Here is a 60948-nt window from a genome sequence, read left to right as displayed (position 1 = left end):
TAAAAAACTTTCAAGAATGGATTTCAAAATCAGAATCAATTCTCGGGACAAGCTTCTAACTAGATTCAGAATTCCAATATTGATTATGAGGAATTTTGTAAATAGTTTGAGAAGCTACTCACAATAACTTGTCAGCATACATAACAAGTTACTAACATGCTTAGAAGCTTCAAGATATGGCTTCCAGAAAAGATTCCAAACTCTTCCCATCACAGTAACTATGTGAATGTGTCTCATCAGTAGGACCTTGTCTTAGTTGGCACACACCATTTGTTTCATCATCCTTATTTATTTTCGTACAGTAAAGCTTTTAAAATGGTGTAAGCACATTCCCCATGGGCAATATTAAAGATATATAAAAACAAGGAAGGGAAAGAAAAAAGTACTTTGCTCACATGTGCATTGGTAGCAATTGGGTGGGAGCTGAAAACCGATTGACATTAGGAATCAATGCATTACAAAGCATAGCTGTCATATGACTCACAGGAAGGGTCTTCATAACTCAAACAGCTTGTTCATGTGACTAACGATGCCAATTGTTTAACAGAGAAAGCCTCAACAAACTGGCACCAAACATTCCCAAAATTTTCGCTTCATATATCAACTAAACAGACAAATGTTGTGAACTAAAATAACCATAAACTAGAACAGCCAGGCAAATAGTTACATTCATTGCTGCAAGGAGGGGAGAGAATCATAATGACAAAACCGACACAAAAGAAACGATGCTGCTTGGCAAAACAAACCATATTGAAAATCTGCAACCTTTCAGCACTAAATAATCTCAGCCATATCATATTAATATACTCCTATAATATTCACCAGACGAATCATTGCTCTGATAGCTAATATTTGGTTCTGTTGCTGCTGGTTTCTTAATGCTCGGCCGCTATGGATTCTTGCACCGAGGCTACCAGTGGTTTCTCTTCAATGACGATCTCATGATTCACGTGAGGCTGCACTTCAACGGTTTCTACATTCAGAGGCAGAGCTTCGCTCGTCTCATTGGACAAGGCACTGTTGTTCTCATCAGTGGCTGCAATCATCTCAACTTTTTCTTCCCCTGTTGAATTGGACAAGGTTTTCTCACCATTCACTGCCTTAGATGAAGTCCTCACAGTTGCTGGTTTGGATGAACTGATCCTTTCGGCAGTCAGTCGAGGAGGAAGAGATCTCCGTAGTGGCTTCTTTTGTTGAACAGGATTAATTCCTTTGGTGGGGTTATTCTGAAACACTTTCTCATCCAGACTTGCGCGGACTTGTCGAGCACTGCTGTTAGTGTTTCCTTCGGTTGAACTTTTATTACGACCAAGCTTGGGAGATTTAGCTCTTGTAGTGGGTATCTACATTAGCAAGTCCAAAGGTTCATGAATTTCAATTTCCAAATGAAAGAGTACAATTGGTAACTCAAAACAAGAACAAGGGAAACATCAACAGTAACATGCCAGAGCGGAAAAAAAACTGGAAACTATTTGCACACTGTCGTGGTCAAATAGCAAACCAAACAATACTTGAATGCACAAGTTAAGAAAACTGGGGTTTCAGTCCCACTTTATAGTTGAGAGATTTTTAAGGTCAACAATGTGAATGCTCTTACAATACCGTCAACTGATATAGTCATTTAACGTTTCCAAAATTGTTTAAGTTCTTAAGAAACCAAGCAAGTGAAGTTTGGGTAAAACTTACTCTGATGGCTATATAAATACACAATAGAGGTAGAGGTTCTCTTAGTTCGGCTCAACCAACTAACATTGACAATAGAGACTAAGTAGCTAGCTGAAGCTAAAATTTTGACATGAAATTCGGAGGAGATGAAATATCATCTAGTATCATGAGTAAAATCAATTCAGATACACCTGATCGAGCATCTAAACATAGATTAGTGAAAAGCCATCTTGAACAACAGATTAACTAAAAAGAAATTTAGAACCAGATAGAACCTCAATATCATTTGGGAAAATTAACAAAACCACAAGGCATAAGCAAGTAACTGAATCACAAACCAAATCTTCAGCATGGAAATCAATAAAAGCAGGTAACAGCGGAATTATATTCAATATCCAGTTGATAGTCCCTAATTATATAAAATAAACCACCAGATTCATCAATTATTAAAACTGAAATCGTAATTAAAAAAATAAAATACATGTAATAGTATTTTGAGCTTATGAATAATATAACAGGCTTATATTTTATTTCACTTCCCTACTAATGTTGACAATTTTTTTTGAAAATACCAGTTTTATTATGTGGCAAACGAAACTCACCTTCTTTAACTCCACCCTAGGAGGAGGAGGCTCCTGGTAGAAGCTTGGCATTGGTGTTGCTTTAAATGCTAACTTTTTCCTAAGCTTCTTAATCTCAGCTTCTTGGGACTCCTACAAAAAGATGTAACAATTTGATGTGATGAAAAGGCCAATGCTCAACTCATTTCAGCCTAGATATAAAAAAAAATTATCACCTTGGTTTTTGCTTGTATGGTACTCTCCTCTACTTCCTTTGCATGAATCTTTTCCTCAAGCTTAGAGTAAAACTGGCCACAAAAATATTATTTTATCCTAAACTATTGGCTTATTCAAAAGAAACACTCATGGTAACACAAAGGTTGAAGCAAATAATAATTTTATACCTCTCTTCTTCTCTGAGCTCGCTCATCACACTTGAAACTGAATCCATAATTTGGAAGTGCCCCTGCCCTGCCAGGTTTGTCATCTTCTGCAGTAGGACTTATAAGTGGATTAAGAATAAACCAACCATAATCACACGCTGCATCACTCTCAACAATAAATTTATGATAAATTAGGCTTCCCACGCCTAAGAGAGGCTTATAAATTACACTGCTCTCTCCTTTACTTTTAAAGTTGCACTCTTTACTTTGTGAGATAAATATGTTATACAGTCTAGTCTAATTTAAACAGATATTACAGGGGATTATTTTTCTCTCTCCCTTGACTGTTTTTTAATGTCCCACAGTTAATAGCTAGGTTGAAAACTAGATGCTGATGATATCACTGAGAAGCTTGCTTGTATTAAAATTGAATGAAGTATTTTACCTCTAGAGAGAGAGATGAGTATACTTTTTAAAATTAGAAAAAGAAGACAGTGTAATTCAAGCATTTTTTCAGGGGAGGAGTTTAATTTACCCATTACTGTATAAATAGAAAGAAATCTACATTAGCTCCCATTTTCACTCGCAAGAAAAAAGTGACACTCAACCAAAAAAGAAGGATACGAAGAAGGTTCTTCTTTTCCTTGATTATCAAGAGGCCCTTTCTTCAATAGTTGAGGCCTGGTCTTCTCCCTGTATCCATCAAATTAAAGTACACAAGTCAAATAATTTAGATGATAGATTATTTATACCATATTCATTCTTCAAATAACATATATTGAAACTTTCAAAATAAATGCAAAGTATTTCATACACTGGTGCTTCAGAAGATGCTGCATCCGACTTTCCAGGGTGCTGAGAGAAAATGTAAAAACTATAAGAGAACGCCAAAATTTTCATTACTCAAAACCAAAAAGATAATAAGAAACCAAGGAAGAAAATCTATCTGAATACTTGACTGCCTGTGTAAACATTTGGTAAGCAGTCAAGCGAAACAACAAAAAGTTTACCTTGGACAATCGAGTCTGCTTGTCATTAAATGATTTGGTTTTAATTGGCTGTCTTTTATGAGAGTCCACAGCTAAAGTACCATTTGAAACAGCAGATGCTGCCTCTTTCTCTTTTCCATCTTTGCTCTTTTTTAATGAACTTACATGAACGCCTCTAGGACCCGGTGGCTTTGCATTCTTATTCTTGGCAGGACCCTTTGGTCCTCTCGCTTGCTCCGTTTCATCTACGATCTCCACTTCCTCTTCCTAGAATTGGGAAAATACATGAGATATTCAAACAATATTGATGAATTCATGAAATAGATTCAAGCGGAAAAAAAACTCACCTTAGAAATGGAGACATTGTTTCCATATATTGTGTCATCTAATCCTTCCTTGATTTCTGTCATAGATAAGTTATCAGTTGCAGTGCTATCCAACTGGTTGAAATTTCCAAAGCTTCCATTTGGGATAACAGTTTCTGATATTTCAGCTACAACGGAGTCTCCATTTGAAACAACACCATCCTCAACAAAATTAGGCTGCTCTTCACGACCGCCGTTTTGATGGACTGCTTGAAGTCCATCCTCGTGATCAAGGTTACTGTGATCCATTGTACACACCAAGCTACAAGTAACATAGAACCGATGAATAGCAACTTAGGGATAATTTTACACAAAGATTGCAAGGAACAAATTGTACTCTTACAGAACAAAACAATAGATCTGTCAGGCGGTGTCAAGAGTTACTTACCAGTCAAAAGGGTGAAAGCAATGTAACACAAGTTTCAAAAAAAGAAACTGGATCTTTCAACAATGCAAAGCAGTCTAGTTAGACAGAAAGATGCATCTAATGACAGTTGGTGGCCAAGTGCATGAAGATGAATTGCTAATCTAAGTTCTTAGGCAGCATTCACTCAGGTCTTAGCAACTAAATTAAAAAAAATGAAAGTAACATGGTCAAAATAAGGAAAGAACAAATCGAAATCAGCAAGACTAGCACGCACGCTCCGATTCTCAAAACCCCAATGAGGAACAAATCTACATATTTGCAGCAAAAATACAAATCAACAGAAATAGCTACACTAGAATGATACTCAAATCATGAAATAAAGGAAGAAGACAAGCTATATAAGTAAAAATGAAATTATGCGGAGTACCCAGAAAACAAAGATGAGATTGCAGAGCGGTTACTGAATGAATCACTGACCTGAGGGTATCAAAAGGCGAAGAACATGTTGGTAGGATGAGAGATCTGATGTGGGAATGAGGATCCGAGGCCTACCACCAGCAAGATCCGGAAGATTCAAACAGTTGTTGCCGATGATGCTGAGAGCGAGTGTTACTACTTTGTCTCCGAGGAACATACACTAGTGTAGACAAACAGTTTTCTATTTTTTCTACGAAATCAGAAAAATATGTTATAAATTTCAATTTCCAGGTCACGTCCTGTCGCTTTCTCTCTTATACGCTTCCATGTTATACGCTTTCCGTCTAAACATACGGGGAGTTAAGTTGTAAATACTGGACACAGTGAGTAATGACATCTTTTATTTTCCAACTGTAAGAAGAAAAAAAAAATACTAGATTGATTATTGGACTCCTTAAAAGGAGAAAGAATAACCAACAACCTTTACCATTTGGTAGATTATTGAGCTCCTTAAACATCTAATTTAGAATTTGATTTATGAATCATGTGTATAGATAATTATTTGTTACAAAAATCATCTTAACCATTTAAGGTGATCCCGTAACCTTGGGGGATTAGTTTCATGAATAGTTCTCTTTTTTTGGTACATCGGAAAATGAATAGTTCTATATGTGTATATCAAAATTTAAAAAATAGTAATGTTTTCCAATGTACCAAAATTAGCTAACTCCACTATTGGGCTAATGGGCTAACTATATATCAGATCGTGAAGGGTTAGGCTTGTAAATTGGTGTCTCACATCAATTTCAATTTAGCTGAAACTTGATCTTAAAAATGTGTTAACTCATTGTAGATCGCCACAAAAGATTCGGGTTGGTCCGAATTGACAATCCTAATGGGTAGGGTGATCAAATCACAACATTAGGGTATCAATCATACAAAGACTATTTTAATAGTAAAACTCTGCTTCCATTGAATTTAGGAAAAAATCAAACTCAAATTTGATCACTTGGCTAAGTTAGGAGCTCAAATGGCTACTGAATTTTTTTTTTGATTTATGATCCTCTAGATGATCTTGTTCCTGGCGAAGGCTATAAGAACTAGTTTTACTCGAGTATAGTTTGTATCAAATGTTTTTTCTTTTCATTTTATCATTCCTTTTTTTTAACCTCTTGTATTAAAAAAAAAGGTTTGGGTTTGTTGAAATTTGAAAGTTAATTTTATTAGTAACATAGTAGTTTATTTTATTATATGAAAAGGAAAAACATGTTAAAAGAAATATATATTTCATTTTAATAGTGAATATCAAATTTTTTTGGTCAAATTTAGATCTAAGCATGTAAATAAACATAATTCAGGTGTATCAGGATTTTATTGTTGTTATTGAGAGGACCAACGGCCCAAAATACACAAGCTACATTAGAGCAGGTCTTGGGAAAGTTACTCTCGTATAATCAAAGAAAAGCAAATTCCTGCAAAAGGATGAACCCCAATCTCCAAATCATGAGCCTTATTTGTCAAACAATTCACTAGATTAGCCTCTCGCAGGATATGGGCATGTTTATGAGTTAATAGCGCCACAAGAATTAAAATGAATATATTTTAGTAAGGACATGAATATTTTAGTAACCAGAAATAGGAGATGTTGATATACAAAATATTAATCCTGGTCCCAAAAATTCATGGCAAATGTTCACATACACTAGCAGCAAATCAATAGAAAACAAGCTGCCCCTATATTGGAAGTTTGGAACATCCAACTCATGAATATACTATAAGCTATTCCATCTCACGCCAGAATTCACCAGCTTTACATATGCATTTTTGAAATCTTCAAAGAACATATTCTCATTTTCTGCATATTTTGCAATCCATCTGTTCAACAAACGAAGTTCTCTCAAGTTATGCACATTAATTAAGGTATACAGATAACTAGTAAAAACATACATGTGACATGCGGTGCACCAGGACATTCGTGGTCACGTGCTAGTGAATTTTTAGTCATTTATTGAAAACACAGATTATCTATGACTTTATTTTGTCACGTGAGTATGTACTTTTGTGTACTATTTTTACCTACAGTTGTTATCCTAAGTATTGTTTTCAATTGATTGACCATCTACATTAACTGATGGTTTCTAGAATCCTGTAATTTAATCTAAATATTACCACTTTCTTGTATTGTGCTAGCAAAATAATGAAAAATGCAGTGGAGCGGAGTCAATTTGATATTAAGGGTAGCATAAGAGGTTGTCAAAAGCTAAAGAACCTTAAGCATTCATCATCCTCAACAAGAGCGTGATCTGAAGGAAGGCCAATCATACTTGTCATACCACCTGTATAAAAGAAAAGCAGCAGATGAGAAAGATAACAGAAATTATTTATCAAAATAATGACAAGAACAGTGCTGGCTAAACTAGCATTTTAACTCGTAATACTGCGGCTTTGATCCCCGGTGAGGAAAACGTGTCAGCTCGCCTTCTCCAAAGGTTCACACAGGTCACACCCCTCGTCGAACCCCTTGCATCCCTTGATTATCTAGTCTGAGTTATCATTCTCATTTCTCATCTTCTTATGATTGCGTTATGCGAGCAAGATTTCTTTCTATGCAAACAACCTTGTACATCTGGATCTGGTTGTGTTATACGAGCAATGTTGTTATTTTTCAATCGTTTTCTTTCTCTTTGGTCTCTAATTGCCTCTGACTGTTATGTTACAGAAGGATTAACTACCATTTGATTTAATCATGTGGCTGGTATTTTCACTGGAGGGGTGCAGGAGTGAAACCCCGCTGGACAGGATCCAAATACATTCTTTCTGGCATCTCACATTAGTATCGCAATCCTTGAAATGGAAGCATCAAAATATTCAAGCAACACAGCTTCTACTTCCAAATCTAGTAGGAAGAATGCTCTTGTTTAAAACTTCAGATTTTCACCTCATGAACTCTTGTTAATATTTTTGCTATGAACTTAGGATTGGGACATTTGGTCATGATTTTAACTTGTTGTGTAACTTCGTCACTGTATGATTTGGAAATTTATTTATATTTTTAACTTGACTTTTGTGTTTTAATTCATTATTGAGGTATTTGAAATACTATATTTTGGATGAGGTTAACTCTTACAAGTTTACAAGTTGAGTTCACTGGCACTCCATGAGTTTATGTAAACTCTCAAGTTTGACAACCTCGATTAAAGATGTTAGGCCTATCCGGAAAAACGAGCATGCAATCATGGAGATTTATGTCATCTGTAACAGTTTATTGGATGCAACTGATGTCAAACAAACTGAAACTTGATTGGAACATTAAGATCCAGAGTAGACTGGACATAAATCATGTGATAATTCAGTTGCTAAGAGTGAAGGCCTAACGTGCATTCAACTCCTGGGTTTCCTTATAGTTTTCGTTAGGAAATAATTGATTCAGAAAACAGTAACTAGTCCTAGACTAGTAGTAACTAGTAAGTTTACTAAAATTACCAAAGTCAATCTTTGAAATGGGGTAAGCTGTTAATTTACCTGAAGACGCCCATGGCTTCTCCAAAAGAACCTTATAATACGAATTGTCAAAAGAAGTAGGGCCTCCAAAACCTTTACTTCCAATAGTATGGGCTCCAGACAAAGCTACCAGTTCTTGCGTTCTGTAAACAAAAGTTGCATATGGATAACAATGCATAAGCCAAAGTAATAAGCTGAAAATTGAATACCAAAAACAAACAGGTTAACATATGATCAATAAGTGTTTGGCCAGCAAATCGCTCTATTTTTTTCCCCTAGTTCAGGTCTGTTTGTTTTAAACTTTGGAGAATCAAGTTAGGTCAACTTTAATAAGATCTCAGAACTCACTATGCCCCTGTAAATTAAGATTCTCATGGTAAGTTATGGACAATCAACAGTTCTTAGAGAATGTATAGCTGCAAAAGTCTGAAGAAAGTGTCAAATAAATGAACATTCCTGTACTGAATGGAAACTGCAGGCAATAATCACCCGTATATCACACAAATACAAAAGCAAATGGGAGTTTTCCTCATACTCACGTAAATCCTTTTCTATGAAAGCATTTCTTCAAACCAGAAGCATTGAGAGATTCCTCAGGAAGTTTCCCTTCAGGATCAGGTCCCCTATCATTAAAATGAACCGAATTATTATTAATAGAAGAAAACCTGATTTTTATGAGAGAACCAACAAGTTAATGTCCCATGGAGCTAGGTTTTTTTCCTCACTATCTTTACCAAATGGTTTATCATTCTTTAAACAATCAATTCAGAAATTGGTTAAATCATATGTTTCAGAGAACATAACATGCCAATCATATATAATGACCAGAATACTAGACAATTAGCATCTTACAGCGAATCTTGTCTGCCCAGTGAAACTTGGATAGCTGGACCTCCACATACTTCAACTGCTTCAGCTCCAGCCACAGCAATCAAGTCCGCCCAGGATACTAAGAAAGGTAAACTAAAACTTGTTGGTCTAGAACGAATCAGCCATTACTCTTAGCAGCAAAGCAATTAACAGATAAATCAAGGACCTGGTTGGATAGCATCTATCTGAGTCTTTGCCTTCTGCAGAACCTAAACAAGACATGAGAAGTCCACTGAGACATTAGTTGGTAGTTAAAAAATAAGATGTCTTCATGATAAAGAATTTTAGAATATTGAGCATGCAGCTATATGGAATTCTTCAAAAATTAAAAGAAAGGAGAAAAACATGAACAAGACCGAAAGAGCATGCCTTTATTGATTTTTTCAGCCCAGCATTTTCAGGTCTTTCAAGTTCATAGAGTACAGAACCATTCATACCACCTGCAACCACATGAACAGCGCAAAAAATATATGTTTAGAATTTGAGAAGAATATGAAAGTATTTGCCATTTATCTGACTTGTGTAAAGAGTCAAGGAAATACACTTCTTACTGGTGATGACACTATTACCAAGCAAACTTAATACAACATCACACTGTAATGAAAGCTTACTCGTACGAATCTCATTGATGAGCAAAGGATTGTACTACTACACCGATTAAAAACCATAGAGACATAAGTTTTCCACATAAATGACACATTACATAGGACAAAAGTTGCAGGATGACATCTTTAAAAGGAACAAAAATATCTGAAAAAGCCATCACCACTTCACTTACATGACTTTGTCTCCATGATAATGATTAGTGATGACTAGTATTTTTCCTACAAGACTCAATATGCTACTAACATAGAAAATCAACAAATTAGCAATTTATCAGATTTGCCTTGGTGTTCCACATAGTATAGAGTTCCATGTGCTTGATGCCAAATTGGGTGATCAAGACTCAAGAGAGAAAGTGGAGTAGAGGATGCAAAAACTTATAATTTCTTACTAGTATTTTTCCTTCAAGACTCAAGTGGACTTGCTGTTTCCTATAATCCTATCTAATTTCTTGGCTCAGGCCTCAGAAAAACTTACTCGCATGTATCTCATTGATGAGTTAAGGATTGTACTATTTCAAAAAAGGAGTCAGGATAGAAAAGAGAAAATGGAAGACGCAGATTAAAGCATAGAGACTAAAATTTTCCACATTAATAATACATTACATCGGTCAAAAGTCGCATGACGATTATGTTTAAAAGGAACTAGCCATGAACTCACTATATATCTGAAAAAGCCATCACCAGGTCACTAGCATGGCTTTGTCTCCATGATAACGATGATTAGTATTTTTCTTACAAGACTCATAATGCTACTAACATAAAAAAACTACAATTAGCATTGTTCGACATAGTATATAGTTCCACGTGCTTGATGCCAAATTCAGTGATCAAGAGAGCAAGTGGACAAGAGGATGCAAGCTCAATTATTTCAGAAAATGGTATTGGTAAACTGAGAACAATTTTTAACCTTCAGAAAGTCACCCCTTTTAACTCAAGTACTTCATATCCATCATTCAAGACATACTTCATTAGCAACTTTTGCTGAAAAACTAAAAGGGCTAGGCAAAAACTAACAGCATTTTCGAGAGACTATGCCCCTCATCTGAGATGTATACCTGTTTTTTCAGCAGTTTCAAAGGTTCCAGCATCATGGAAAACCAACCGAAGCACGCCTGCCGCCTTTCCCTTCGACAAAACCTTCCTGACCTCTTCTTTAATGAGAAGATATTCCTTTGTATCAGGCCTACATGAGTGGTAGAATCAGCACAGACAGGAATGACAGCACCTCAAGCAAACATGATAATTAATTAATGCAACCCACAAACTCAACTAGACAATACACATATAATTATTTGATATAAATAATAATTTCTAACAAATCCAAACATAATCATCACTTCACATGAATAAACATGTGCATTGTACTAGGTGACAGTGAATATATCTCAGCACATGTTTGAGATTGCGATTATGATATGGTACAATACAACTAAGCATATCCAAACGGCAATGATATACTATTACTCACTGAATCGCGTTGGCTTGTTGAACACCAATGATCTGAGTCAGGGGAAGAAGACATGGCAACGTGGCTATGCGTATAAACCCTCTTCTGCTGCTTGAAACTGCGACATCTAGGATACACCATTACCATAATTCAGGTAAATCAGAAGCACGATAGCAACAACCATAATTCGAAGGTTCAAGGTAGCTTCACTCACCTGAAGAAGCACGGTCGTTGGGCTTGTCGGGGCGGAACTTGGCCGTTGGCCGTTGGAATTTGGCGGGAAAATTGGTTTCGGCGGCTGAAGCGGTGGCGATTGAGGAGTGAAGAGGAGTGTTAGAGAGACTTGAACTCATTATCTCTAACTGATGCAGCACCTTTTACCCTCTTCTTCTTTTTATTTACTTTTATAGCATTTGTTTATTTTATTTTCATGAAAAAAATACAAAACTTTAAAAAGATTTTTTTTGAGGTGTTATACAAATATTCTTCTACCAAATACAATTATGTTCGAGTCGGAAACATTCACATCAATTATGTTTGAGTCATAAACATTCACGTCCTGGTGCACGAACATCCACATCCTACTCGAGTTAGATTTCCCAGGATATCTTTTTTTATATTCAAGACTTGAACAGAAGACATTGCTTAACTGGATCAATCATAAAAAGAATTGAATAGCAGAATGAACTTTTCAAAGTAACCAAAAAATAGATTGGAAATAGGCAAATACACTTTTTTCCCTCCTGAGAAAGTGACTAAATGAGTGTACTTATTTTCTGGAATGGTTATTGATCATCATCATTAGTAACTTATTTTTAAAAAAAAATTCCATTTAAGCCTATATCACATTTAGTTATCATTCATCATTATTGTCATTTTGGCCAAGACAATTCATCATTCATCACCAGTAAAAACTGGATGGAAGTGCAGATTGATTGTAGATAGCTTTTTATATTACAAAATTTACAAGAGCAGGATACATAAAACTGATAAAAGGCCTATATAGCTAGCTAAGCCTGAATAACTCTGCATTACAGATACCAATTTCCTCAACATTACAATACAACACCAAAAAAAGTAAAGATACTATAATACAGGTAGTAAATATTGCTGTTATCTTGGCCCGGAAAGGCGAACAGCGGAGAGATAGGCATCACTATTACAGTCTGATGGGCCGGAAGAGGTGGCGCCTTCACTGGACAATCGGAATACAGTTGAGAATAGGCGAGAACCCAAAGCAGAACTAGTTGGTGGCTGAGGAACAATGCAAAGACCCTCCAGCATTTGGACAACTCTGGTCATGGAAGGCCTCAGTGACATGTCTTCTTGTATGCACCACAATGCAACTTTGATAGCACATTGAAACCTGTCATCATTCTCATCAATTTCCAACCCTGAATCAAAAATATCCCTCAGCTTCCCTTCTTCCATCATCTTGTAAGCAAAAGTTGGGAAATGGGATTTCTCTGAAGTCTCTTTAGGATCATAGTTTTTCCTCCCGCCAATGATCTCTAGCAGCACCATCCCATAGCTGTACACATCACTTTTCTCTGATATAGCATAGTTTGTTATCCACTCCGGGGCAAGGTAGCCCCGAGTGCCTCTCAGTGTTGTGAAAACATGGCTTTGTTCTCGGTTCATTAGCTTCGCGAGGCCAAAATCTGAAACTTTAGCCATGAAATGATCATCCAGAAGCACATTTTCTGGCTTGATGTCACAGTGAATGATCTTAGAGTCACAGTCTTCATGCAAATATGCAAGCCCTTTTGCTGTTCCCACGGCTATACTGAACCTGGTATCCCAATCCAACAGAAACTCACCTTTGTTCTTATTGAATATCCATTTATCTAAAGATCCATTTGCCATGTACTCATAAGCAAGAAGCCTATGAGCTCCTTCAGCACAGAATCCTCTGAGCTTGACCAAATGAAGGTGGTGAATGCTGCCAATGATGCTGACTTCAGCCCTGAACTCTTTCTTCCCTTGTCCAATACCTTCAAGCTGCTTCACAGCTATTTGAGTCCCATCTGATAAAACTCCCTTGTAAACTGACCCAAAACCTCCTTGACCAAGCTTCACAGAGAAGTGATTAGTTGCCTCTTCAAGGTCTTTGTAGCTAAACCGGATTGGCATACCAGTTAAATTCTCCAAGAAATTGTCCTCTTCTGAGTTATCCTTAGGAGACTCAGGCAATTTTTGCTTTCTTCTGTAGTATCTAACTCCCACAAAGAGCATGCCAGAAATGATAATCAATGTTATTATCACAATGACCACAATAACTGCAGTGTGTTTACTGCTGCTTCCCCCGCCCCCTGAGCCAGCGCCCACGCCTCCATCACTCGAGACCTTGATGTAAGAAACATAACCGGGATCCTCATCAGGCTTCTGAAAGCTTCCAATGCTATCCAACAGAAAACACTTCCCTGAACTCTTGTGGAAGAACATGGCAAGGCACGCGCAATTTCCATGGCAAGCAGATTGGCAACCAGCCAGATCGGTTCTCGAGAAGGGCTGAATGAAATCAAGCGCGAAATAACCGAGTCCATCATCACCTTTCATTAACTGAACAGAGTTTTCCTTCACACCACCACCACAAGTAGATACAAAACCAGGTTTGCAATTAGGAACAACAGAAGGGCAACCACACCTGTTCTTCCCTGAGCCAGAGCAAATGCTATATGGATCACAAGGCTCTGGTGTGTCACAAGGATCTTGTGGTATCTTTGTTGTAGAATCCCCATTGGAACCTCCACTGTTGAGATTAGAGAAAGTAATAACACCATCATTTCCCAAAACAGCAGCCCAAGTAGCATTTAGACCCACATCAGCACTGAAAATGAATTGCCACAACAAAGATTTCCCTTTATCATAGAATCTCCATGAATTGTCACTGATGTTTGAAGAAGCCACCACATCACGATCTATGTTAATGGTTTTCCTGTTATCCTTCTGCATAGTCCAATAAGGCTGAGGAGTTTTATCAAACCCAGCTGAAAGAACAACACTTCCAGATTTTATCTCAAGAACAAAGGTCAAATTGTTAGGACTAGGTTCACTTATGAGCTTCATTCCCTCTGTGAAATCCTGTCCTGGCAACAAAGTATCAGTTGGGTGGCTAAAACTCTGCCAAACAATTGTCCTATTGTCTTTCCCAAGCAAAACCAGATTTCCAGTATCCTGCAATTCCATTGAAGAAACCCCTTTTCCACCTGTGTTTGTAGACCACACCACACTGGTTTTCCCACGCAAAAAGGCATTACCTCCATCATCGAAGAAGAATTTGTCAGAACCTGAAACGGGTAACCCTCTGTTCGCGGTCCAAATCACGGTGGAGCTGGCTACATGGACCACCACGAGAAGAAAAGCGGTGGTATCATTGGCGGTGGTGACGAAGCCGAAAGCGAAATCCTCATTGTTTGATAAGAGGAACTTGCCATCCTTGTCAATCCAGTTCATCTGAGCACCTTCAAGGCCCGGTGAGATCTTGCCAAAGTATTGAACACCACACAAACAGGGTTTGCAGAGAAGGAAGATGCAGAAACAGAACATCATGGTGGTAGCAACAACATGGGATAAAAACCAACTGTTTCCCATGTTGTTCAGTTGTTGTTGTCTTGTTATAGTACGAGGAAGATGAAGATAAAGATAATTCTGGGTATGTGAAACTGAATGGAATGGAATCAAATCATCTGAATGGAGAATGAAGAGTTGTATGAGAGAAATGCAATGAATGAATGAAGAAAGAAGAAGAAGAAGAAGTTCAAGTTGTGTGTACTTTTTGTGGATGGGGTTGGCACTACAGATCTGACTTTGACTTTTGTTGCATCTGTTTGGTTTATGTAGCCGTGAAACACATTAATGGTGCCATGGTGGTGTTTTCTTCTTCTTCTTCTACTAGTACCTCTTTTTGTTTGGGGTTGACGATTTGACTGATCCAAGAACTGCTCATCTTTCTTCTCTCTTACGTGTAGAAAGAACTGCTGGATTTGTATAATTGATTTTCATGTAGAATTTCACTTCTCTAAGGAACGTGCATTATTTTATAAGGAGTATAGTAATGAATTGAAAAATTGTAAATGAAGAGTTAAGACCCTGATAATGTATTGATACATGTATTATAAATTTTGAGGCTGACATGATCTTTTGTTTTTTGGTTACAATGCTGACATGATTTTGACTGTTAGTCTTTGATTAATGGTTTTATTATGTATGTTAAAATATCTAACATATTTGAATTAGAGAAACTATTAGAATAATTAGAAAAACAAGAGAGAAAAAAGAAAACAAAAATCATACAAAAGACCTGATCACTAACGCTCTGTTTGGTAAAGAAGATAGAGATAGAGAAGAGAGAAATATGTCAATAAAAATAGTAGATTTGATAGGTTGTATAGTAAAAAAAAAAAACAGAGACATAAAAAATAATGGCGTGTAAAGTTAAATTTTTAGTCAAAAATATATTTTTATTCAATCAATAGCTTTCGTGGGGTCTTATAAAAAAATGGCAAAAAAAATCATGAGCCACCCTTCTCTTCGCAAATCAGGGAGACTGCAAAAAGTGGTAAACCCCACCTCTACATCCCCTCCCCCCCCCCCTCTATCCTCTCCCTCGCCAAATAAGGGTGAGTTTCTCACCCTCCCTCTATCTCTCTCCCCCTCATCTCTCTCCACAGCTCACCCTCCACCAAACACAGTCTGAGGGTGTACATGATGCTGCTCGATTTTTTAACTCATCATTGTCTAAGTCTATTAAACCCGCACATGATTAGTTTTTGTTGATCTATGACAGGCTCATGTTTAAAAAGTGAACCAAATCAATATTTAGGGTCGGTTTAGAGACAACCACAACTCATCACCCAAACACTTCTTATCCATTAGTTGCAAAACATGACTTTGTCCGAACTATGCACGAAGGATTCCAATTGTATGAATTAACGTCACATGATAACAATTTCATAAACTAGTAACTTCAAACTTCCAATAATATATATATATGATGAAATATTATATTAGAAAAGCATATCATTATATATTTAGATTATAACTTTATGTCAAGCAAAATGTAATATAAATGATGTAATAAATGTATAATTTCTTTTATAGTTCAATATTAGGATTCAAGATTAATTTTTTGTGAAAATTGAAATTAAACGTCCTTTTGTGACATGATCTTTACTAAATTTGTATCTCATTGTATTTTTTCAAATCTAGAAACATATTTTAATTTAAAATTGACTTGATTAATATTTAAGACCGCATAAATAACAATTTCAACCCGTCCTGTCTTGTGCCACATTCGCCCTTACTAGCCACAAATAAAAATCACGTATACATCATGCATTGGAGTTAGCAAATTTAATGTTAAATTTAGATTTAGTGTAAAAGTAGTTAAGAAATATTGATTTATTTGTTAAGGATTTTTCAATTACCAATCAAAAAGTAGTAAAAATCATAGAAAATAATTCTTTCAAAAAAAAATCATAGAAAATAATGATTGCAATTTTGATAATTTGTATTTTATTGTTATATCATGTAGAGTAAGTTATTGTAGATTTTACGTTTTGAAATGCACTGATAATTTCAATAATAGTTTTAGCGAAGTGATTCACTTTATATAGTAAAGTAGAGGGGAAAACTTACATACAGTTGCTTATGTGTTGTTTCTACTGTTTGTCAATTAAAATATGACATGTGTAAATTTTTTTTCCACATCAGATTTAAGAAAATATCACCCACTTCATCTTCTTCCTCTAACATTGGTGTCGAACCAGTAAATGCCCAAACTAGCATCACCAAGACCATCTGTCCAGAAATTCCCCCAATGCCAAAAGCCACCATCTCCAATTTGCCCCCACAACCAATTCCACACCAGATTTGACAAAACCCCAAAATTAAACCTCACCCATCACCCATGTAAAAGGGGCCAGGGGCGCTTCACAACTCAACACACATGGGAAGAAGGAAATACAGATGGCGAAGAAGGATTGAGGGATAGTAACGTTGAGAGGGGGAGAGTAATCGTGAGGGAAACGATGCCTAATGGTGGTCGTGAGGGTGGTGACGTGAGCGGAGGTTGCGACAGGGGTGCGCAAGGCACGGCGAGACGGTATGCGAGTCGAGGTAGAGGCCATGGGACCCTTGACGGCACGACAGAGACTGGGCGCAGATGGGGTTGAGGCGGCGAAGGAAGGGAAGGCTCACACGATGGTTCCCCTTGGCTGTTCACTATGAAGGGAAGACTGCGGTGGATAGGCTATCTGCTGGTTGTGGTGGCTAAAATGGAGATGGTGGTTTTGGGCAGTTAGAGGAAGAAGATGAAGTGGCCGGTGTGGGTGTGTGGGATTTTCTTAAATCTGATTTAGAAAAAAATTAACACATGTCATATTTTGATTGACAAACAATACAAACAGCACATAAGCAACTCTATGTAAGTTTTTCCCTAAAGTATAATATTTAGTAGTGACTATCTACTTTAAAAAATTAATAAAATAATTCGATTAATAGTTGTGATGCTTATTTTAAATAAAGAGGCTGATCCTTAATTATGTGAATACAATTTTATGAATTTGTAAACCGTATTGTGAATTGATCTTTCACAGTGCAAGTTGACTCATGAGCTGTACCTTTTCTTTCCATTGATGGTTTTTGTCAAAAATAATTGATTAGCTGGTGGCTGGTGAAGAAGATGGGAAGGGAAGGTGGGACTATTAAATGTTAAATTAAACTCAAGAAAATTTGTTGCCTTGTTAATAATCAATGCAGGGTTTGGATGATATGAGGAAATTGTCAAAAGCTCGTGCAACCAATGCAAGTTGAAGTGTTGGGTGACAGTGAGGGATGGCAATGGGTAGGGTCTGGGTAGGGTACTATAGTACTTATTTTCATATCCGCGTTTTAAAAAATTATCTGTACCCGTTCTCATACCCGCGTGGGTAGCAACTTGAATGTCCATCCCCGTACCCTCTGGGTATCTATATGCTCGTACCCGTACCCATTACCCGCAATTTAGCTAACCAAAATATAATTTTTCAATATTTTTGTTAATAGAAAACAAAAAATACAACTAACTTTTTAAATAAAAAACACTAATATAAATACAAAAGATTATCTACATAACAAATAAAATCAATCAACTAAGAATATATTTTTTTAGAACGAATAAGCAAGAAAGATATAACTTAATTTTTTATTTTGGATTTATAATATAGTCCTAAAGCTGTAGGTTATTAACTTACTAATTTTAAAAATAAGTGGGAGTAAATTAGCAATGATTATGAATACTTTAAATAGTCACCTTTTTTTAAAATAAGTAAGTTTGAAAGTTATATCTTAAGTTAATTTGTTCATATAATACTAAATAATAATAATAATAATAATAATAATAATAATAATAATAATAATATGTGTGTGCGGGTACCCATACCCGCACTCATACCCATTACTTTTTGCGGGTAATTATCCAACCTCATATCCATCTAACGGGTTTTTACCCTACCCATAGTGGGTATTTTTTTGCTGGTACCCTATGGGTCCGAGATTCATTGCCATCAGTGAATTACTCTTCAAAAAGTGCTGCAGCCGGTGGTGAAAAATAACGGAAAAAACTTGGTGTGTGTTTAGTCAACATTAACACTGTCAATAATGAATATATTATTTTTGAGCTAATTATCAATATAATTGATTATACTAAAATTGAATATTATTAACATAAGTTAAAATGATGCAATTTATGGTTTGATTTATGAAAAAATGAATTTTATAGGCAATTGAATAAAATTTAGTCATGAAATCTTAAATTTTTTTTTGGTACATCGGAAAGATAAATTATATCCGCCAGGAATTGATCCCTGAACTTCCCTCTACCCAACTCATATGTCCCTCAACTCCTACCACTTAAGCTATCCTACGAGTATGTTTATCAAGTTTCTTACATCAATTTTATTAAGTTCATCAATCATAAAATAGCACATGTATAATTTTTTAAATTATAACAATAAATTCTCAATTATTGTAATTTATTTTTTATAATAAAACTTATTTATCATTGATTAAATGGAAACTTAATGGAAAGGAGGTTGATCTAAGTCCTTTAAAAAAATAACTTTAAATAACTCTTATATATGAAAAGACAGTCTTGATATCTTGAGTTAGCTTTTGGGGTAGAGTTAGACTCCCAAATTTTAATATGTCTGTCACCCGTCGATATTCATTCATGTTTATTCCACGCTCCAAATATTCAGGTTTACGCGTGAGATATTGTGTTGAGAAGTCTCACATTAATTAGAAATATAATTAAAATATCCCTTATATGTAAAAAAGACAATCATCACCTTGTGAACTAGTTTTTTTGGTAGCACTACTCCCATATTCTTTTTTTTTTTTGAAAGATGACTGAATCACATTAAACTTGGACTGGCATAGAGGCAAAAGGTCTGCAGAAACAAATGAGTTCACTTCGGAAGGGACTAAAAGGTAATGTCTTTCTTTAGTAAGGAATATTTATAGAATGTAAATCTCTCACATTTTTTTTTTGTGTGTAGGTGTTCTCCTTCAGAGACAATCTTGTTCGAGTCAGAAACATCTACATCATGGTGGTCGGACTCACATAGATACAAATATATTTAATATTGATATTATCCAACTTATATTTTATTAAGTTATAACCACATCTTAAATGCACTAGCAATACTCCCTCCGTTCCTAAATAACTGACACTATTTCTAGCTAAATTTTGTTTCTAATTATCTGCTATTTTATAAAGTTCAAGAGAGTATTAATTATATTTTACCAATTTTACCCTTTATTTATTGGTGGTAGGAAAATTGAAAAATTAGAATTAATAAGAGAGATAAAGGGTATAGTAGAAAATTAGATTGTAATTTTAATAAAACAATAACATTAATTGTTATTTCTTAATACTTGTGCAACAATCTTAAAGTGTCAGTTATTTAGGAACGGAGGGAGTATAATATTTGCACTACCGATTGACATGCAATGAATATATTTACACACTTGATTTTCCATCTTATTTTTAGCATATATACTCTTCATTTTTCTATGATATCATTAATAGGTCATAGGTGGAGGTAGATTTTGGTGATGAATTATCTTTTTTTTTTGTCTTTATACAATATGTATGCCTATTTTTTTCTCATTAAGATTTGGAAAAAACAATTATTAATTAGTATAGTATTTGGATCATAAACCTGAATTAATATAAAAAATTTAATCATGAGACAAGGCATTCCCAGCATGGCAGCATTATTCTTCACACGACTAAGAAGACAAAGTGACAAAGGTGTGTTTCTAGATAGTTGCAATTAATTTAGCTTTATAATTAGTTCCATTTGCGTAGTTGCTACTCTAGGGTAGTAGAATTAGGAACCAAGATTGATAATTGGGTGAACTTTGCTCGGATCTGTCATTGCCCCAAAATTCAACATGAGTATTAATATTAAACAAAACAAATTAACCCTTGCAAAATTTTCATGTTCTAACTATACTTTTTAATACTTTCAAAAAAAAAAAACTATACTTTTTAATTAACTTGTCAAATTTAACGACCATTCACGTTTGCAGCTGAACTCGATCAAACAGTTTATAAATAGATCTCATTCACAGGTTGAGCAGTCCTTGTTGGTGATTAAACAATTAAATAAATCTGTCAATTTGTTGATTCTTTTAAGGTCAAAACTTAGATAGTTGATTGGCATTTCATGTATTGGAGAAATCAATCACATGAAATGTAATTGGCTTGCGATGGTAGCCACATATCGAGATTAATTCCATAGCCCAAGAGTATAATATATACTACTATATTCCAATATAAAATGTATCATATCATATACTCCCTCCGTTCCTTTTTATTTGTCTTTCTAGCACAAAGCTCTTCCACCAAGGTATTGCACTTTTAGAGCTAATTTTCCCATTTTACCCTAATTCAATTCACTATTTACTTTATCTTCATTCATAGAATTTCTCTCTCCAATAATTAATTTCCTAATTTTCCCACAACACTCTCTCTCATATCATTAAACTATTTCAGTTTTCAACAACATTAATCTTACATTGTCTCATGCACTCCTCAAAGAAAGACTAAAAGACTTCAAAAAAAAAAGGAAACGCAGAAGGTTTATACAATTATACTCCAGCACTCCAATTCCCTCCAAGAAAGGACGTGTACATTTCACTCCAATTCCTTCGAATTCCAATTTAATCAAAACTTAATTATTTGAATTCATTTATTTTTTAAATTCAAAGGCCAGTTTCCATTCAATCAAATTCTACTGCAGTTTTTTTTGAACCACTAAGTATCATGCAATTTTATGATGTGATTATATGAAATGTACTCCATAATTAACCGCAAAGTAACATTGGAGTATGTATTTATAGTCAAGTTGAATAGTCATATAGAATAATTAAAGCTAAAATCAGATTGGACAATGAAATTTTGAAGCAAGAAAGACAACACAGTTTTCAGGAAGCTCATTAAATTCAATTTTCCACTACTAAACTTTGAATGGAATAAATGAGATTGTGTTAGGGGTATAATTGGTACAATGTAACCTTAAATCACCAAATGACAAATAAAAGGAAACAAAAAAATTGTGCTAGAAAGACAAATAAAAAGGAACGGAGGGAGTATCAAGAATCGGGCTAGCTTAGGGAAGAAGTGATTTCAATCATCTCTTCGAGGGTTAGCTCAAGTGGTAAGAGCTAGGAGCAGTGGCGGATCCAGGACCCCAGGGTTAGGGGTTCAAATTTTTCAAATTAACACATCGGTAAAAATATAATAAAAAAAACTTTAATATGTTTATACGTTAGAAATCATACAAGTCATAGTTGTCCTTTACGTGAAGTCATATTCTGAAATCGTTGAACAACTTACACTAACACTAGCTATCATTTTCTCCCTCAATCGAGGAAAAACTGAATAAAGTTCAATCTTACATAAAACTTGCAGAAAAATATAAAAGTGACTTTCTCTTATCATTTTACTTACTAGCGAAAATAACAGCCAAATAAGTAAAAACAGAGGAAAAAGTCTATGTCACTTAAAATTTTGTATCTACAAATATTTATGTATATATGCACGGATAATTATATCTTCACACCTCACTTTTGAGGTGTGGAGAGGTGGAAGAAGAGAGAGATAGAAAGAAATGAAAGAGAAAGTAAAGATGTGATATGTGATTTGATTGATAAAGAAGAGAGAAATAAATAGAATGGAGGTGGAAAAGAAGTTGAGAGGTGTGTATATATCATAACTCTATATGCACATGCATATGTATGTATGATTCATTAATATTTATCATTTTATTATCACTTTTGACATTCAATAATTATTTCTTAGACTTCTAGGGACTGCAATTAAACTTCTATTGTGTTATACTGAATTCATGCTCCTTCGTGGTGTTTCAACTCATTGTTATTCATGTAGTAAAAAAGTGTTCACTCCTTCAGTGGAGATTACATGTCATGATGATGATTTCAATGCAGATTACTTCACTATCCCCAATCAACATTTTGTAAAATATGAGATCTTAGTTTAAATTGACCAACTGAGGTGAGAAATCTAAACTGAAAACATCATAAACATATATCATTTTCATTAAACGTTTCCAAATCAGTAAAGATTAGATAAATGAATAATTCAATTGTCTTCAAGAACTAAATAATTAACTTGAAACAGTTCTCACTTCTCAGTTTGGTGGCACTTAGGGTAGCGAGAGAAAGAGGGTGAGAGCTGAGTGCGCGTATGTGTGAGTGTGAAAGAGGAGTAAATGAGTATGAGTCTTTGGTGCAAATAGGTGCAAAACTTTATCTACTAATATAATTTAAAATTTTCAAGGGGTTCAAAAAAATATTATATAAAGAGGTAAGTGCAAAAAATTTTTTTTGAAGAGGTTCATCTGAACTCAGGAGGTTCAGGTGAACCCTCTCACATTGAAGTGGCTCCGCCACCGGCTAGGAGACATAAGGGTTGGGGAGGGGAAGGTTAGGGTTTGAACCCTGGAAGAAAAATTTGGAGGGATTTTCTAACTTACTAACAACTAACCACTAACATTTCCCTATAAAAAAATTTCAATAATCATGAAAAAGGAAACTGTTACATGATGGACTTTTAGGGTAAATTAAGATTGTTAGTTGTTGAAAAATAGAGATGATTAGGTTTTTATAGGATTTTTTATTTTTTTCATGCAAGTATTTCAACTTCAAGCACTAGGAGTATTAGGAGGGTTTCAAAAGGCATTAATCACCTTTTCATCTTCAACAAGGTGCTAGGTTTGGTAACAACATGGTCGCATCCGGATCTGAAAATATTTTAGAAATTTTATCTTATTTTACAAAATATCCTCTCATTCAACTTGGCATCTAGATAAACTAATGTATCAAAAACACATTCAATAGTTAAAATCGGAATTTTCATCTAATAGTATTCTTTCCTTATACACACATTTGAATTATTGTTAAAACACTACATGTGATCAGACATATCTGTTCAATCACACCCGAAATAGGGTCTACAATTTCAGGATTTAGTGTTTGCTTCTATGGAGATCGTCATGACTTGACTCCACTTTAGTTTTATTTTTTTTCAAAGTCAGATTTGGTGGGATGCACCCCCACTTGAAATTGATCACTCCCTGAGTCCCTGTTTGCAGATACTGCTTTATCTTAATCAAATGAGCATTGAACTTAAAAATAAAAAAAGAGCAATTTTGGCCCGTTGGTAAATTTTTGATACACAAAAAAACCTTAGTCAGAGAGAGAATTTTGAGTTGTTTCAAAATTTTTAGACGTATTTTATTTTTTTCTTTAGTAAGTTTTGAATGGAAAGAAATTAAGTTTACATGTCTAAATGACCTAGGTAAAAAATGGGTTAAATAACCCAAGTCCTAGATGTCCCAATGATATTATTAATGTGTGTTTATAAAATTACAACTCATGTTACATGTGTCATCATAAAATTCAACTCATTCTATTATTCATTTTCTTTTATATTTTTATCAAATTCATTTTATTAAATAATTTATTTATATTTTGAACTCATCAATTAGGGTAAACTATACAATGAACAACTTTTCAAAATAAAAAAACTAAGAACCCTAATACCAAATTTTCAATGTTATATTTTAATTCACGAATTATGTCTTAGATTTCATTCATCTCCATCCATTCCAAGCGAGTCGAGCAAGACATATGATGCATCCAGAAGCTACGTATAATGCACCAAGCCATGCCAAACATGCCACTCCACCCTTTGTCGACACGGCAAAATTCATATCATCAATATCGTACAAATGAAAATTTACAATTCCAATGGAGTTTATTTTGCTTCTAAATACATAAACATCATACTTGCACTTGCACAAAGCAAGATTCATTCATCCCAAATCATCGATCCATGTCTCCAATTGCAGCTCAAGAATCACTATCATATAATTATACAGGATAAGGGCATCGAGAATATGTTAAACAAACCATTCAATTATTGAAATGCTGAGATGAATAAAACCAAGGCATATGATGATTCATGAATTTTTTTTGGTACATCGGAAAATATGATTCATGAATTGAAATAGAGCATTTAAAATTGGGGATTAGGGTTCTTGATTTTATTATTTTTTATTTTAATAAAATGAATTTCATGAAAATATAAAAAAGATTGATGAAATGAGTTGGAATTTTTTAAAAAACACATGTAATAATATCATTGGCACAACTAGACTTGGATTATTTAACCCATATTTTACCTAGGGTCATTTAGACAACCCACTAAATATGTTGAAAGTTTCACTCAAAAAGTCAGAGTATGTAACTTTTATCTACAATAAAGGGATCAGTACAAATTTTTAAAAATTGAGTGACTGAATTTATTAAAGAGATTAATTTTTATGCATTGTAGTGTAAATAAGTTTTACACAATCATTCTATCACATCCTTCCATTTTTCTAGTTCATAATTAATTTTAAATTTAATAATATTTAAAATAGGAAATGGAAGGATGTGATTGAATGACTGTGTAATTATTTTTACATTGTTAGTACGTAGAAATTAATATCTTCATTAAAAGCATTGTGTGAAACTAAATTCACATATTAAAATAAATGGAATTCAAACTCAATTTGGTCGGCCAACCAAATAAGTGAGTGTCAAAAATAGATTGTTATTAGTACTCTGAAAAAGTGATAGACTGATAAAAATGGGGTGCTACTTCATTTCATTCACGATCACGTTATACAAAGCTGCAATAATGGAAGGTAGATCTTTTGGCGGATATACATAACTGATTCAAAGTAATTTAACTTACCGATCTGGTTAGCCGAATCCATCTGAATCACACACACACAAAAATCAAACCCTAAAAATCATAACTATCATAACCGGACCGGACAATTCGATAATGAACCCGGCCAGTGACCGGTCAATTTGGTGAAAATCGGCGTTTTCTACGGGCTAGGCTGGTTCATGAAAAAACAGCATTTTGGGCTGGCCTGGTAGGCTTGGTCCAACACCAAAACGGCAAAAAGTGACCCAAAAAAATTGAGCTGAAGCAGTCAAACGCAAACGAGAGTGAAAGAGGGAAACCCTTCCTTCCTCGTCGTCGTCGCCGCCGCCGCTACCACCCACCGCCGCAGCTTCTGTCCGTCGAGCCGCCGCTCAGTTGCACGCTCCAGCGATCTACAATATCCAACGTGAGACCCTTTTGCTCTGCTCTTTTTAGTTTAGCTCCTGCTATGTTTTCTTCAGTATGCTCATGCCCTGTTTATCAGTAATGGCACACTGTTCTTCTTCAGTATACTCATGCCCTGTTTTGTCATCTGTGCATGATTGGATTGCTTATGCTTAGAAATGGTTTCTTTCCGTTTACTCTGATGCTCCAGAATACTGGTATCACATGCTATGTAACAAAACAGAAGAATTATATTTGTTCATTTAGAAAAGTTTAATTGTGTGCTTACATTGTTAATTTAATTAGTCTCCCATGAAATTTGGTTTATTTAGGATCAAGTATTTTTATAGAACTATAGATTCATGTAGTCTCATCTGTTTGTTATTGTTTATTGGCAGACCAAAATAAGAATCAAGCAAGTGTGATGTCTGGGTACATTAGACGAGCAATCTCGTGCCAGAACTTGTTACAGCTCCGAAACTCTGCTTTCCATGTTTGTGATGTCCCTGGTGCTATCCAAATTCGTGCGTTGGAAAGTAATAGGGTATCCACTCTTCCAGCTGCAGCTAATTTTATTGTAGAAAGTCGCAGAGCCTTTGCAAAAGGGCGTAAGTCAAGTATGTCGTTACCTCTCTACTGAAAATTAAATTTTGTTACAGTGTTGGTTCTTTTGTTGATTTTGTTAATTTAAGGAGTGGAATTAAGTATACTCGTTGTTTTTGTAAGGTTTCTCTTTTGAGTGCCTAAATTTTACTTAGAGGAGTGATTTGAGTTGTAGCTGTGTATGGATTTTGGTGGTAGTACGATTTGTTTTATGGGGTTTCAGCCAAAATTTCAAGGTCTGAATACAAATTGTATTCTGCATCTTCTTGAAGAATATTTCTAAAAAATGAACAAAACTCTGGAAAATGAAAGAACTTTGGAACAGTTCCTTGATTTTCCAAGACACTTTTCTGAACTGGAAGCATGTGGAAATTAAAAGTTTAAGCAATAATGCTTGTAAATAATTTTATGATTTCAAGCGCAATAGCCATAGTGCAAGCAGAAACTTCCTCCCCCTCCCTCCTTACAAATACAATCTGCTAGCTGGCTATATTTCAACTTGATATGAGATTTTTCTGATTAAGACATGTTGATACTTTATAGCTTGCCTGAAAAAAATTCTTTGTTAAATAACCAGCGTATAAGTTATAACATAAATTAATGCTCGTTTTCAATGTTCTTTGATTTTAATGGTCATTGATTTATATATTTCAGAGGATGATGCTGGTATGAGTACAATTGAAGTTCCACTAGTCCTTGGGCCTACTATTAAGGCAAATGCTGTCTCACAGATGGAGGCTGCAATTTCTGCATTATCAACAGAACTAAGCAAGCTACGGACAGGAAGGGCATCTCCAGGTATATAAATGCGTAATAAATTCGTAATTGTTTACATATTATCTGTGTCTGTGATAGTTAATACTCAACACACTAATGATGGGTTGTCTCTGCAGGAATGCTTGATCACATTATTGTAGAAACTGGTGGCGTGAAGATACCTCTGGTTCGGATTGCTCTTGTTTCGGTCATAGATCCAAAAACGTTATCTGTTAATCCTTATGATCCGCAGGTACTTTTTTATTTGGAGCTGAAGTTTGTTATTTGTAGTGTGCTAAGTACTAAACTAGCATTACTTTTGCATATGATATGATTAACTTCTGCAGACCCTTAAACAATTAGAAAATGCCATTGTTTCGTCTCCATTGGGGTTAAATCCTAAAGCAGATGGCGAGAGATTGATTGCTGCCATTCCACCGTAAGCATTCATTCTATTTACATTCTGTTAGTAATGCCTGTCGGAGTGAAGTTTGTTTGGATATAGTGGCTAATAAAGAACTTGACTTTATGCTCATAATTGATTGATCTACTTCACCGTGAAATAACCAGATTGACCAAAGAGCATATGCAGGTATGCACATTACACTTACCCCGTTGATTTATGGTTTACACTTAACATTCCTTATCAGATAGTATGCTGCTATATCATTTCATTTGACATTTATTCTAGGCCATGAATAAGTTGGTGACTAAATCTTGTGAAGATGCTCGGCAAAGCATTAGAAGAGCTCGGCAAAAGGTAGTCAGGCTTAGCTATTTCCCTTGAGTTATTTTTTGTTAGGCACTGACAAATGTCTTCCGTTTTTATGCTCAAATTACCACTTGCTGCATTCTGATGAATTTTCAAATATGCACTCAAATCTAATATTCTATGAAGTACGAACTATGATTAAAGATGCTGATTTTACAGGCAATGGATGCCATTAAGAAATTGAATTCAAGTCTCCCCAAGGACGACATTAAAAGATTGGAGAAAGAAGTAAGTTACCTGTGCTTATTGCAGAAATTAAGATGACGAGAATCCATGGCTTTTTGGTTTCTGATATTTTCTGCATTCAGGTTGATGATTTGACAAAAAAGTTTATTAAGACCGCGGAAGATACATGCAAAGCAAAGGAGAAGGAAATTAGTCAAGGTTGAGACCCGGTGTTATTGCTAGAATTTGCAGAGGATTTACTGCTGCATTTCTCATTTAATTTGCCGAGGCCTGAAATTTGTGTGGTCTTAGCTGAGTATCTTTTAACTCATAATTATATGTAAGGAGTAAGGACTACCTTGGTATTCTAGCAATTTTGAAGACAAAAGATGAATCTCAGTTTCAACCTGTTTTGGTTTGGAGTTGCTGCATTGGTGCAGGCTGCTGTGTGTTGTGCTAACCCTTTGTTTGTCCAAATTTGTGGATGTCCTGCTATAAGCGCATAGTTACTTTAGTTGGAGATATAAACTAATCTAAGCTGACTGTCGAGAATTGATGGTCGAAACATTTTTAAGATAAATTACAAAATGCTCAATACAAGCATTCTACAGGGGCATACTAAGTGTCCTAGTATTGGAGACAAAATATAGTACACCAATGTTTTTCTTTGGTGTCGCACAATGTGGGCATTAAAATAAGTTCCAGCTTTGGTCCCATGATTTTTACCAACTACAATAGATCATCTTGGTTCACTTTACATTTTTACCCACTAAATCCATGATTGGTTTTTGCTTGATCTGGAAGAGAAAGAAGTTTGGTTAACAATGGAGGTGAGAGAGAGTAAGTGGAGGAGAGATAACCCATTATCTCTCTCCATGGTGTTTAAGCGGCTATTCACGGTAGGACATGCAGAGGGAGCTACTAGGAATGTAAGGAAGGAGATTAAGGGCATGAGAGAGAATCAATAAGAGAGGAGAGGCAGCCATGGACTCAGGCTAAGAAAGCTTGAGCTCAAGCGAAGTGGCAAGGGGATGCGTTGAAGCAGAGAAAAGGAGATTTAGAGTGACAAAGAACTCGAAATAAGAGAGTAGGGAAGAACACGGATCCTAATGATCATAAGTTCATGCTCTGATGAAGCAATGTGTTTCTAGAATTTTTGTACTCCATATACCAATTTGTGCATGGCATATCATGAGTTGTTGTGGCCCAACACCTTCGCTATGTTCTGTGTCAATGAGAGTTATTCCTTCAATCATCATTTGCGTTCAAGGACTTGAACGATGTCGTATAGGTTCGAGGTTGTAGAGGTCGATAATCTGTTGTCGCTTATAGACTGTGAGGGGCAACAACGAAACCAAGGAAGTTGCGACCAAAGACGGAGTCAGAGATGGAGTAGATGAAGTGGTGGAAGATATCGGGGAAGGAGAAAGCTACATAGTCGTCGTTCATAATCTTTGTTGCAAAACTAAACAGAAGGACAATTATGTAAATATAAAGAGGTGTGACCATTATTAGTAACCCGGAAAAAATGAGAGTCTAAATTTGGTCTTTTTTTTTACAGGTCCATATTAGGTAAATCCTGTTTTTTCATTTAAATTAGGCTTAATTGCACTTTTGGTCCCCCAACTTTGGTCTTCCTGCGAAAATCGTCCTCAAACTTTAAAATTAGCAAAAAAACGTCCCTAACGTTTACACCCGGTTGCAAAATTGGTTCTCTGTCCAATTCCATCCAATATCTAACGAATTCTGGGATAAAAAAAAAACAAAACAAAAACCTAAAAATTGATGAATGTTCATCTTCTTCAAACATTCAGAAAACTGAAAAAACTCCAGAAAAAAAAAATCAATCTCCTCAAACCCAATCACCATCAAACACCTTACATAAAAAAAAATCAAACACCTTACACAAAAAAGCAAATCCTTTCCATTCTCCTTTCACTCAGAAATCAGAGTACATTTTTAGGATTTGAGGTCAGATATGTGGGAATCTAGATCCAGCACCTCCACCACCTTCTTCTTCGAAACCACTTCCTTCTTTCGCTAGAGCCATTTGCCACCACTTCCTCCTCTTCTTCAAAATCAAGATCTGGCAGCACCACCACCAAACCGCGCCGCCACCATCACATCTGGGTTCGCAGCGCCTCCTTTACGTGGATCTCCAGTCCACGAAGCGTCGCGCCATCACCACCTCCGTTGAAGCTCTTCAGTCACCGACCACCGTCGTTGCGTATCTACTCCTATGCCTTCTTCATCTCTACTCCAAACCAAACAAAAACAGGCAAAGAAAGAGAGTAGGATCGAGGGAGGAAGAGAGATGGAGATGGAGGATTCGAAGAGGAGTGGCGGTGGTGCTTCGGTGACGACGAGGAGCGGCGGGGTGGTCTATGGCAGATTCAGATTTGGGTTCAATGGAGGTGGGTCAAAATTCCAGGTCAAAACCCCACCTCCTCTTCTTTGGTACATGTCAAAACACCACCTCTGAACAATATTTTTGAATTTTTGGATTTGGGTGAGGGAAAAGGAGTATTGGCTTTTATTTCTGGAAATTTTTGTGATTGAATTTAATATGAGTTTGTTGTTGGGAAGATTGTGAATTTGAGTTTGAGTTTGTGAATTTCTAGGTTTTTAATATGCAGATGATGAATGTTTCAGATACTAAAATTTTTAATTAATTTTTTGAGGAATATTCCGTTAGTTTTTGGATGGAATTAGACGGAAAACCAATTTTGCAACCGGATGTAAACGTTAGGGACGTTTTTTGCTAATTTTAAAGTTTGAGAACGATTTTCGCAGGAAGGCTAAAGTTGGGGGACTAAAAGTGCAATTAAGCCTTTAAACTATAGATATTTTATTGGAAACAATTTTACTTATAAATGACACAATTTCTCAATGTATTAATATAATTCCATATCCAAAAATCAAAATACCTCTATTTAAGCTGCATCTATAAACTTCCAAGTTATTCACTCAGTGGTACAACAGTATAGTAATAAGATTGTGAAGTTCAAATATAACTAGAGACGGAGGATGGAAGCATTCAGAAAGGGTACCTTTTGTGATATACAAAGGCCAGGTGCAAAAACCATACAGTATGATTAACAATATATGTATTATATATCTATCCTGTCATCACGAGATGAAAACGCATAGTTAGCTCTTCGGGTTGCCAAGTATCAAACCTTGTCCTCTTCTGAATTTACCCTCACTCATCCAATTCGATGTTACATACTGTTATTGCTCAAAATGTGGTGAATAATTTATTGACAATGGTCAGATCTTGTAACCATCATAATTTGTTATGCTGATACTGTATATGCATTGTTCATTGGACACTAGTGCGACAAACTGGAGTCCATTTTTTTTAATGTGACAGTGAGTAGCTGAAAACGTTGTTAGTGGTGTGGTGTTAACTGGCTATCAACATCGTCCCGTCGCTATTGAACCGTATGTGTCCATTAATTTGCAGCTCACACCACAAACTAAGCGTAGATAAAATAAGTTGGGGTGAGCCCATCCAAATGACCAAAAGAGACACATAGTAATTAGATAAATGGAAGTTTGGTTAGTAATCAGACAAAGTCCAAACCAATCACTTATATTAACTGTAAACTTTGGTAGGAAGACGGTGAGCGTGAACGGCAATGATGAATTGGCTCTGCTTCTATCTGCCATTGCTTCTGCGTCGCAGTGTGGACTCCTGCCAATAGTATTTGTGAAGACAACATGACGTCCAAGTCTTTGAGAGTAAAAGATGGATGAAGAGACAAATCAGATGAGAACATACCTAGTAGTTTTCTCCTGGCTCCTTAAACTAGGCAAAGGTCGGTAAAGCAAAGGTTGGGCCAATACTTGCTGCTCTCCATGTAGCGTGCTCCGTGATTAGCCCTAAGATCATATGTTGACAGGTTGCCGAGCTTTGCTTACGTAGAGATCAAGTTTGCGAAGTACATCAACGTTATAATTACTCTCTCTACCTAGGTGTGAAGGTCGAGGTGTTAAGGATACATCAACATTGCTTTCTCTGCCTACACGTGAAGGGTGAGAACGCTTAGAATATGTCAATATTACTCCTCCCACTATGTGCAACTTGCTACATGGTTGGCCCTCTGATATTTTGTACTAGTCCTCCTGATATCGGGAGAGTGGACGACAATGATTGGCCTTATTCCCAATCAAATCGTTCTTAAGAGTATGGAGCGGTCTTGAGTTGTGAAACATTGCCTTTCCTAGAGCAAGAAAGACACTTTTCGGAGGTAGCTAGGGTTTTGGTTAATCCCCTTGGGGTGTGGCCTAAATGGAAACCCTGAAATTTTCAAAACCACTAAGGTTTGATGTGTGGTTGTAGAGTGTTTAGCTTGTTTCATTAAGTCGGCTTGTGTTTGTGTTTCTCAGGATTCAGCGACAAATCGTCCCTAGGTGAATGAGTAGGCAAGCCATTTTGAGGTTAATGACTTGGGGCATACTAGAATGTGTCATCTAGCGGTAATATCTCGCCATGTGTTGGTTACGTCAGTTTAATGTTAATGGCTTGCGAGATTACAAGTCAGGTCGTCCTAAATCTCATAACTCGATTCGTGACAAAATTTCCAGTTGATTTAATTATGGTAGTCGAGATACTCGAGTGCGTCGAGTACTATCAAAGACCACCATAATAGTTAAGTTTAAGTTTATTCCCATATCTTCTATTTTTGTATAGTTATAATTTGGTATGAATCCTCTCATTGGTTTCTTCCAGAAGTCCTGTATAATTTTAGTTTAATGTGATTGAGCTACTTGTTCCTCACACAAGATCTAATAGAGCCAAGTCCTAAAATTATTATATTTGTTCTAGAATTCATTGTGCATATGACATGACAACTACACTTTGCATAAATTAGACAACCTAATGATGGGATAATTATTTGTTGAAACCTAAAAATGAGGTGGAATGAGGTGGAGGAGGAGAGAGATAGGAAGAAATGAAAAAAGTAAGAGAGAGAAAATATAAGATGTGATAAGTGATAAGAGGAGAGAGATAAAAATAAAAATATATGAAAATGAAGTGTATAAAATATGAGGTGTGTATATATCATTGTTGCCTAATGAAGTAATGAATAAATAACATGTGCAAGCGTGTGCGTGTAAAATGTAGGACGCAGAAGTCCCTTTACACGGAAATGTTGAATAACCAAAGACTACGACTCATTCATTCTTTCTCACTCCATTTCTTCTTCAAAGAAACTCTCTCTGTATATATAAACAAATTAAATATACTAGTAGCTATCAGAGTCTCACTGAAAAGTTTCTCTATTCATTCATATAAATATCAATGCATTTGTTCAATCACCGTATATACTACTCAAGCCCATTGCTTCTACAGTATTTGAGGTAGCAAGCAACAATCTAGGAGATGACGAAGAAGAAGATGAATTGGTGGAAATCAACAACAACAAGGTTGTCTAAGCACGCGCTGAAACTGACCCAGCTGAACCTTGAGTTAGGTCTCTTTGGAACCAGAGTGGCTTCCCCAAACGACAAGGTTGCCATTGAGATAACAGGGGAAGCAGCTGCAAAACGACGATGCACATGCACTCACATCACCTCCTGTCGTAGATTCCTCAGCAACAAAACTTCATCTCTCAATTGGGATACTCCTGAACTCCGCAGTTTCAACCTCGTTCACAAAGAAGATGCTGTGTCCTCTGTTTCATACAACATGGAGTTTCATGTCTTACATGTATGTAACAACTTCATGCTCTGTTTCTAACTTTTTTTCTTCATAATTTATATTTATTTTTCAATTTTGTTAATTATTTTGAGGTGTAAAATTAATTTGTGTGAAAAACTATATTCAGGGGAAGGGTGATGCTGTCGGAGAAATTACAAAAGCTAAAATGACGGTGGTCGGAAAAGCTTCCGTGACGGTTGACATGGCGGAGTTGCTGGCCGGGGAGAGGATGAAGACCGGGTCCAGTTCTCATAATCACCATCACCTTCAACGGAAGCTTCCAATCCATTTGAAGGTCAATGGTTTGATCATCGAAGCTACCCTTTTGGTACGTTCAAACTTCATTTTTCTTCCTTTTCTTTTCTAGTAATTTATTATATACTTAACTTTAATTACTCTTTATTGGTCAAACCCATTTCACAAGCTATTTCATGATTTTTCTGTGTATACATGGAAGAAACATGCTAATTTTGTTTTTTTTTTAAATTAGTCATGTCCTATGTTGTTGGTCCATCACTTCATCTTTTCTCTGTCAATTTATTTTCCAAAATAGTGTTTCTTTGACCATGAGTATAGAAACTAGAAAGAACTTGTCTTTTTTCTTTATTTTTTCAATCATTCTTAAATCTTTGTTTGACAGCCCCAAATATGTTGAAAAATGTTATCAATAGGTGAAATCTTTTGATAAACTTTGTTATGTGACACTTCTTTTGATAATTTTATTTGTTGGTAGAAATCTTGTTAGCAAAGCTAGGGCCTAGGTGCAAAGTGTTACAAACATATATACTATGATTAATTTTTGAAGTAAAACATTTTAACAGGTGTGTATGAGGTTAATGAAGCTTGATGACTTGCAAGGACCCTTTGAAAACTCGATCCACTCAGAGAAGAAAAGTGGGATTATAGGAAAATTGAAGAGTTTAACATGCTTGGGGAGGAAGAACAATGTCAAGGTTGATCAATCTGAACAGCCAAGTCCTTATGAATCGTATAGCTCCCCTGTGTTTTACTCAGATGATTCTTCCAATGAGTCTACCGCAAGCAGTAACAGTAGCAAGAGCGATGGATTTCATAACTCGGAATCAAGACTTGGGTTCAGAAGCTCAGGGACAAAGACCCCTTTGGACACATCTCAGAGTAATTGGTCATATATGTCACGGAATAGAAGCTTCAAAGGGTGGAACACTAAGACAGATGCTAGCAAACAAGAAACTTCAACCACTGATCCATGTCCTTTAACGGTATGTAACTATCATCATCTTTTTTGTCACTTTTAATATGTGTTTGATTTTCATTGCAAGACCTCATAAACAATTCTCATTAAGAAAAATCACTTTTTAATGACTATTTAGATGTTTGAGAATCATCGCAGAAAATCGATTTCAGCATCAAAATCAATTCTACGTAAAATCTTAAAAGAATAGCCTTTGCATTGAACCTAATCAATTCTGACAATTATATTTCAGAATAACACCCTACAAAAACCATATTTTTTCATAAATCTATCCAAATATATATAAGAATTATCATAGCATCACTTTTTTTAGGCCAACTAACTAATGGTCCTATAAACTTTCTGCAGAAATCAGAAGAACATTCATTACAATTTTACCTTCAAGACAGTACAAGTAGCTGGGGAGTGAAGGAATTCTCAAGCAGGGATGGGAAATCAAAGCTCAAAACAAATGTGTTCTTCGCTTCTTTCGATCAACGAAGCGAAAAAGCCTCTGGTGAGAGTGCCTGCACTGTCTTAGTAGCACTCATAGCACACTGGCTCCATTCCAACAAGGGTATGCCAACAAGAGCAGAGTTTGACAGCCTCATCACACAAGGTTCATCTGAATGGAGAAGGCTTTGCAACAGCAACTACTACTCAAAGCTCTTCCCAGATAAACATTTTGATCTGGAAACTATCATAGATGCCAATTTAAGACCTTTGGTTGTTCTGCCTCAGAAATCATATACAGGGTTTTTCTCCCCTGAGAAGTTCCACTGCTTGAAAGGAGCAATGTCTTTTGATGAGATTTGGGATGAGATAAATACCAATGTAGTTGGTGTTTACATAGTGAGTTGGAATGATCATTTCTTTGTTTTGAAGGTGGAAGCAGATGCTTACTACATCATTGACTCATTGGGGGAGAGACTTTTTGAGGGGTGCAATCAAGCATTCATGTTGAAGTTTGATGAGTCTTGTGTGATGTATGGAGAAGTAGAAGAAGAGGGACCATTAAAGGCAAGTGTTGGTGGTGCTAGGAGTGCAGAAAGTGAGAAAAGTTTAGAGGTAGTTTGCAGAGGAAAAGAGTGTTGTAAAGAGTTCATCAAACGCTTTCTTGCTGCCATACCAGTAAGGCAACTAGAGAAGGAGGAGACGAAGAAATGGGCTGTTTCAAGTACCTATCTTCACAGACAATTGCAGATTGACTTCCATTATAGCACTTCATCATCATCATTATCCTCCACTCCAGCTTCTATGTTGTCTTTCTTAACAAGAGGACTTTGAGAAGCCTAACTAGTTCATGTTTATGTTGGATAAGAGTTGAGTCCAATGAATTTTCATCTAAATTTATTTAGAAGAGTTATGTACATTTTTATCTTAAAGTGAGTGCTAACATTTGTATATATCAAAATGTCTCTTATCCCCCGGTTAGGTGGATAGTATGGAGGATACAATAAGGGCAACCTAAATAAGTGTCCTTCACCTCAAAATATCAAGAAAAAATTTAAGGAAACCTAATTAGTTTTGAAAGTTGAGAAACAGAAATTAAATTCTGTATAAAGTATAAGAGTTTAATGGAAATACACTGACAGTGTAAACCATGTTTACACAGTCACCCAATAGAAATGCTTCTTTTTGCCACATCATTAAATGATTAGTTTATCAAAGTAATTTTAAAAATGATTTTATTTAGTTAGAAATAGGCTTAAATAAGTTTTTGGTCCCTAACCTTTACCATATATTTGGTTTTCGTCCCTCGCCGGAGCAAAGATGGGTTTTAGTCCCTAACCTTTGCCAAAAGATTTGGTTTTCATCCCTCCGGAGCTTTGGGTCAACACCGGAGCTCCGGTGGCCCATGTGGCATGGCCACGTGGATTAATGAACCCAGGTGTTAATTTTTTATTTTAAAAAAAAAAATTTAACTCGGTAATAAAAAATCCATTTAACCTAAACTAATCTCTCACATAAACCCTTTCTTCAATCTAATAGCATCAGACCCACACCCAATTTACCCCTTTCTTTAATCACCATTGTTTTATCCTCTTCAATTCAATAGCATCACACACAAGAGAAGAAAGTCCAGAAATATAAAATCGGTCACAAAACCCCAACTTGCAATCCCACAACAAATCCATTATTCTCCTTCCACTTCCGCACAACACAAACAGCATGGGCATCGACATAAGATGAAAATCCCAACTTGCAATGCCTTTTTCTTCATCTGCCACAAAATCTTGTTTATGGTTTGATTAGCATGGGTTTCTGGCTATTGGTGGTGGTGGTTTTCGAGGTAGGATGAAAGAAGGAGGATGAGAATGAGGGTGGAGGTTTCTGGTTGTTGGTGGTGGTTTCTCTCAAATACCTTAAACGCCTTCGTTGTGCCGTGAAACCCCGACCACCCATCGTCGTTGTCGTGTCGTACCTCCACCGCTTTTAGTTCCTCTCTCGCAGATTGTTCCCTCATGATCTCTCGCTCTCTCCCTATGTCTGTACGTGTTAGCTAGTGTAGGTTTGGGGTTGAAGAGGGAAGGGGTTTCTGAGGAGGTTGAAGAGGGAAAGGAAATGAAAATTGTTTGAAGAATTCTGGGTCTAGTACAAATCTAATTTGAGTTTTATTTTTTAGGATTAAAGTTTATCTTTGGGTTTTGTTGAAGATGATGGATGAAGATGGTGAAGGTGATTTTTTTATAAGCAGATGGTGAAAATGATGAAGGATTAGAGTTAAAAAATTTAGGACTAAAATTAAAGATTTGATTAAATTAAGTTTTTTTTGAATTTTAAACAATTTTATAAAAAAATTTATTAGGTTTTTATTTATTTATAATAAAAATAAATTCCACGTCAGCTCATTAATCCCACGTGGCCATGCCACATGGGCCACCGGAGCTCCGGCGTTGACCCAGAGCTCCGGAGGGATGAAAACCAAATCTTTTGGCAAAGGTTAGGGACTAAAGCCCACCTTTGCTCCGGCGAGGGACGAAAACCAAAATATGATAAAAGTTAGAGACCAAAAACTTATTTAAGCCTTAGAAATAATAGGGGAAAAGAAACATAGCACGTTTCCCTTGTTGCAGGACCTGCAGTATCCAAAACTGGCAACCCTCAACACAAATTCACCTACTGTGTTTGCTAATCAAAAGCAATAGCTTTGGTAGCGTCTGAGAAATTTGTCACTCCACTTGTACCCATGATCCATTACCCAAAATTGAATTGATTATTATCCACCGACCCAACCCTAAAGTAAAAACGAAGAAAATGAAAATGGAATAGAGGGAGAGAGGATATTCATATGGAGATAGAGAAGGCTGAATGAACAAAGAAGGACGAGACGATGAAGACTTCAAAAAAAAGAGAACCGATGGTGGAATTACGGTAGCCAGTGTTAGATTTGGGTACGATTGATTTTGGATGTCTGTGTAAACATGGTTTACACTGTCAGTGCATCCCCATTAAACTCAAAGTATAAACCTTTACATCCCACAGCTATTGCATAAAACAAACATGGCTGACATTAAACTCAAAGTATAAACCTTTACATCCCACAGCTATTGCATAAAACAAACATGGCTGATTCTACATAAGTGTCCCTAATGACAATTACCTTCCGTAGCAAAACTTTTGGAGAATCCAGCTACAGGAGAACCGGGAACGAAGAGTTTTCCCCTTTCCGTCCGACTCTTTGATCTTAACAATGCTGGTTTTAAGAATGGATAGTTTTTTTTTTACTGTTGCTCAATTCCAATTACAACAGAACACATGTGCGTTGACAACAAATTGGGGTGGGAGTGTTTTTTGCTGGTTGACCTTGAGCAGTCATTAATAATTTTTGCCATCAGTTAAATCATTCAGAACTGGTATTATAAGCATACATTGACCTTGAGTTGAAATTTGTGTTTATGATTAGAGTTAATTTGACAAACGAATTTATCAGTTGGCTGTTGGTTGGATTCTATCACATGAAAAGCCTGAAACCAACACTCTTATACCAAATTTCTGGATTCCCCTTGTTATTGTTATGACTTTCTCAAAGTCAAAACTAGTGTCAGTGATAGTTGATACCCTACAATCACGGAGATCACATTAAATAGACAGATTTTATCATTTAGTTTTCTAAGGTATCTCAATGACCAGCATTCATGAGAGTAATTTCTTAAAATCTCAGAGATCACATTAAGTTAGTAGGTCTCTCCAACATTCATTCTTCATTCACACTGCTTTAACATACTGAGGTTTGACTATTTAACATCATGTGCTACGTGTTGTACTCTTAGGTGCATGCAGAATGAGGAGATTGGCATGGTTTCCACGTGTGCATCTAGAGAGCAGAGTACACAAGTGTCTGTCTAAACTCCCCTTCTTCCATTCCTTGCTTCCACTTGCTTTTCCATCTAAGTTACTCAACTCAAGAATCATCATCATCACTAGCTGTTTCCATTCAGCAATTGTCTTGTACTATCACATCACAATTCAATTCAAGCACACAAATGCATAAGCGTTTTACTATTACACTAACATTGTTCACAACATATAATGTTGATTCAATTTAGCATTCTGTTCCACTTCTTCATCCCAAATAATTAAACCAAGAAAAGAAAACAAACCATTTTGCCAATGCTATCACCAAACCCACTTTCTCTCTTGTGTGCATTGCTTCTATGCTTGCCTCTTGCCATCTTATACACCACCACGTCCACACCCACCCCCACTTCCACCTCCACCACCACCACCACCGCCGCCACAGCCACCATTCAACCCCAAAACCGCACAAACAATTTCATTCCACCCAACAAATTATCACCTGAAGAGGCCTTGTTCAGAATAGCCGCACGTGCCAAACGGAAAACCACACGTGCGAGAAAACTAGCTTTCATGTTCCTCACCACCACCCCACTTCCATTCGCACCCCTCTGGGAAGCTTACTTCAACCAAACTCCGACCACCCTCTTCAACATCTACATCCACGCCGACCCCACCTTCCACTACCACCCACCCTTCACCGGCGTCTTCTCCAACCGCCTCATCCCATCAAAACCCACCGCCAGAAACTCCCCTACGCTCGCCGCGGCGGCGCGTCGACTCCTCGCACGCGCCCTCATCGACGACTCTTCCAACTACATGTTCCTCCTCCTCTCCCCCTCCTGCATCCCCCTCCACTCCTTCAACTTCACCTACCACACCCTCACCACCTCCGGCAAGAGCTTCATCGAGATTCTAAAAAACGAAACCGGATCATACGACCGGTGGGCGGCGCGTGGAACTCACGCTATGCTCCCCGCGGTGAGGCTTGAGGATTTCCGTATAGGGTCCCAGTTCTGGGCTTTGACACGTAAGCACGCGAGGCTCGTCGTGAGTGACCGCGTGCTGTGGCCGAAGTTCAACGTGCCGTGCGTGCGGTCGGACACGTGTTACCCGGAGGAGAATTACTTCCCTACTCTCCTGAGCATGTGGGACCGGCGCGGGTGCGTCCACGCCACACTCACCCATGTGGCGTGGACGTTCCCGAACGACGGGCACCCTCGCACGTATGAGGCGTCCGAGGTGTGCCCTGAACTAATTCGCACATTGCGGCGTGATAGACCGAGATACGGTGATGATGACGGAGGTGGCAGTGGCAGACGTGATCCGTTTCTGTTTGCGAGGAAATTCGCTCCCGACGCTATTGAACCGTTGATGGGTATAGCAGACGGCGTTATCTTCAGGGACTGAAAAATAACAGCGACGTTAAATGCTGTAACTATTGAAAAGTTACTGAAGTCAAAACCTATGATTTTACCAAAATTGGTAATGTATGTACGTAGTACCAATAAAGCTGCAACATGTTAACCTGTACAGTTAACTTTTGACTTTAATTAGTTTATTGTCCATGCAAAATTCCTGATTTTTTATTTTGGTCATAGTATTTTATTTATAAAATACCCTAAGAAAATTAACTTTTTATTTAGATAATTTCTTACTTAGTTTTCTATGGGGTGAATATGATAGAAGCTCAAGTAATTCAATTAGAAAGTTTAATTTTTCCAACACAAAAACAATTCTATCTAAGTATGTAAATAAAATAAAAGATTTAACTTGAAAATATTAAAAGTTAATATTATTTAGATAAATATGTATAAAATCCCGTGTGATCGGTGAGTCATACAAAAGGGGTAATACAACCTGAAGAAGCTTACGTATGAGGAGCGGAAAGCTAAGTTGATTGCACACTTGGAAGCTTTCAACTCTGCGGCTGGAGCCCCTGAGGATGATGCATATATGATGACTGAAAGTGCAGTAATGGAATGTATATAAAGAACTTGATATATGTTTTATCCTAGAATAATAGCATAACAAAATTCAACTTCTGTTTTTCTTTCATTTCATGAACATCTTATACAGCATTGCTAATTTGGTGGTCTGGCCAATTAAAGAGAAGAAATAGTTCCTTTCTTTAACGTTTACTAGAACCAAAAAATTCTAATATTTTGTAAGTTACTTAAATTATAAGTTACTTAAATTATCTTTAAAATGCATCTGAATGATAGCTCAAGTGATAAGAGTTAGGAGACATATGAGTTGGGTATTGGGTAAAAGAGGTTCATGAACCAATTACTGAAGGGTACAATTTATCTTTTCAATGTAAAAAAAATTATCTTTACGAGTTTAATAAGAAAATAATTATGTGTTTAAAAAAAGGAAATAATTACAATAATAATCCATCACGTAAAGAAATTAATAAATATAACCCCACATCGTTTGACATCAAACTAATAAGCAAACATTGTAATCTACCTTATAAAATTAGTTTCAAAAAAAATTATACCTTATAAAATTAATGAAATTAAGCATGCCAATGATATATTGATTGCAGAGCTAGATTTTAACAACAAGAGTGTAATTTGTTTATAGAATGTGATACATTAATTTTGTGTCTAATGTGTGTGTCTGAATGAATTGGAAATGAATTGGAATCAGGGGGCGTATTCATCAGGGGTTGGTAGGGGCGATCGCCCCCCCAAGAATTTCAAACTTATATGTAATTTTTGAAAGAAATTTTTTCTATCTTTAATCTTGTCCCGTAAAGATTTGTCCATCGATAAAAAACAGACAATTTTTCCGATCTGGAAAAAAGGAATTTTTCGTTTCAACTAAGACATTATCATTTAGATGTTTCGGAGATTCTAATTTAGAAAAGTTGTCCAGTTTATTAGAGTTTTACTAGAGATTAGTTGAAACTAGAAAAAGCAACAATTTTTCCACTTGTTGACAAATTAATACGTCTTGTTTTAACGCTTCCTGTTTCAACAGCATCTACGGAGCGAGCTTTTTATGTAATGAAAATTGTTACGACTCGGACTCGATCGCAACAAGATTGAAGATGATCTTGACCTTTTCAGAAATTTATTAGTTATATACATTGAGAGGGAAATTGCTGAAAAGATCAAAGCTAATACAATAATAGAAAAATTTATAGTACCATGGAAAAACGAAGAGTTCAATTTAATGATTACTATTTGTTGGTAAAAAAAAAATCTAGTATTTTATTTGGCCCCCAGCAGAAAAATCTTGAATACCCCCTGATTGGAATTATGAAGCAAGTAAATGGTATACACTCTTTAATTAAATCAAAAGGTATAGCATAAACTAAAACTCAAAATTTACTTTTGATTAAGTCAATTTTTGTGTTATAAATGTTTCGTACTAGAATAATACTTCTGTTTGTGGGCCAGGTGTGTTTCTTTTACTGGGTTTCAGGGTCAAGAATAGAGTAGAGTATATATTGGTTGTAATTGACTTCATGGAGGTGTTAGTTTGGTTTTTTTAAGTGTGTATTCTTTTTCTTTCACTAGATCTTTTCTAAAAGGGTTTTCCTAGTAAAGTTTTAAAAATTTACATTTTTAACAGTCTATATGACTCCATGCAGGTTCTATTTCTTGTCTTGTTTTTTTTTTTTAAGTCACATAATCCTCTTGTATTGGGTTGAAGTACCCATTTACTTCATTTCAATATATTCTTTAGCTTATAAAAAAAAGTGTTTAAATCATGACATATATTTATAATTTTGCCTTGTAATTTGTTAATATAAAAGCAGGGGGACAATTAACAATGAGTCTAATTTTAATGCACTGACAGTGTAAAAAAAAAATTACACCGTCAACCAATCACATTTTAAAGATTTTTTATGTCAATCAATTCAATTAAATAAAAAGTCTATTTTTCCCATATTTAATAAATCTAATTGATTAACGGTGTAAAAAAACTTTATAATATCGGGACATCAAACCATTTCTCATTAACAATATCAGCTATGGGTTTGATTATGCAACCACCTTTATGTATATGTAGTAAATTTTAGTCTGCTGCAAATTTACTAGTATGCTACAAAGCTGTAATCCTTTGATTGGAAATACCTACTAATCTATGGAAAATCTCAAATTTGAACCTCACTGCTCTAATTGATTGAGAACTAGTTCATAATAAGATCTGTAACTTTTTTTTTGAACAGAAGATCTGTAACTTTAAATAACCTATCTAGTCTGTTACATACCACTAGTGATTAACAGATATAACGCTTAGTATAATATGTAGATGAAGAAATGTCATCTTAATAATATATAAAGCCCATCCACCAAAGTGGGTCATACTGTTATTTAATTTCCACATGTCACATCTCTATTGGTTGGTTTCTCCTATTTTCCACATGGCCTCAGCTGATTGGTCCAAATCCTTGCATTTTGATTGGTCGAAATCATTGAATCATTAAATAGAAACATCAATAGTACACGGTTTTGACAATATTAGTACCTGGTTTTGACAATATTAATACCCGGTTTTATTACAAATTGCACATGGTTTTGACACAATTAACTTCCTCCACGTTCAGTTAGAAAGTTTTGGAAAATATGATAAATTTTGCCCACATATTACGTAAAATTTTGCCCATACAATTAACTTCCTCCCGTGATTGCACTATAAACGGAAATTTGGACTCTTAATAATGAAAATATGCCTTCATTGTATCAACAATTTTTTTTTTGTAAGAAACGTAAAGTCAATGATTATATTTGCTAATAATGGAAATGTACCACACGTACCGTTTTATCAATTCAATGCCGTTGTATTTATCAATTCAATGCCACACGGAAATGTACCATACGGTCTCTTCTGTATTAATTGCCTGATAGCAATTTTTGAATTCAAACTTGAACAACATCAATTCATTTATCTCATTGTTCTATTTTTACGTTTCTCATCAAATTTCTTTCCTTTCACACCTTTTAAATTTGATGTGTCTGTGTTATCTTTGGTGTGTACTTCTCCTCCTCCAGATTCTCATCTTCTCTTCACGGCTATCTCAAGTAGGCCTCTTCTCTCTTCTCTATCTGCTTCACCTACAGCCTTGCCCCTTTTCACATGATTTATTTCAAATTTTTGTATTTCACCAGCAGGAAAACAACTTATTGTGTTGTTTGATACTAATAAGAGATGAAACTAAAAGAGAGAGTCAAAGCACTAATTATATGCTTTCATAAGGTATATAATATTGAAAAGATTGCGATTTTGTTTGCAGCACTCAAGCTTCAAACCCTGGTCACAGCCAACAAGCTTCATTGCATTGGTTATCTTCTGAGTGTTCATGGTTTCAATTCGTTCTCAAAGCTCGCTTATGCCGCCACAGATTAGGGAACTGCACTACCATCTATAAGTTAAATTTTGCACAAATTCCATTACATGTTCTTTTCTATGTTTTATGTTCCTTTGAATAGAGAAACTCTTGCTCTTCCCGTCGCCTTTTTTGTTTTTCGTGCTCATTATTTGAAAAGCTTTTTTTTCCCTATCTGTGAGTTTAACTGTTGAATCATTTTCTTTTCAGTGGAAAGAATATGAAAAAGGAGTATATTGGAGTACAATCTTATTTCTCTTATGCGCTGAAGTATGTATCTAATTATACTATTCTCTTCAGTTTGGTTATTTATTTTCACTTTTTCTGAACTAATTTTAGCTCAACGATGGCAGGAGGGATAAAGAAATAAGCAAGTTGAGTGACCATTTAGTTCAAACTGCAACCTCATTCTCCAGAAAACCTATTAAAGGTAAAATTTTCTATCCCTTCATCATTTCTTCAAGCTGAACAAGCATAATTAGATTAACTTGGTTGGGCTCCAACAATGAATTAAGTTCAAGGCAATTACGTTGTTAATTAGGTGAAAATGAACTTTTTTATTACCACTTAACGTAGTTTATGCAAATGGGCACTTTATCTTCTTCAATTACAATTGCGGATTGTTAGCACATGTATGATTTGTGAGGGATGAGTGATAGTTATTTGATCACTTTTATGTGAGAAATCTGAGTATTTACTATGTATTTTTTACTGCTCATTTTTTCATGACATCTGATCATTGTTTCTCAAATCATAGCTATACTATGAATTGCCCATTTGCCATCCTATAACTTGCTTCTAGCTACTCTTCAACTTGATAACTAGCTTCCTAAGAATGTTTGATTCCAGGTCATTGCCAAGTAGCCCTCTTCTTTGGACGTTACCAATTAAGTGCAACTAAAGGGCTAATTGTCTTTTCTCTTTAGCTTCAAAAAGTGAGTTTTCACAGATATAAAAATGTTGTGTTTTGATTCTGCACTGCTGCTTCGCACTAAAAGTTCCCTTGAGAATGTGTCTTGCTATGAGAAATGTAACATGAGGGATATGACTAGAAGAAAGCATGAAAGGTGACTTTTTGTTTCTGGGTCACTTGAAAAATATTATCAAGAGTGGTGCATTAAGTGATCAAACTTTAGTTTGCTTCCTTTCAACATATTAATAATACCAGAGTTGAAAGGAAACTATTTTTTTAATAGGTCTTATCTTGACAATCAAGTAATGATGGAATGTAATACATTTAAATTTTTACCTGTGCCATTTGATCACACACCATTTTGTTCCTTCTACTAAAGTTTGATTTTCTATATTTCATGGAAAATAAAATTGCATTTCTATTTTGCAGAAAAGGCTACTGAATTACATATGACAATAAGTGTACTTCATCTCCAGATCTTTCTTTATTATGGCACCTGACCCTATAAATTCAGGCCGTCTTCAGTCTTTAACCTTTATAGTTTTCTAATGTAAAATTAGCACTCTCTTAAATTGTGAGTTTCTTTTGCTTTTTTAGATATGTGAACTCTGAGTGTCAAAATTGTTTCATGTTGAAGAAATTTATTGACTATTCATTTTGGTAGTTATCTGTTTGAGTGACTCTATCTCATATATCCACAATGAGACATATGTTCAAAAGTTTCCTATGTATCCCACAATTAATTTTTTCGTTTGCAAATGACTTTTCAAGTCTATTATTTTGCACCTCATCTGGTCTTACCAATTACTAAAGCAAAATTCAAGAGCCTTTTATTATATTTGATCTATGTATGATTCTGTAACTTCTACAGTTAGTGTTTCCATGTTCTGCATGTTTTTTTGCCCCTTTTTACTCTTACCAAACTGGAGCTATGTAAATAATGTGCCACATGAAGTATGTAAAAAGCTTACTTTTATAGTTTTAATAACTCTAATCACGCAGGTTGAAAAAATAAGATTCAATGTCCATCACTTCATTTGTTTTGGTTGGGATGAATTGTAATTTTTTTTGGAAATTCATTGAAGACATTTGCATCAGTTAGTGTCTTCTAGGTGAGGTGGGAACAGGTCTGCAAGCCTAAAGAGGCGGGTGGATTAGGCGTGAAGGATTGGGTGAAATTCAATCTAGCCCTTTTAGGCAAATGGGAGTGGAAGTTACTATCAGGGAGCAACGATCTTTGCAGCAAAATTCTTTGGGCCAGATATGGTAATCGGGAAAAGGTTGGGAGACTTGACGCTCAACCTCGCGACTCTACCTGGTGGAAAGACATATTCAAGTCTTGCTTTGACTCAGGTGATGGGGATTGTTGGTTTGATGGGCCTCTAAGCACAAAACTTGGCTGTGGAAATTCACTGTGCTTCTGGAAGGATAAGTGGTGTGGGGGATCTCCGCTCAAGAGCAACTTTCACAAATTGTTTCACTTGACTACCCAGAAGAATGCTACTGTTAGGGATATGGTGGAGTGGGTGAATGGTGAGAAGATCTGGTCATTTACTTGGAGAAGACAGCTGAGCTCGAGGGAATTGGCTTTGGTAGAAGAGCTTAAAAGGACAATTAATTGTATACCTCTTGTGGAAGGGACGCTGGATTCCTGGGAATGGATAACAAATTCTGAGAAGGTTTATTCTGTGCACCCGGCTTATAAACTGCTACAGGGACAGCAAGCGGAGAACGGGGAAACAACGCTCGGTAAAGTTTGGATTGTGACTTTGCTTGGAGGGTCTTGCTCGATCGGTTACCAACTAGGATGAACTTTTGGAAAAGAAAAATTATTGCTGATATCGCGGAAGCTATTTGCCCGCTGTGTAGAGAGGATTGTGAATTAGCGGACCACCTGTTTATAACTTGCCCCTTTGCTGTTAAGGTTTGGAGTCTTTGCTATGGTTGGTTGGGTATCCTTACTGTTTTACCTGATAATTGCAGAATGCATATGCTGCAATTCTTTTTTCTGGGCCTAAATTCAAAGCAAAATGAGGTTTTCCGAGCAATCTGGCTTGCTGTTTCGTGGTCCCTGTGGCTGCATAGGAACCAGATCATTTTCAGATCAAGTGATATGTGCGAAAGGGAGGTGCTGGAGGCTGCAATTCTCAGGGTGTGGCATTGGGTTACAGGCAGGGGTAAAGGGAACACATGTCTCAGTTTATGAGTGGTTCTCACAACCACTGGTATGTATCAGAATGTTGGGGTAGCAAACTATTATTATTTCCAATTTGTGTTGTGGAGTTGAAGGGTATGGAGGGAACGTATCTGGTTGGCCTTTGGTCTTTTCTTGATCAAATTGCTTTGCAAATTTAGGTAGTATTGTCTGTTTGCTCTTCTTCTCTTTATCTTGTCTTTTATTAGTTTTTTTAGTTCTTTTTTTGCTGTTGTCTTTTCCCTTGTGCCTTTCAATGTTACTTACTTTGGCTTATCAAAAAAAAAAAAAGCATTATGTTTTTTCTTTTCCCTTTCATTTTTGTTTGGTGTGGTGTCTTATTTTAGTTATCATTCTCAATTTGTTATTTCTTTTCTTTTCTAATCCATGCTTCTAGGTGTGATAATTTAACCCCAAACAGTAGATATCCCCAACCACAATTTTGACGGGAAACCCTTTTTAAGCTATTTTTTTGAAACCAACCCCAGAGAAGCAAGGACGGGGAGGGCTTGGATTGCTAATTTTTTCCAGTGTTAATCAAGATATTTCAATGGCTGTTAGTTATAAGACTAATCTATCGTCTCACTATCAACACACTAAGCAGTAAGATATGACCAATGAATTTTTTCATTCCCAAAACTTGGGATCAAACCCGACCAATGAGATATTGACCAATGTTTACGTTTATGTGGTTTCCCTGCAAATAATCAATCCAATAGTACCACTTACTAATAAATAGTGCAACACTTTTTCCTGAAGCTTGCTATTTAAATATGAAACATCATAACAATGAATATGAGTGAAACAACTATAGCTCCTATGTGAAGTGAACTACATGGTCAAGTAAATTAAAATAAGGTTTTGAGTTTAAAAAAAGATTTTGAGTCTAAAGTTTAAGTGAACGAGGTTTTTTTTTTTAAATTAAAATTCTTAAAGTTTTACTTTTTTATTTGGTATTAAAATAATTTAGAATTTATGGTAAATTGAAAATATTATTCTTTATTAAAAAAAAAGACTCTAAAACAAGTGTATAAGAAATATTTAAAAAATATCAAACTTATAATATTTTCATCACTATAGACCCTATTTCAATATTTAATGGAATATGAAGAAATATTAATGTGAGTATTATAATACATTTTATCCAATGTTTTTAAAAGTAAATTAGAGAGGGATTGTATGGAGGCGATAGTAATTTTTATTGAGTTTAATTTTGATGCACAGACAGTGTAAAGTTTTTTTACAATCAATCAATCGGATTTCAAAGATTTGTCATGTCAGTCAATTTAAATAAATAAAAAATTCAATTTCCCACAATCACGAAATCTGATTGGTTGACAGTGTAAAAAAAAACTTTACATTGTTGGTGCATAAAACTTTTTCTCATTTTTATTTTATTTAACTATGTGAGAATTTTCCAATGAGCTAACAAATATAAGAGTACTTCTTAATGTGGTTGTACACGGGGTTGAGTTGGGTGGACTTTTAGATTAATCAGGATCTGAATCAATTAAAATTGTTTCGGTTGAAATTTTGCAAATTTTCACTCTCAGACTCGAAACAACCCAACCCGACAAGGTTCGTGATCGAGGGGTTGATTAAATCACTATATTAAAATAATAATAAATCTGTAAAATTGAAAAAATATTAAAAAATTGAAAAAAATCATAAAAATAGTAAATCTATCATAGTACCAAATAGTATAAAAAGGATAAATAAAAAAACAGACTAAATAGCATGAAATAGTACAACATGCATCGCAAATATCATACCATGAAAATCAAGTACAGCAATGAAAGTGAGAGTCTGCGTTGTTGGACTTGGAGAAGAAGGAAGATCGTAACTGAAGAAAGAGTAAATAAAGTGAAATAAATTTAGGGTTTCGAATTTTACATGTAGGTTAGGTAAAATTATTAAAATATTTATTAAATGATACATTATTATTATATGTTTGGATTTGAGTTTGGGTTGGGTGGAAAATGATTGGATTGTAATAAAATTCATCCAATTGACCCGTTTGTCCAATCTAACGCGCATTTTTTCATTGGATCGAACGAGTTCATTGGGTCTACCCGACCATGTGCTTCTTAAAAACAATAGTATACCTTTTTCTAATTTAATAATTAAAAGACCTGCAATTTTTTCAAGATAGAGCAATATTGGCCCATACACTAGAAGCTGTTGAAATGATAAGGACTTACATGTTTGGCATGATAGCTGCACCTGAACATGAATATCTGAGCTTCGACTCTGCCTTGCGATCTGATGATAGTTCTGAAATTCGAGGTGAGTGGTTTACCGCAGAATTTTTGAACAACACTAAAAGTTCAGGAATCCCAAACCACAAACTATTATTGAAAGTTGGTACTCCAATCATGCTTTTGAGAAATATAGACAAAACAGCAGGTTTATGCGATGGAACCAGGTTAATTGTAGATGAACTTGGTGAACATGTTATTGGTGAAACTGTTATCACGATAACAAATGCTAATGATAAAGTACACATTTCAAGAATTGACTTAATTCCTTATGATTCCAAATTTCCAATTAAATTCAGAAGAAGACAATTTTCAATTACAGTATGCTTTGTGATGATCATAAACAAAAGTCAAGGACAAACACTATCTCAGATTATGCTCTTCCTTCCGAGGCGCGTCTGCACTCATGGTCAAGTATATGTAGCTCTCTCTAGAGTAAACTCAAGAAATTAAACTTTGTATTGAGTCGAGCAAACAACAGACAAGTACTGTAAATGTGTGTTTAAGGAAGTTTTTCGAAATGTTTATTGTATCCAACACTATTTCATTTATTTATTCTATTTTTCTCTTCATATATTATTACACGATTGACTTTTGTATAATTTAAAAATTACATATATATGAAAACTAAATTATTTATTAAAAAGTTCCAACATAAAATGTCGTGCAACGCACGGGTTATCGTACTAGTCTAATATTAGTACGCAATGATAATATTTGGAGTGTAGGTAGTATTTAGCCCAACTTTTTTTTGTCTTAAAAGTCACGTTTAAGGAAAACTAAAAAATAAGAACTTTTAGAAAAAAGTAAAAGTTGTTTGTCAGTTTTTTTTATAACTTAAAAGCTATTTTTAATTTAAAAGTTATTTGTTAGTTAGTAAATTCAAAACACTAGGTAGTTGAAGCGACATGATGGTGAGGGTTAGGTAGCACTGATCCTGGTAGTCGGTGTTACCTATTGACAGTGGTCGCGTGGCGGTGGTTGTTACCGGTGCTGGGGGACGGCGGCAGTGGTGGTGATGGTAGAGGCGATGATAGTGGGGTTTTTGAAGAAGAGTTGGAGGCAATGGCAACAATGTTGGTGGTTCCGGAGGCGGCAGTGGTAGTGACAGTGGTCGTGGCGATAGCAACGATGGTGGTGGTGAACGGTTGTGGTGGAGGTGATGGTGGTGGAAGGTGGAGGGTGGTAGTAGCAATGGAGGTGATGGTGGTGGCGGCAATGGAAGTGGTGGTGTCGGTGGTGGTGGTGATGATAGTTGTGGCGGTGACAATGATAGTGGTGAACGGTTGTGGTGGAGGTGATGGTAGTGGTGGCGGCGGCAACGATAGTGGTGGTGTACGGGTGTGATGGAGGTGATGGTGGTGAAGGGTGGTGGGTGGCGGTAATAGTGGGGGTGATGGTGGTAGTGACAGTAACAGTGGAGGTGATAGTGGTGGTGGAAATGAAGTGGTGGTGATGGTGGTGGATGTGATGGTAGAGGTGGTGATGCTGGTGGAGGGTGGCGGTAATAGTGGATGTGATGGTGGTGGTGGCAATAGAGGTGGTGGTCGTGGTGGTGGCAACGATGGTGATGGTGGAGATGATGGTAGAAGTGGTGGTGGTGGTGGAGGGTAGAGGTAATATCTCTAAAACTTATTTGAAAACAGCTCTTCATTTAACTTTTTAATTAAAAGTCACATTTTTATATTTTCTTTATAAAGAAATAAGTAGCTTATTTTTTTAAGAATTTATTATCATGTGTGTTTGGCCCAATTTTCTTAAAAGTAACTTAAAAGTAAAAAATAAATCGGGTCAAACACTACATCAGCCTCGTCATGTAACTACACAAAAAAGCAATGATAATATGTTTTCCAATTTACTACCTTCTTTTAAACATGAGAGGAATGAAAGTATACATAGGCATTAACAACTATCAAAATCGTTCAAAAAAAGTGTCAATCAAATGGGTCATATCATCTACTCCTAAATTGTCTCTCATTCTTATCTCATCTAATAAAATTGTGACACTTCAATTAAAAATGATTGGATATGACATTTTCAACCATAAGATTGTAATCTCTAAGTAAATGAGTTTTTTTATAATGATCTATATGGGTCTTGGGATGGAAAAAAAAAACAACATATATTATTCATTTTGGTACATCGAAAAGATAAATTGCACCTCCCAGGAATTGATCTCGAAATCTCCTCATACCCAACTACATATGTTATCCTCATTGGAGTAACTTATATGCTTACTTTTTTTTAGGCTTAAATAAGTTTTTGGTCCCTAACCCTTACTAAATGCTTGGTTTTTGTCCCTCGCCGGAGTAAAGGTGAGCTTTAGTCCCTATCCTTTGCCAAAACGTTTGGTTTTAGTCCCTCCGGAGATTTGGGTCAACGCTGGAGCTCCGACTGCCCATGTGACATGGCCACGTGGATTAATAAGGCTATGTGGAATATTTTTTTAGAAAAAAACCTAATTTTTGTTTGGTTACAAAAAGAAAAACCTAATCAACCTCACTAATTAATCTCTTTAACAATTAATACAAAATAATTAAAAACCTTATCATCATCATCATCATCATCATCATCTTCATTTAGCGTTTCATCTTCTTCATCTGTATCGTCATCATCTTCATCTCAATCTCATCCACTCCCTTCCCTGATATCCCTCATCCATCGTTCATTCTTCACCATTCAAATCCATCATCTCTACTCTTCACGTCTGTTCATCATCCCTTCTTCTTCTTCTTCTTCAAAATCCAACTTTCAGATCTACGACTTTCACCACCCAAATCTCTCAAATTTGCTTGGTTGTTGAGTAAAAATGGATCATTTGTCTCTCTTCTGTGGCGATTTGGTCTCTAGAGTGGCGATGGGTATGGTGGGTGGGGGTTGAGATTTATGGATTGCGGTGGGCAAGGGTGGGGGTTGCGGGTTGTGGCTTCTGGGTTGCGGTGGGCACGATGGGGGTTGTCGGTTCTGGGATGCGGTGGGGGTGGGGGTGATGCAGTGGGTTTCTAATTTTGAACTTCTGGGATTTCAGTGATAAATTTCGGTGATAAACAGGCCTTGGAAGCTTCTCAACGATTTGAACCACATCGATTTTCTGATGTTGGAAGTGAATTGTTTAGGGGTATTCCATATTTATAGAGAGGCTAATGGGGAAGCAGATAAGCTGGCTAAGGAGGGATGCAATCGAATTTCAAATCTATGGGTGTGTTCAGAGACTTTGAGTTGATCTCTTCCTGTGTTTTCTCCTGATAAATATGATGGCATTTTCAATCTCTTGATGGTGAAAGTTGTTGTTGTTCTGTTTGATGGACTGTTGATCGTTCCAAGGGCTTTAATGGTGTCTCGTTTCTTACCTTCTTGATGGGGGTGTTAGGCCTATAGTTGTTAGTTTATGCTATCTGTTACTTTTTGCTTCTAGTTTTATGCCACTGGTTTTGATAGTCCTTTGTTTTTCTTTTCCCGTTTCTTGCCTGGGAACGAACTGGTTCTAGTCTTGTATTAAGGTTATTTCCTTTCTTCTTTTATTATATATATCACTTTGATTCTGTGTTCCCGTTCTTGGTCCAAGTTTTGATTATAAAAATCCAACGATGAATGGGTTTTGGATTTAAGTTTTGATTTTGATTTGGTGAAGAAGATAAAAGAATTGGGATGAAGATGATGAGGATAAATTTATTATTTTCTGGATTTTTGTTTTTTTTTAGGATTTTTCTGAGTTTTTTTAAAACTTAAATGAAAAAGAAAAAACAAATTCTACATGACCTCATTAATCCACGTGGCCATGTCACATGAGCCGCCGGAGGAGCTCCGGCGTTGACCCAAATCTCCAGAAGGACCAAAACCAAACATTTTGGCAAATGTTAGGGACTAAAACCTACATTTGCTCCGGCGAGGGACGAAAACCAAACATTTAGTAAAGGATAGGGACCAAAAACTTATTTAAGCCTTTTTTTATAGGCAAATGTTAGTGGTTAGTTGTTTGTAAGTTAGAAAATCCCTTCAAATTTCCCTTCAAGGGATTGAACCCTAGACCTTCCCCTTCCCAACCCTTATGTCCCTTAGCTCTTACCTCTTGAGCTAACCCTCGGGACCCTTATACGCTTACTATTATTTATTCCTTAATGGTTCAATTATTAGCTCTACTTTAGTTTCAATTTTTTTGGAAGTGTCAAACAAAATCATTCAAAACATGTTTCATGCTAGGCGAATAAAAAGGTTCAACACCAACCAGAGAGAATAACAAATACTATGAACACCGCATTGTTACGATTGCACCCCCACATCACCTGCAACATTATTAACAAAACCACCAGAACCATTGTTGCCATATGAGCCTCTGCCACCTCTTCCTCTATTTGCTATAATAGTTCCTAGGATAATAATTTCCAGGCTTGTCAGAGTATTGATTAGTTTCATAACATTTTTTAATATGAACATTACGAGTAAGAAAAGTATTATAAGAACTTTCCTTCTATCTCACTTTAGAAGTCGATCTAATAAAATCTCATTTGCATTTCAATGTGGTTTCATTGTTAGCGATAATCTGTTTCTTTTTTTTTTTTTGGTTACAGGGAGGGGCTAAGGCCCCAACAAGAAGCTAAACAAGACTAGACCCAGAACCAGGGAACCCACTAGGAAGAAGATCCTGTTGCAAACGGTGGTGGCATTCCCCAAAAGGAGAGTCAAACGTGTGCATGCCAAGCTCTAAGGATAGGCCTATTTTTGAAAGGTAGTCGGCCAAAGAGTTGGTCTCTCTAGGAGTAAATTGAATCACTAGAGCCCCATGAGCTTCCTTCAACCTCATAATATCCAGGATGATGTGGCTGTAATGGTGAGAAGTTACATCATGACCTTCAAACAGAGATACCACTTCCTGGGAGTCACTTTCCACAATGACCTGAGGGAAATTCCTACTAATGATCAGATGCATAGCAGAGTGCACCGCTAGGAGTTCAGGGAGAAACGCAGTTACATTGCATAAGGCTCCAAGATTTTGGCTAAAGCCAACCAACCAGGAACCCGTTGCATCTCGAACTACCCCTCCGCAGCCAGCCATATTCTGAGATGTAAGAGCACCATCCACGTTGATCTTAACCCAACCCTCGGGGGGCCTGGACCACCGGAGACAGCCATCACGAGAGGGACCACGATCAAACGCGTTATGTTGGCGAATAGCTAGAACACGATCAACTCGCTTGAGCGTGGCGGAGCACGTTACATCTTCTGCACCTAGGGAACGAACCAAACTCCATATCTTCGCGGTACTGTGAGGAGCGTTGTCATACACTAGCTCGTTTCTCATCCGCCAAATAGCATATAAGCTGGTGGAGAAAAAGCGAGGCCAATCCACTGTATTGTTGCCCTTGACGAGACCAGATATGTTACCAGCCATCCACGACGCCCACTCCAAGGTGAAGAACTCAATGTTACCTTGCCCATCGCTTAACGCAGCCTTCCAGAAGTCCGAGATGGCACTGCAGTCGCGGAAGAGGTGGATCGATTCTTCGGCATAACTTTGGCACAGAGGACAAACATTGGAAGACCCCATGTGACGCTTGACTCGAAGAACATTCGTGAACACTCCATTATTGAGAAGTTTCCACATAAATACACGCACTCTCTGCGGGCCTTTGATCTTCCAGACCATCTTCCACAAACCTTCATCATGACGCTGGGTTGGGATATCAGCAATCAGCTCATAGGCGGATTTGGTGCTGAAATTACCTGAAGCGTTTCGTGTCCACATCACTTCATCAGCTTTGCTAGGGTCATTGAAAGGAGTTTTGTCTAGCATGATTTCATTTGAGAACCTGCAAGGAAGATTGTGAGTAAAAAGGTAAGATTTCCACCCCCTCCCTGCGTCAAAGTAATTAGATACAGGGGCATCCAGCTCCTCTTGAGGAACGGGGAGCAAAGCAACATCCTTAAGAGTGTGCCCCGAGAGAAGCCAAGGGTCTGACCAAAATTTGACATCCATGCCATTCCCCACTTTCCACTTACAACCTTTTAACAACGAATCCCACGTAGACCTGATCCCTCTCCAAGCTAAAGATTCCCGGGATCTTTTGTTAACCTGCAAGGAAGATTGTGAGTAAAAAGGTAAGATAATCTGTTTCAAAACTACAAATTTTTACACATGAAACAGAACTTCCAAACTAATAATCGTCATTTCCCCAATAATGATATATATACACATCTCATTTTTTTAAACACTCTATTTCCACCTATTTTTATTTCTATCTCTCTCCTCTTATCATTTATCACCTCTCATACTTTCTCTCTTTTACTTTTTATTTTCTTCCTATCTCTCTCTTCCTTCCACCTCTTTCCACCTCTCAAAGAGGTGTCTACATAACATTATTCTCATTTCCCAGCAAGACAACAACAAATGACTTTCTTGAAAGATTTGTGAAACTAATTTGTCCTTGGGAAACACAAAATTTAAATGTTGTTATTGTTAGTACTTAGAGCATCTCCAATGTAAGTTCAGCACTATTTATGTGAGCCCGTACTGCACATGTACTTAAGCACCTCTTTGCACATTTTGCTCTAACCATAAGTTCTTAGTTCTAAGCAATATTCATACGGTCCCACAATACCATTATAGGGTCAAAATCTATAATCGTCCCTGTACTTTGACCGAGTTTTGAAAATCGTCCCTCGCCGGAAAATTATCTGAAAACCACCCTCAGACTATTGAAAATAATTTCAACCCATCCCTCCGGCCGCCTCAGGTCCGGCCAGCTCCTTACGTGGTTGTCCACGTCAATTGGGTTAAAACATATAATCGTCCCTGTACTTTGAGCGAGTTTTGAAAACCGTCCCTCGCCGAAAAATTATCTGAAAACCATCCTCAGACTATTGAAAATTATTTCAACTCATCCTACAAAATGCATAGCAACACAGGTCATGAACAAGCAACACATGGTGATGAACAAGCATGCATAATTTCAAGCAAATTTCAAGTTTCAAGCATCACTAAACCCAAATCGCATACTGTCAATTCGAACAAACGAAACCCTAAAATAGAAACAAGGTAGAAACAATCTGATTCAATTCCAAAATAGAAACCAACAACAACAACACACAACTCGCAAAACCAACAACAACACATGTTGCTCGCAATTCGTATTCAACACCCTCTCAACAACAAAAACCCTAACTTTTAACGGCTAAACGAGAAGGATTGAGAAAAAACCTCACAAGCTTCCTTCCCAGTTCTTCGTCACAACCTCGGTGTTCTTCGTCCGAGGATGGTTTTCTAATAATTTTCCAGCGAGGGACGGTTTTCAAAACTCGCTCAAAGTACAGGGACGATTATATAAAAAAAATTTCCACGTCGGGTCTCATTAATTGACGTGGACGGCCAAGTCAGCGATTGTCGGACCTGAAGCTGTCGGAGGGACGGGTCAAAATTGTTTTTAAAAGTCTGAGGATGATTTTCAGATAATTTTCTGGCGAGGGACGGTTTTCAAAACTCGCTCAAAGTTCAGGGACGGTTATAGTTTTTAACCCTATTTTTTATTTCCATATAATTTTGATTTAAATTTAAATGTTAATTCAATATTTAAATTAAATGAATTAGAGAAAAAAAAATTATTTGGTAAGAACTCAAAAAGTAGAACTTCTTATATAAGAACCTAGTTCTTATTTTTAAGAACTAAGAATTCCACGTCCTCCCCTCCAAGATAGCATGTAAAGTTTTGCACTTAGTAAAGATAGCATATAAAGTTTTGCACGAACAAACCAGGATAACAACAATAGATAAACATTAGGACTTCGCAAGAAGTCAATGTTGTGCACTTGTGCTTCTTTTTCAATCCCTGACCAAAAAATATGGAGCAGTGAACTGAAATAAACACCACAAAGTATATTCAAGCCTTATTTTACATTTAAGAAAGCCAAAGGATCCTCACAATTACAACAAAAAATGCAGACTTTGGGAGGATAGAAAAGAATAGTCTTTCCACTCTCACCGACGCCCTCAACAGTTTTCCATATGATCATCCGGATTCAATTCAGAGCATAATGTGGTGCAAGTGTGCAATAGAATCACTTAATCACATTTCCTAACCTTCTCATCTCATAATTGTTACCCATTTCATTTGTAAGCAAGCATAAAAAATCTAGATAAACGTCAAATATAGAAAGCATGCTCTTAAGACATGATACAATGAGCTTATTTCGACAAATAGGGATTCATCATAGCAAAAATACTTGAGATAACAAAATAAGTCACATGCTGTTATGTTTTATTATTATTTGCCCATGTTCCATTTAACTCTTCCTGTTGTACTCCTAGCAACATACAGCAGATCATAAGTTTTCCAAACCAGCACACCCTAGCCATTCATTTTACTTGTAGTAGGAGCATGTTGTAAAGAAACATACAAACATGTGAATCAAGAGCTTAGTTTCACTCTTGGCTTCAAAGTCAAAGAGCAAGTGCTTAGGTACATGACAATTTTTAGTGATTGGTGTAGTGGGCGCAGAAACAGCAACGGAAACAGGAGAGAAAGAGCGAGTTTGGGATTTGAGGAAGAGGGTTTTGCGAGAAGTGAATGTCAGTTGGATCGTGTTTGGGTTTGGGTATAGCGTCGTGTGGTTAAGCAATTTCATGATGAATGTGAATATTGAAATGATATGATATCAATGGTGAGGAAATCAGAAATTTGTAGGTCTGTTGAGAGTAGAGAAATACACGGACTTTGATAACGGACATTGACAATAATTTGAAATGTGTAGGTTACTGCATCTATTCAATTCATCCATCACACTTCTTTTTATCAATTAATATGATTGATTGGTCACACTTCTAATTGCCAATTAGCAGTATTATTATTAACTGCTCATCATCATAATCTTTTTGTGGTATGAAGTGACATGTGTAATTTCTTAAAATTTAACGGTGGCGGTTAGGGTGCAAGTGCACCCTAGGTCTTGCACCATGCAAGACCAAACTATAATAGTGAGTCTGGTGACCTGCTGTTAAAAAAAAAAAAAAAACAAGATTACAAAAGAACAATTTTTCCTTATCTCTCTACCTCTCCTGTGGGGTTTCCGGCGGCAGAGAACGACGGAGAAATCCAAAGGCGAGGTGATGTTGTTGAACTTGATTCATATCAGATCTGGATCTGGATGTGGTGTTGTTGGTCCCAAGTGGAAGCTCGCGACGGAGAAGCGCTAGTGGTTCAGCAACAATATTCGTGTTCACAGTAGAGCAGGGAGGTGGTTCGGCGCAGTGGTGACTAGGGACGGCAATTTTGCCCAAACCCATGGGTACCCGCCCGAACCCGATCCGATTTGACGGGTAAAATCCGAGTTGACTGGATTTGGGTTTGGGTTTGGGTTTTGCTCGTTACTGTAGCCATTTATGGGTTTGGATTTGGTATTAGTTAAATCCGTGCCCATACCCGCCCAAACCCGAACCCAAAGATACCCGAAACATAAAATTACAAAAAAACCCTCATACATATATATATATATTTATAAACTTTGTTCTTAGTGTTTGATGATTAATTGTACTTTTGTATGTTTGAGAAAGTAAACTTTAAACTATTGTTGTCTCACTTTAGTGAGGGATGAGGATGATGAATAATATTTGTTTTTTTTTCTTTATATGAATTTCACTTTTTTTTATATGAAAGTAAGTTCTGGATTGAGTTGCTACGTAACTAATGGGTTTGGGTTTGGGTTTCGGGTAAATCCGAAACCCAATGGATTTGGGCATGGATTTCATTTTATCGCCCATAAGGGTTTGTGTTTGGGTTTGGGTTTGGGTTCTGGGATTTGGGTTTGGGTTTGGTAATTGTAAAACCCGTGCCCGATCCTACCCGTTGCCATCCCTAGTGGTGACTGCACAGAAAGGGATTACCATATAAATTTGTACAGTATAGCACATGGAGGTCTGATCTCAAATCTCAATTTTGTTATGTGGGTTGTTACAACACATAAATAGCCCTCTCTCAAATCTCTTTTACGCTCCAAATCCTTGTTCAATTTCCTGGGTTATGGGTTCAAGTTTTTGGAGTTCTGGGTCATCTGGGATTTCACTCTTCAAATTAGTTGCTTTACAAGCACACATAGTGATCATGTCATGGACTCATGTTCTTCAAATGCAGAACCTGCTATGACATGCAATGTGAAATAGAAGTAAACTATCAAATTGAATTGAAGATTTAAAGTTATCGGCATTTCTTCTTCTGAAATAAACGACCATTGCAAGAGGTGATGGAGAGAAGAAGAAAAGACAAGGGAGAGAGAAGGGAAAGGGCGGGGGCATTTCAGTAAAAGGAAAATAAAGTTTTAAAAATTTACAAATATAATATTACAGGTTTACCAAGTTACAAATTCAGCATCTTTATGAAATATTTCATTTCTGTGGTTAAAAGCACATCATGCACCAGTGCAAGACCCACAACCTATTGCACCTTATCTTTCACCAAATTTAACCATTAAGTTTTAATAAATTTAATTTCTTATATTTCTTGAAATAAAATCCATATATCATTGTTTAAATGAAAGTTTTTCCATATTCTTTCTTCGAAAAGAAATTTAAAAGTAGTCATGGAAAAGAAAAGCATGGCACGAGAGCATCGAGTGTGGCCATGTTCCCATTTTAATTTTTTGAGGCCATCAGTGTTTACGAAGGAGAATGGTAGGGTCATGGATGCCAAAAGCATCCATCCGAGTTTTCGTGAATCACGTAGAATTTAGAACTAGTGCTTTGTACAGTTTGTGCCCCAACCAAAAAAAATAAAGGAATACAAAATATTCCATTGAATTTCCAAGTTATTAAAATCCACAACGCAATTCCTTTTGGTTCCTTCATTAGTGGGACAAGCATATCATAATCAAAGTCAGTTTTGGCAACTGGCACCA

At 36.3% G+C, this 60948-nt stretch overlaps 6 protein-coding genes across 8 annotated transcripts; 3 read left to right on the top strand and 3 right to left on the bottom strand.

Annotated features, from left to right (window-relative positions):
• Positions 1–417: 417 nt before the first annotated feature.
• On the bottom strand, positions 418–4864 carry LOC130727377 (protein WVD2-like 5). Its single transcript, XM_057578487.1, has 9 exons — positions 4807–4864; positions 3945–4224; positions 3619–3864; positions 3423–3463; positions 3233–3301; positions 2630–2726; positions 2462–2533; positions 2268–2378; positions 418–1343 (listed from the first exon to the last, which is right to left on the bottom strand). Exons 2-9 carry the CDS (start codon positions 4209–4211, stop codon positions 876–878), a joined length of 1371 nt encoding a protein of 456 aa, XP_057434470.1. The 5' UTR covers positions 4212–4224; positions 4807–4864; the 3' UTR covers positions 418–875.
• A 1502-nt stretch (positions 4865–6366) lies between these two features.
• LOC130727376 (putative L-ascorbate peroxidase 6) lies at positions 6367–11562 on the bottom strand. 3 transcript variants are annotated; one of them, XM_057578485.1, is made up of 10 exons: positions 11384–11562; positions 11191–11296; positions 10778–10905; positions 9487–9557; positions 9284–9317; positions 9100–9196; positions 8787–8870; positions 8269–8390; positions 7016–7082; positions 6367–6621 (listed from the first exon to the last, which is right to left on the bottom strand). In XM_057578485.1, exons 1-10 carry the CDS (start codon positions 11520–11522, stop codon positions 6519–6521), a joined length of 951 nt encoding a protein of 316 aa, XP_057434468.1. In that variant the 5' UTR covers positions 11523–11562; the 3' UTR covers positions 6367–6518. The 3 variants fall into 3 exon arrangements, with proteins under 3 accessions (XP_057434468.1, XP_057434467.1, XP_057434466.1); XM_057578484.1 differs by having other exon boundaries at positions 9284–9326; positions 11191–11287; XM_057578483.1 differs by having other exon boundaries at positions 9284–9326; positions 11384–11561.
• Positions 11563–12066: 504 nt separating this feature from the next.
• LOC130727375 (G-type lectin S-receptor-like serine/threonine-protein kinase SD2-5) lies at positions 12067–15215 on the bottom strand. Its single transcript, XM_057578482.1, has 2 exons — positions 14945–15215; positions 12067–14858 (listed from the first exon to the last, which is right to left on the bottom strand). The coding sequence occupies exon 2, from the start codon at positions 14761–14763 to the stop codon at positions 12283–12285; it is 2481 nt and encodes an 826-aa protein (XP_057434465.1). The 5' UTR covers positions 14764–14858; positions 14945–15215; the 3' UTR covers positions 12067–12282.
• A 10479-nt stretch (positions 15216–25694) lies between these two features.
• Positions 25695–28573, top strand: LOC130727373 (uncharacterized). Its single transcript, XM_057578481.1, has 9 exons — positions 25695–25868; positions 26245–26463; positions 27104–27247; positions 27343–27458; positions 27553–27644; positions 27776–27797; positions 27897–27965; positions 28137–28205; positions 28286–28573. The coding sequence occupies exons 2-9, from the start codon at positions 26271–26273 to the stop codon at positions 28364–28366; spliced, it is 786 nt and encodes a 261-aa protein (XP_057434464.1). The 5' UTR covers positions 25695–25868; positions 26245–26270; the 3' UTR covers positions 28367–28573.
• A 4823-nt stretch (positions 28574–33396) lies between these two features.
• Positions 33397–36468, top strand: LOC130727372 (uncharacterized). Its single transcript, XM_057578480.1, has 4 exons — positions 33397–33858; positions 33977–34177; positions 34671–35090; positions 35432–36468. Exons 1-4 carry the CDS (start codon positions 33532–33534, stop codon positions 36347–36349), a joined length of 1866 nt encoding a protein of 621 aa, XP_057434463.1. The 5' UTR covers positions 33397–33531; the 3' UTR covers positions 36350–36468.
• Positions 36469–39520: 3052 nt separating this feature from the next.
• Positions 39521–40907, top strand: LOC130732171 (glycosyltransferase BC10). Its single transcript, XM_057584279.1, has one exon. It carries the CDS (start codon positions 39677–39679, stop codon positions 40769–40771), a length of 1095 nt encoding a protein of 364 aa, XP_057440262.1. The 5' UTR covers positions 39521–39676; the 3' UTR covers positions 40772–40907.
• Positions 40908–60948: the final 20041 nt, after the last annotated feature.

This window comes from Lotus japonicus, chromosome 1 (assembly GCF_012489685.1).
Source record: "Lotus japonicus ecotype B-129 chromosome 1, LjGifu_v1.2".
NCBI classification, from domain to species: Eukaryota; Viridiplantae; Streptophyta; class Magnoliopsida; order Fabales; family Fabaceae; genus Lotus; species Lotus japonicus.
The sequence above is the reverse complement of the archived record's forward strand: the minus strand, read 5'-3'. Positions and strand labels throughout refer to the sequence as shown.

Excerpts from the sequence above, each read along its gene's own strand:
- LOC130727377 (XM_057578487.1), bottom strand. The coding sequence starts at position 4,211 with ATGGATCACAGTAACCTTGATCACGAGGATGGACTTCAAGCAGTCCAT. Across the intron at positions 3,865-3,944 it reads ACAATGTCTCCATTTCTAAG|GAAGAGGAAGTGGAGATCGT; the intron begins GTGAGTTTTTTT and ends TCCCAATTCTAG. Across the intron at positions 2,534-2,629 it reads GAGCTCAGAGAAGAAGAGAG|TTTTACTCTAAGCTTGAGGA; the intron begins GTATAAAATTAT and ends TTTTGTGGCCAG.
- LOC130727376 (XM_057578483.1), bottom strand. The coding sequence starts at position 11,522 with ATGAGTTCAAGTCTCTCTAACACTCCTCTTCACTCCTCAATCGCCACC. Across the intron at positions 11,297-11,383 it reads CAACGACCGTGCTTCTTCAG|ATGTCGCAGTTTCAAGCAGC; the intron begins GTGAGTGAAGCT and ends GGTGTATCCTAG. Across the intron at positions 7,083-8,268 it reads GAAGCCATGGGCGTCTTCAG|GTGGTATGACAAGTATGATT; the intron begins GTAAATTAACAG and ends TCTTTTATACAG.
- LOC130727375 (XM_057578482.1), bottom strand. The coding sequence starts at position 14,763 with ATGGGAAACAGTTGGTTTTTATCCCATGTTGTTGCTACCACCATGATG.
- LOC130727373 (XM_057578481.1), top strand. The coding sequence starts at position 26,271 with ATGTCTGGGTACATTAGACGAGCAATCTCGTGCCAGAACTTGTTACAG. Across the intron at positions 27,645-27,775 it reads TTGATTGCTGCCATTCCACC|ATTGACCAAAGAGCATATGC; the intron begins GTAAGCATTCAT and ends TGAAATAACCAG. Across the intron at positions 28,206-28,285 it reads TTAAAAGATTGGAGAAAGAA|GTTGATGATTTGACAAAAAA; the intron begins GTAAGTTACCTG and ends TTCTGCATTCAG.
- LOC130727372 (XM_057578480.1), top strand. The coding sequence starts at position 33,532 with ATGACGAAGAAGAAGATGAATTGGTGGAAATCAACAACAACAAGGTTG. Across the intron at positions 33,859-33,976 it reads TGGAGTTTCATGTCTTACAT|GGGAAGGGTGATGCTGTCGG; the intron begins GTATGTAACAAC and ends AACTATATTCAG. Across the intron at positions 34,178-34,670 it reads TCATCGAAGCTACCCTTTTG|GTGTGTATGAGGTTAATGAA; the intron begins GTACGTTCAAAC and ends ACATTTTAACAG.
- LOC130732171 (XM_057584279.1), top strand. The coding sequence starts at position 39,677 with ATGCTATCACCAAACCCACTTTCTCTCTTGTGTGCATTGCTTCTATGC.